This window comes from Eucyclogobius newberryi, unplaced genomic scaffold (assembly GCF_026437365.1).
Source record: "Eucyclogobius newberryi isolate DKJ021-1_F unplaced genomic scaffold, fEucNew1.0.hap1 SCAF_15, whole genome shotgun sequence".
Taxonomy (NCBI): domain Eukaryota; kingdom Metazoa; phylum Chordata; class Actinopteri; order Gobiiformes; family Gobiidae; genus Eucyclogobius; species Eucyclogobius newberryi.
In genome coordinates, this window is record NW_027315779.1 from 2,110,235 (window position 1) to 2,182,323 (window position 72,089).

Sequence of the window (72,089 nt, forward strand, 5' to 3'; positions counted from 1 at the left end):
TATATATGAAGTATTATATATGAAGTATATATGAAGTATATTTGAAGTATATATGAAGTATTATATATATGAAGTATATATGAAGTATTATATATGAAGTATATATGAAGTATTATATATGAAGTATATATGAAGTATTATATATATGAAGTATATATATATATATATATATATGAAGTATTATATATATGAAGTATATATGAAGTATTATATATATAAAGTATATAGTATTATATATAATAATAATAATAATAATAACTTTTATTTATATAGCGCTTTTCAGTGACCCAAAGACGCTGAACATAATAAAAAAGGGGGGGGGGTATTTACAGACAGGGGGGGACAACACGTACAGAACACATTAATATACAGATAAAATGAACAAGACAGAAGAAGTAGAGAGAAAATGATGGGGATGTAACAGGGGGTAGAAGAGTAGACAGTGGGGTAGGGGAGGTCATAGGCTTGGGTGAAGAGGTATGTTTTGAGGCGGGATTTGAATGTTGTGAGTGAGGGAGAGTGGCGGACAGGTTGGGGGAGGGAGTGATATGAAGTATATATGAAGTATTATATATAGTAAACATTCCAAAAGGTTTTTATAAGAGTGTAATTCCAAAACTGATTTCATTCATTAATTCATCCAATATATTTTGACTTTTGACATAATAAATCTAAGAGTTTTATTCCATTAAAGCTGAATCTGCTGGACTGACACGTGTCTTACAGCGCCCCCTGCAGGCCGGGCCACTCGCTGAACTAAAATGCACTTAAGATACATTTATTTTGAATTTAGCTCAAAGTTATAAAATTGTTATTGCAGAATAGCAATTTTTTAGGTTTATAATTTCACTTCCTGTTTGTAATTGATGCCATAACAGTAGAGTAGGAAATTACCCAGCAAACACTGGGAAAAAACTGATCTAGTCCTGGTTTAGTCCTGGTTTAGTCCAGGTTTACTCTCGATCTAGTCCAGGTTTAGTCCAGGTTTACTCTCGATCTAGTCCAGGTTTAGTCCTGATTTATTCATGGTTCAGTCCAGGTTTACTCTCGATCTAGTCCAGTCATAGTTCCGGGTTAAGTCACATTACTATAATAAAAACATGAAATTGGTGAACTATTAACAGCGTTTTCCAGGAAACATATGGCACTGAACTGAACCAGGACTGAGCCAGGACTGAACCAGGACTAAGGTCCACATCGGGCTTAAACTGGGCTCAATACGACAGACTCGACATCACATTGTCCAGCTCTGAACATTCAAGCTAAAAACATGTTCTAAAAGTCGGTTTGTTCACTTTATTTTCACCGTCCTTCACATTTGGCTCAACAAGTGCCTTTAAAATCATGTTTTTCAACCCATTTTGCGGCACTTGTTTCTTCACACAAACCACCACAATCCGGTCCAGTTTCACCAGTTTAAAAGGCTGAGCCTCTGTGTCTGTGTTTGGCTGTGACCGTTTCGCTTATTTCTGAGGTTCACGAGTTTGTCTAAAACTACATTATTTAATTAAAAGCGCGTGTGAATCTGAGAACTGAAATTATTTATTTTTTTAATCAGTTTCAGAGTTGTTTCTTCCATCGTAGAAGATTTGTTTCATTTGACTTTGAACTTGAAATGCTGACCTTGAAATTTCTACCGTATTTTCCGGACTATAAGTCGCACCTTTTTTCATAGTTTTGGCCGGGGTGCGACTTATACTTATATTTATACGTATATACTTATACTCCGGAGCGACTTATATGTGATATTATTTGTTATTTTCACACTTGCAACTGCATTTCATACTCCAGTGCAACTTATATGTGTTTTTTTCTTCTCTATTATGCATTTTTTGCCTGATGCGACTTATACTCTGGAAAATACGGTAATTCTGAATTTCTAGCGTAAAAAAAACATATTTGAATTCAAATTGTCAAATTTTTTTTCTCATAACAAATCCTTCTTTTCTTTTAAACAGTTGATTCTTTGCTTTTCGAGAAATACAATTCAAACGTCGAACTCTGAAAAATGTCACAGCAAAGACTCAAGATGCAAAGAGCTAATCGCTAAAGCTAAATCGCTCTGATAAATCTAAATTCACGGAGAATTCCCCCTCTATCCCCCTCTTTTAGCCGAATTTAATCAAGTATTAAAACTATACATTTGACATTTTTCATTTCTAAATGGAGCAAAACACTTTTAAAATGCAAAGTGCAAAATTACGTAACTGAATTTCAGTTACGTAATTTTGCAAAATAGAAATTGAAAATAGGATGAAACTATTGATCTTCCACACAACATGGTTTAGTCGGGTGAATGATTGAAACATTTGGCGTTCTGAGCGAAAGACCAAAGTAGAACCTCTTTCCAACATCAAAAACGTGTATTTTTTAACTTCTCCTCACACGTTCACTCGTCCGTCTTCAGCCCGGCGCCTCTTTGTGTTAGAGTCTCCCCTCAGCGGCCCCAAATCTAAATCATGTTTCATCATCGGGCCCCGAGACGACACTCCGTGAGCAGGTCCTACAAGACGAGGAAACGGGCCCAGCAACAAAACACGGGTCAAAGTAAAACACTAGATTACATACTAGGGCGTCGTTCATTTGAGAGCGTTTTAAATGGCGACTGTCCAGGGGCGGAGGCAGGAGAAAGACAACAGGCTTATCTCCCCCAAAGCCACGCCCCCAAATCACGACTAGGCGCGAGGAAGTGGCGTTCGTCGAAATAGTGGCGCTGTTTCCACGAAAAACTGCAGAGAAGAAATGAAACTGAACTGGAAACAACGAACAAACAAGAAGATTGCACTTCTCATCTTATTGTGAAAATGTTTAGGAAAGGGAGTTATCCACAGAAGAAGAAAGTTAAGCCACAAAGTCAAAGTTTTGTCCAGTTTCAAGTCACGTCCGTGTGTGATTTTCTTTTCTTTTTCCCACTTTCCGTATTTGGATCATGAGGTTTAACCCTTAATCGTGCAGTTTGTGTCATTGTTTGATGTCGTTTCTTTCCATCGAGCTCTGAAAAGAAGATTCTTACCATAAAACCAGCACAAAAATGAATTGTTGCTCTTTTTTCTGATTATTATTCACACGTGTCTATTATATTATCTGATTTCATTACAAACTAAAGCAGTAAGAATCATTCATAACACTAACCTAATGATTGAAATGACAAGAACTTATAAAATAACAAACGCTCACGATGATGCACTAAGTGAGAAAGTTGCTGTTGCCATTGACGACTATACAATGTGTCTCTCCAGGACAGCAGGGGGCGCCACCTCTCTCTGACCTTTGCCCTCTCTGTCCTGTGGAACTCTCTGGATTATAATTTAACAACATTAACTAATGTCTATAACTTTAAGAAACAGTTTGAAGCAAAAACCAAAATCAAATCGTATGAATTAAACAATTAAAAAATGATAAATTATCGATTGTGATGATAATTTATGTGAAATGACACTCGATTGAAAAATAAATAAACAATAATAATAAATAGTGCGGGGCCTTTTCAGCAGCAGACGATCTGATTGGTCAGATGAAGGAAGGGGGCGGGCGTTAAACCGGTCAGACTCTGTGATTGGTTTGTGGGGAAAATGAACACGTTCCGCCGCTAGATGGCGACATTTACCAGACTAAAACACCACTACATTATGTTCTGTTGTTATATATTTCAACTAAAACATGAAGATACTAGTCCAGGTTTAAGCATTACACACAATTTGGACATAAAATATGTCATTTATAATATTTAGTTCCACTTTTTTTGTCATGAATTCAATAAAAAGTGAAATTTACATAGAATATTTGTCTTTTTCTCAGTTTTTCCAATATCTTTCTTTGCACATTACAACAGATAAAACTGAAAACCACACGGTGTCTTTGCAGTTATTAAAAGAACCACAAACACTTAGTTTGAAGCTTAATTTATTCACAATACAAACACGGAATTTACAACTCCAAATAGGCACAAAACAAAGTCAGACTTGTCAGGAGGAAATGTGGCGTCACAGCATTTCAAAGTAACGGCTTCAGTGTCACACACGTCCGGAATCTCAATCTAAATCCCCAACGCAACAAGAATAATCCTCTTTACGTCAAAACGCCCGCGCTGCACTTTCTCTGACCGGAGGAAACAATGGGACAAAGACTCGGGACGGGTTTTCAAACTGCGGTGTAACGTCTGCTCACGGCCTTTTGAGTTTAAGTTCGATAAAGTCTGGGTCTAGTTCAATCCCGTTTAGTCTCGGGTTAGTCCTGTTTACGACCGACTTTGAACCGGATTAAGGTGATTTCTTGACCTGGTTTCGACGGGACTCTCAGTATGTGGAGATGTTTGTGTCTCTTTTGGCTAGAAATCTGCCTTTTCGTGTTTTAGTTTACTTTCTTGGATATTTCAGAGCCCAGAGCAGTCGATAAACTCTTGATTTCGATAACGTCCTCCAAAATGCGTGATTAAAAATGACTGCAAACTCTATACGGTGCATAATAACTGTAAAATGAGGACAAATAAAGGCTATTTTTAAGCTTCCACAGCCCTGTTTTACGTCTACTCTATAACGGAGCAGTGTCACCCATGGATCCAGTGGAATAACGGTGTAACCAGTGAACTCTAATGAAGCTTTAAGCAGTTTTAAACTAAACGTGTGGATATTTCCCTCTAGAAAACTATGACATGCTTTTTAGAGCTGCTTTACATCTATTCATGGGTTTCAACGACCTGTTATAGGCAACGTTTTGAGGACTTTTCCCCCATTCAGAAGATAAACTGTAATACGTTTTGTTTTTAATTCAATTGCTACAGAAACGGTCCAAATTTCTCATTCCGAAAACCCTGGACTTCCCTATTTTGCCGTGTGTTTTTGTCTCGGCTTCTCGTGCGGATATTGCGCTCGAACAGGAGTCGCTGCCGTTTAAAGGTGCGCTGCGGAGCTTTTCTCACGGAGACTTAGCCGCTCTGCAGTCTTTATTACGGCGCGTCTAGTGTCATGGAGACGGTGCGAAGGATGCATGTTTTTACTAGGGGTTTTTGAGTGATAAACGCGGCAAAACGGTGTATTAAATGACGGGAATAATACGCAGTGCAGCTTTAAACGCTCGCAACCCACTTTGAACACGTCCTCGAGCCCGGCGGCGTCAAAAAGTGAAAAAAACTGAAGCCGAAGTCGTAAATTCTTCATGAAAAATGCGCTCAGAGGCACAAAAGGTCCAGTATATGAAAAAACCCAGTCGATTTGAAAATTGAACACATTATTTTGACTTTTGAAGCAGATTCCACGTGATCATGTTAAAAATATGACTGGATGATGACGTGAGGCTGATGCGTCGTCTTTGTTTGACTGTTACGTGTCCGTACAAAGTTATTTAACATGTATTTGTGATCTGACCCCAGAACACGCTCCGTCAAACAAACAAACAAACAAACAAACACAAAACAATGTGAACGATGCAGGTTTTGAACAGGTCCATGATTCCACGATAAAAGTAATAAAATCAAGCCGCTTTCAGACCATTTTCTCCATTTAGCTTTTTTTGTCATATTTGGGTTGAAAGGGCCATATTTAAATGTAGATAGTAATTCATTTGACATTTAACTAATCAATATTAAAAAACGATGCATTTATGACAAATTTGACGGACTGTGGACACAATGGAGATTTTATTTTAATTCATTTTTATCATGATTGTGTTTCTTTTGTTGGTCGATGTTTTTCAGTCATTTTATATATTCTTTTACTTTTAAAAATTGAATAATAATAATAATGATAAAATAAAAAAGAGAGAAATGCATTATCGTTACAAAACTGGGTTCTAATAATAATAATAATAATAACTTTTATTTATATAGCGCTTTTCAGTGACCCAAAGACGCTGAACATAATAAAAAAAGGGGGGGGTATTTACAGACAGGGGGGACAACACGTACAGAACACATTAATATACAGATAAAATGAACAAGACAGAAGAAGTAGAGAGAAAAAGATGGGGATGTAACAGGGGGTAGAAGTGTAGGCAATGGGGTAGAGGAGGCTAGGGGTAGGGGAGGTCATAGGCTTGGGTGAAGAGGTATGTTTTGAGGCGGGATTTGAATGTTGTGAGTGAGGGAGAGTGGCGGACAGGTTGGGGGAGGGAGTTCCAGAGTCGGGGTGCTGTTCGGGAGAATGCTCTGTCGCCAAAACTTTTGAGTCGGGATGTTGGTGCAGCCAGGGTGAGAGAGGAGGAGGATCGGAGAGCTCGGGTGGGGCGGTGGGGGATGAGGAGGTCAGACAGGTAGGGGGGGGCAAGGTGGTGAAGAGCTTTGAAGGTGAGGAGGAGTATTTTAAAGTTTATGCGCTGCTTGATGGGGAGCCAGTGGAGAGAGCGGAGAACGGGAGTGATGTGATCACGGGACCGGGTGTGGGTGAGGAGGCGGGTGTGGGTGAGGAGGCGGGTGTGGGTGAGGAGGCGGGCAGCGGAGTTTTGGACCATTTGGAGTCTATGGAGGGAATGGGAGGAGATGCCAGTGAGGAGGGAGTTGCAGTAGTCGAGGTGGGAGGAGATGAAGGCATGGATGAGGGATTCAGCAGCGGGGAGGGTAAACCGACCGTAAAGACGTGAACGTGACAGTTTAAAACGTGGACGATACAAAAGAAAACGTCGACGGATGGAGTAAGGCTTTTTTAGTTGAGATTATAACGTTGGTTTTTTGAAGAAATGTGCATTACTTTACATTACAAAGTGCTTTTTCTCATTCACCTTTTTTGGTTTTTAGTGCCTTAATTTGAAACATATAAAATATACAATAAAAAAAAACAAAAAAACAGAAGCAATCTACAACTATAAACATCACATCGTCCACAATATGTATCAGGGTTTCGCCGATTAAAGCTTGCGTTTCTGCGGACGATGTCGTGGCGGAAGCGAGGAAAACGGGCGACAAAAGATGCAGAGGAAGAGCTGTCCGCCGAGCAGTTCAGTGTCGCGACAATCGGCGACGCCCTCGACACCGGCGTTCGCTCGAAACGTCGTCGCGTTTCGCCCGATTCGCCTCGGGTCGGTGGAGTCGAGCGAAACGGTTTCATTGGCGTCCTTTTCCGCGGCGAGTCCGAGCGCGTTCCTTCAGCGCGGCCTCGTCCTCCTCCAGAGAACGTAAAGCGAGACGAATCCGTGCGACGAGCGGGAAATAAATAGACGTTTTTTTGGGGGGGACGATGTTGTCGCTTGACGTGCGATGGCGTTTTCGGACGAAGTGGGCGGACGATATGTGACCGAAGTCCAAACTGATCTATAGCGCCGTGAAGGGCAGTAGTTTGTCGTACCGTCGGCGGGTTTTTGTCGTTTGAAACCCGCTCGGGAGGTTGAAGCGGCGCTAAAGTGTCCGCTCGGCGTCTCTGAGCAGAAAGCGGCGGAGGCGGTGCTTTCAGTGGTTCAGGCTGTGCGATAACGCCTCGAGCTGCTCCTCGCCGAGCCGCTGGCGCTCCTCCAGGTCCTTCTGCCGGATGAGGAGCGACGCCTTGGTCTGGACGTGGCGCTTGTACTCGTGCAGCTGCTCGGGGCGGAGCTGGCGGGACAGGAAGGCCGACACCTGGCTCTCCCGCCGGTCCAGGTTGTCCTTCAGGTCTTTGGCGTCGTCCCTCTGTTTGCACAGCAGACGGTGGCGACTGTCCAGGGATTCCTGAGGAAGAGGAAGACGAGTCGGGGTTAGAAACGGTGTTTTTAATCGTCGTCGTACTGATTTTAGATTAGACTACTGTAACTCCCTGCTTGCAGCGTGTCCTAAAAGCTCCATAAAAAGCTTTCAACTGGTTCAAAATGCAGCAGCAAGATTACTAACAGGAACAAAAAGAAGAGAGCACATTACGCCAGTGCTCAAGTCTCTTCACTGGCTCCCCGTCGAGTCTAGAATCAAATTTAAAATTCTACTCTTGACCTACAAAGCCATAAATGACATGGCCCCATCCTACCTCAAAGATGCTATAGAACCATATCATCCAAACAGAGCTCTTCGCTCTCAGAATGCTGGCCTTCTGGTGGTGCCAAGAGTCTCTAAAAGTACTGTAGGAGGTAGAGCGTTTAGCTACCAAGCTCCTGTGTTATGGAATCAGCTCCCGACCCATGTTAAATATGCTGACACAGTCTCTTCATTTAAGTCCAGGCTTAAAACGTTCCTCTTCGAAATCGCTTATGGTCAGAGTAGTTAGGAACAGAAAGATAAACCCACAGCTTCAGCTACGCTGCCCTAGGAGTAACTATGCTGGGGGAAGTATGACAGCTTGAGCACTATCCTCTTCTTCTTCTGACTACTTATGCTATCAAACAATATTTATTTTTTGATTCCACTTGCAAATTGTTCACCGCCTTCTTTTCTTTCTCTCACTCCTGAGGACCTGTGGACCCAGATGCCCCTCCCCTGGTGAAGTGGTCCCTGCCCTGTGTGGACGGTCCCTCTTCTGCCTGAAGAGTGGGTCCAGCTCGCCTCCGACGGTCCCTCATCTGCCTGAAGAGTGGGTCCAGCTCGCCTCAGTCGGTCCCTCATCTGCCTGAAGAGTGGGTCCAGCTCGCCTCCGACGGTCCCTCATCTGCCTGAAGAGTGGGTCCAGCTCGCCTCCGACGGTCCCTCTTCTGCCTGAAGAGTGGGTCCAGCTCGACTCAGACGGTCCCTCTTCTGCCTGAAGAGTGGGTCCAGCTCGACTCAGACGGTCCCTCTTCTGCCTGAAGAGTGGGTCCAGCTCCAGTCTCCCTCGTGTCCGTCTGTCCGTCTGTGAGAGTCGGATCTCTCCTTCACTGGAACTCCTCCAGGTTTCTACGCTTTTTTCCCAAAGAGGTTTTTTTTGTAGTTTTTCCTGGCCGAGAAGGAGAGTCTAAGGACAGAGGACCCTGGGACATCGTCCCTCGCCACCACAGACATTGTCTGACTTCATCGCCACCACAGACATTGTCTGACTCCATCGCCACCACAGACATTGTTGATTCATTTCTCCCTGTGGCCCTCAGAGGCAACTGTTGTTGTGATTTTGGGCCTTACAAAAATAAATTGATTTGATTTGATTTGATTTTAAAGGACTAATATTATGCATTATTTGTATTTATATTATCCTTTAAACATGCTCTTTAATGCCCTTTACGTTGGCATTTCATGTTCTAGAACTTGTAGAAAATATGTATATAACTTTGCCACAGTCTTGGAAGACGCCAGAGTGACTGAGGACCTCATCAAACTAGCGTGCCTGAATGAAGCTAAATGCTACTCCAGGTGTGTTTTTGGCGCTCGGAGGGGAGTGGACCTCATTAAACCAGTGTGAATGAAGCTAAATGCTACTCCAGGTGTGTTTTTGACGCTTGGAGGGGAGAGGACCTCATCAAACCAGTGTGAATGAAGCTAAATGCTACTTCAGGTGTGTTTCTGACGCTCGGAGGGGAGAGGACCTCATCAAACCAGCGCGAATGAAGCTAAATGCTACTCCAGGTGTGTTTCTGACGCTCGGAGGGGAGAGGACCTCATCAAACCAGCGCGAATGAAGCTAAATGCTACTCCAGGTGTGTTTCTGACGCTCGGAGGGGAGAGGACCTCATCAAACCAGCGCGAATGAAGCTAAATGCTACTCCAGGTGTGTTTCTGACGCTCGGAGGGGAGAGGACCTCATCAAACCAGCGCGAATGAAGCTAAATGCTACTCCAGGTGTGTTTTTGGCGCTCGGAGGGGAGAGGACCTCATCAAACCAGCGTGAATGAAGCTAAATGCTACTCCAGGTGTGTTTCTGACGCTCGGAGGGGAGTGGACCTCATCAAACCAGCGTGAATGAAGCTAAATGCTACTCCAGGTGTGTTTCTGACGCTCGGAGGGGAGTGGACCTCATCAAACCAGAGCGAATGAAGCTAAATGCTACTCCAGGTGTGTTTCTGACGCTCGGAGGGGAGTGGACCTCATCAAACCAGCGCGAATGAAGCTAAATGCTACTCCAGGTGTGTTTCTGACGCTCGGAGGGGAGTGGACCTCATCAAACCAGCGCGAATGAAGCTAAATGCTACTCCAGGTGTGTTTCTGACGCTCGGAGGGGAGTGGACCTCATCAAACCAGCGCGAATGAAGCTAAATGCTACTCCAGGTGTGTTTCTGACGCTCGGAGGGGAGTGGACCTCATCAAACCAGCGTGAATGAAGCTAAATGCTACTCCAGGTGTGTTTCTGACGCTCGGAGGGGAGAGGACCTCATCAAACCAGCGCAAATGAAGCTAAATGCTACTTGCGATAAACAAACGGCAGAATTGTTCATTTAATTATGAGAAAAGTGACATTATGTTGATTATGACGTTGATTAATGTGCAGTGTAAAGAGTTATGAGCTCATCTGCGTTGGTCGGTTGTATTAATGAGCCATAAATGTTTCCTGTTTGATAAATGAATAATAAATATTGAGTCATCTATTAACGGAATAATAATAAATAATAACTACAATTTAATCAATCACTCGCTGCACTGTTCACTTTCTGCACTTCATCTGTAAATTTAACTGTACATTTTGTGTACATAGTGAGCAAATTTTTATCCAATAATAGATTTAAATAGTTTTTCTTTTTGATTTTATATTGGTTGTTTTATCATTGTTTGTTGTTTTATGTTGCACCAAAACAAGTTCATATGTTTGAGAATTCTGTTCATTGACAACGGCAATAAACCTTTTCTGATTCTTTTCTGAAATATATTGCGTTCTAAACTTCTTCTTTATAGTTTTGCCTGTTCAATTTTAGGACAAAGAAAGTACCGTATTTTCCGGACTATTAGTCGCACTGGACTATAAGTCGCACCAGCCAAAAAATGCATAATAGAGAAGAAAAAAACATATATATATAAGTCGCTCCGGAGTATAAGTTTAAGTGTAAATATAAGTATAAGTCGCACCCCGGCCAAAACTATGTAAAAAGGTGCAACTTATAGTCCTGAAAATACGGTAGCTTCTGTTGCCATCAATCAGAACAGGTCAAAAATGAACAACAAAAGCAGCACAAAAAAGTACGGTTTCACTTTTAATTTTTAGTAAACAAGAAGTCGATCATTGGAACTATCGCGGCGTCGTTTCTTGGCGTTTCGAGGCGACGCGCGCCAACGCTCCGACTCGTCCTGTGGCTGGACAAACCGCGCAGCGACTGTTTGCAGAGGATCACGTCTGTGTCGCTTTAAGACCTTTCTCTTTTCGCTGAAGATGCAGTGTCGCCTTGAGTCAACAGAGGGCAGGGGAAGACGCAAATGTCATCGAAACCCAGCCGCTGAGTTTCGGTGAGTCAGTGTAAATACCACGGCTGCTGCTGATAACGGCCGGGGAGAGGGGGGGATAAAAAAGGAAAAAGAAAAGGAGCGTAAGCTGCTAACGAGCTCTGACGGAGCAACAAAGAGCTCATTCAGCGGCTATCGGGGGAATTTAACGTATCAAACGTAAAGCGATGGAGGAATGCCTCACGTAAGAGGGCGAAAGACCGGCCAATTCATCATTATAGAAGGTTAAAAGTGTCATATCATTAATTAAACGAGTGCAATGTCATTGTTATCGCCGCGTCTCATGTGTAAGTACATTATTATAACTTATATACCGTATTTTCAGGACTATAAGTGGCACCAGTCAAAAAATACATAATAGAGAAGAAAAAAAACATATATAAGTTGCACTGGAGTATGAAATGCAGTTGCAAGTGTGAAAATAACAAATAATATCACATATAAGTTGCTCCGGAGTATAAGTATACAAGTATAAATATAAGTATGAGTTGCACCCCGGCCAAAACTATGACAAAAGGTCCGGAAAATAAGGTAATCCTGTTTTAAACAGTCGATAAACAGGTCTTTCCTTTAGTCGCCTCGATCAATCTTAAAAAGCTTAAAAAATATAGTTATGAATTGAGAATGAGTTTCACATTTACTGTATTTTCCGGACTATAAGGCGCACTTAATAAAAGCCTTTAATTTTCTCAAAAAAACGACAGTGCGCCTCATAATCCAGTGCGTCTTATATATGGATGAATTCTGGTTGTGTTTACTGACCTCGAGTGATTTTGTGTGGTACACGTTATATTTCTCTTAATGCGCCTTATAATCCAGTGCCCCTTATAGTGCGGAAAATACGGTAAGTCAAATAACTGCAATACGACTAAAATGCTATGTGATGATTAGATGTTATTGAGTTATTCTGCTTATTACTAATTAGGATTGTCAGAAGTGAAATTAGATTTGAACACGTATCAATACAAAATAATTAAAATCATATTAAACAGGACAAAGTGTGACAGTTTTAGAAGGATTTTGAGCGTAAACCAAGACTAGAATAAGACCACAATGTTCTATAAAGATATCGTTATTATGTTTTGTTGAAAAGGTCAGTCTATTGTCTGAAACGTTGAATTAAAAAAAGAGCTTTTTTCATAATAATGTTGTTGTGTCGAAAGCGACAATCAAGTACAGTTTGAAATGATCATAAAAACATGTAGTATTCATGCTTTTCACAGCTTAACTCTGAAGCGCATTTGTTGTAACTTTGTAAATATTAAATGGACAGGATTTAATCACTTACATGACATGTTTGTTTTTAAAATGCCTTGTGTCGGACGATTAAGAATCAATGTATAACGTGTATCTTGATGTGTTTGTTTTGCGATTTTAAAACTGCATTAACCATAAAATAAGCGGTGAAGGAGATAAAGCCATGACATATTTACTATTCCAGCGCGGGTCGTCAGGGGCGTCGGCTTCGCCCTTCACCTTTTCCCAGGCCATGTGTGTGTGTGTGTGTGTGTTTTGTGTGTGTGTGTGTTTTGTGTGTGTGTGTTTTGTGTGTGTGTGTGTTTTGTGTGTGTGTGTGTTTTGTGTGTGTGTTTTGTGTGTGTGCGTGTGTTTTGTGCGTGTGTGAGCGTGTGTTTTGTGTGTGAGAGTGTGTGTGTGAATGTGTGCGTGTGTTTTGTGCGTGTGTGCGTGCGCGTGTGTGTTTTGTGTGTGTGTGTGTGTGTGCGTGTTTTGTGTGTGAGTGAGAGCGTATGTTTTGTGTGTGTGTGCGTGTGAGAGTGTGTGTGTGTGCGCGTATGTGTGTGAATGTGTGTGTGCGCGTGTGTTTTGTGCGTGTGTGTGTGTGCGCGTGTGGGTTTTGTGCGTGTGTGTGTGTATTTTGTGCGTGTGTGTGTATTTTGTGCGTGTGTGTGTGTGTTTTGTGTGTGTGTGTGTGTGTATGTGTCTGTGTATGTGTGTGTGTTTTGTGCTTTTGTGTGTGTGTGTGTTTTGTGCTTTTGTGTGTGTGTGTTTTGTGCTTTAGTGTGTGTGTGTGTTTTGTGCTTTTGTGTGTGTGTGTGTTTTGTGCTTTTGTGTGTGTGTGTGTGTGTTTTGTGCTTTAGTGTGTGTGTGTGTGTGTTTTTTGTGCTTTTGTGTGTGTGTGTGTGTGTGTGTGTGTGTGTTTTGTGCTTTAGTGTGTGTGTGTGTGTGTTTTTTGTGCTTTTGTGTGTGTGTGTGTGTGTTTTGTGCTTTTGTGTGTGTGTGTGTGTGTGTGTGTGTGTGAATTTGCAGATCTGAGTCAACATCAGGACTGGAGGCGTGTCCCGGGGCAGGACACGCCTCCAGGGACGACATCACAGCTCATAGTTCACACGGCGACAATTTACACTTTTTTACACGTTTCTGGTTTCAAACCATCATTCAACAAAATAAAGGTGTTATACGGTATTATTGTGTGTCAAATCGTAACTGTCGTGTGATTGATAGGGATTTTGACTCTTGTTTACAATATGGTTGCTAGGTAACAGCAAGTACCTCTACCTGTCCAACCAGGAAGTGCAATTATAAACTTGGCAAAACTGGTCAAACTGGGGACAAAAAAGGCAAAATGTTTGAATAAAATCTGAAATATAATTGTGTTAACGACGTTTTAGTAAAATTTGACGTCTAACTTACATTTTTTATTTTTGAATACGGCAGTTAAAGGTGCACTGCGTGACTTTTCGGACGTTCTTTTTTGCTTTTCCTGAAATGCTCAGAGAGAGACATTAACCGTCTCTATCTCCATGGAGACTGGCAAGTGACACTACCAGGCATAGTTACTAGTCAGGTCTGCGGAGAGGCAAACACATTCACAACAACAACAAAAGAAGAAAAAAACACAGAAAACTGAAGAAGACAGATGCGTCTTTTCACTGAAACGCAGTGGACATGATAATTAGCATTGATTACAAGTATTAATTACACGTTATACTGTTACTATTCTATAACCGTGCTGAGAAGTAAAGTTCTATTACACCTGTTGCTATGACGCATCAAGTGTTTAGCTGCTTTGATGGTCAGTTTTGTGTTTGTTGTTGTTGTTGTCGTCTTCAGCGTCACGCACAAACAGATGCATTTATCACACATTTAATTCTCTCTTGATTTAGTCGTATTCGCTCGTTAACGGACCGAGGCGTTTGATCGATCGAGTCGTTACTTCTATCGCAGGAAAGGAACGTGTTTGTGAAAAGATTACGAGCAAATTACAGTCACAAACACAAACAAGACGGTGCTGAAGTTCAGAGGATTTGCATCATTTACAAAGGAAAACACATGTAAATGAGTAAAAAGAAAGAGTCACCACGCCCGACCGGCTCAAATGAAAGTGTAACTATCACAATGACACGTTTTCAAATATTAAAACTATATTATACAACTGAAACAATAACCCACAAGCAGGATTATTCCATTTAACCTTTTGGAAGTCATAAAAAACACGAGCTGTGATAAACAAACGGCAGAATGGAACACAAACACAAACTAGTCACTGTAGTTAATATCGTCAATGAGCCGTATATGTTAATTATTCACCTGCTGCAGCTCAAATGTTAACGAACAACAACAAATCGAGAACATGTTTACGTCCAGTTTGAGCAGAGAAAATGAACAAATGATGTATAAATGCAATATAAATGTATATAACGGGTTTGTCCAATGAGGAAACTTATCTTGATTTGTTGTTGTTGTTTTGTGGGAAGAAGCTTTATTACAAACACTTTCAAAGCCATAAACACATTCTTTTCAAAACAAGCTGTTATTTAAGTAGTTTAAGTGGTAGTTATAAATAAAGTAAGTAAACCAAATGGAAAAAGAGAGTTGAATGGGATTATATTCAAAATTCTACGAAATAGCGACGTTCATAACTGCACTTCCCGGACGTAGGTGAGCAGCAGATGTAATTCCTCGACTGTTACCTAGCAACCATACTGCAAACGAGCCAAAATCCATACAAAATACACAATAGTTATGATTTGACGTACGCAATAATACCTGATGACACCTTTATTTTGTTTAATGATGGTTTAAATCTGTTGACGGATCCATTTTAAAACGACTTCCGGAAATTTTCAACCTTTGCTTTTCTAATTTTCTCCAAAAAACGCAACTCGACCGATATAAAAACGTCCTAAGAGCCCGTCACCCGCTAAATGCCCTGAACATACAAAATACACAATAGTTATGATTTGATGTACACACTAATACCCGATGGCATCTTTATTTTGTTAAATATTGTTTAAACTTGTTGAGGGATTCATTTCAAAACTTTAAAACTTCCTGAAATTGTCAAGGTTTGTAACCGTATTTTCCGTTTTCTTTCATAGTTTTGGCCAGGATGTGAGTTATATTTATACTTATACATAGTAGAAAAAGCTTCAGTTGTAGTCATCTGGACTCAGTTTGAAAAAATAGACGTTTCGACTCTCATCCAAGAGTCATTGTCAATAAGGTTATTGTCAATAAGGTTATTGACAATGACTCTTGGATGAGAGTCGAAACGTCTATTTTTTCAAACTGAGTCCAGTTGACTACAACTGAAGCTTTTTCTACTATGGAACACGCCTGGACGAATGAGGGATTACACCGACTTATACTTATACAGTTATACTTATACTCCGGAGCGACTTATATGAGATATTATTCGTTATTTTCACACTTGCAACCGCATTTCATTCTCCAGTGCGACTTATTTATGTTTTTTTTCTTCTGTATTCTGCATTTTTTGGCTGGTGTGACTTATACTCCGGTGCGACTTATATTCCGGAAAATACAGTAGTCAAATTTTTTCCAAAAACCGCAACGATGATGAAAAACGATGATGAATATTTGCCACAGGTTCTGGCCCGCCTCATTATGTCCTTAGAACCCGCCATGCGCTGAATCCCGTGCGGCCGGGCGCGTACCTTCTCCTCGGCGTCCGTGTGCTGGTCCACGGTGCTCAGGGCGTTCTGGACCCGGGCGAGTCGTGCCGACAGACACAGCAGCAGGCTGACCACGCGCTCCAGGTCTCCCATGAACAGGTCGTAGCGCTCCAGCTCCACGGGCGCGCAGCGCTCGCGCACCAGGCCCTGCAGCGCCGTTCCGCGCAGCGCGTTGGCGTCGATCTCAGTCTGGAGGGCCGCGCGGGCGTCGGCCAGAGAGCGGAGGCGGCCCTCGATGCGCGACACCAACAGACGCTGCGGGACAAAGTGTTTATTAGCAAAGGTAAAAACATACACGAGACACTAGTCTAATGTGATAGTGTTAAGTAGGTCAAGATGACTCGTTTAATCGATAATCGTGATGATTCAGGTCACAATATAATAATATAACTGATGAAAATAGAGTTTATTTTACCATCATTATTAGTATTATCTTATCTTACGCTAGCTGTTTTTATTTTATTTTATTTTGTCTTTATTTTCCCTTCCATTCCTTATTAGGAAAGGAGAGGTTTTGTCTATAGGAGTTTTTGTTTGTAAAAGTTTTGTTTATAAGAGTTCTTCTATTGAGAGTGTTTTTTAAACTTCCTATAAGTTATCTGTCCTTTACCTCTGTATCTACCTGCGTTGCAACAATGAAATTTCCCCATGTGTGGACAATAAAGGAATATCTTATCTTAATATAATGGTACAAACCAAATACGTATAACCGTTTCAGAGGCAAAATTAAAATGACGTATTACAGGTTTTTATGATTTTCTCATTTTGACTTAATTTGGTGTATTTATACCTGTTGCACATATAAATGATCGTTTTACACCAATCGAGCAGGTGTTTGTGGAGAAACATTGAAAAATCTGTAGAAAATAACATTCAGAGTTTTTGTATAATTTAAACAAAGAAACAAATTGTATGACTCTCTAAACATTAATTCAACAAAATAAAGTTGCTCTCATTCATTTTAATTTGTTAAATTAAAAAAGGCTGACATTAGTTGACTTTTTGCCCAGTGTTTGCTGGGCAATTTCCTACTGTGATGTCATCAATTACAAACAGGAAGTTAAATCAGAAACCAAAAAAAATGCTATTCTGAGAAAACATTTTTAGCTACATTCAAAATATATTCATTTTAACTGCATTTTAGTTCAATGAGTCGTCCAACCTGCAGGGGGTGCTTTAAGTCATTTTTAGTTCCAATCTATCCTCCCCAAAATAGTCCTAAATGTGAAAAACCTGTGTCTGTTTGTGTCATATTTTACTTTATTTTGTCATTCACAAAGTTTAATTTTGTGAAGCCGGTCACAAACTTGAGGAACAGTAACGTGTTATAAAACGAGAATGAAGAAAAGTAAAGATTACCAGTAAGTAAAGAATAATCGTTGAATCGTGATGTTTTTTTCTTACAATAATCGGAAAATTTGGGATTTTTTGGAATGTATTTTTGGCGGCAGGAAAAGCTCATCAGCAACGATCAAGGACTGGACGACCTTTGTGACGGACGCTAGAAAAGTAGAAAAACTAACATTACGACTCAATTTGGAAACGTACAACTTTGACCAGCTCTGGACTCAATGGGACTTTTATTTGAATGTATCTGTGTCAAGATTGTGTTTCCTTTGTTTTCTGGTCAATGTCTATTTGTCATTTTATTTTTAATGTCGCTCTCTTGTCTTGTTTTGTGTCCGTTCTGTGTCTTACGTTTAAAAAAAAGAATTTGAATGAAAAAAAATTGAAAAATGGAAAAAAAAGAAACTGCATTTTTCATGGTCAAATATTTGATGGATTCTCCCGATCTCCATCAGAAATGTGCTAAAACAGCCTGTAAATGAACTGCTTGAGTTTAAAGTAACACAAAATGTAAATGTAACTTTTTTTAATAACTTAAAAAATCTGATTTCATCCTGAAGAACACGACGAAACACAATAATCCACACACATTGTCCTGTTGTCTCGTTATATTGTGTCTTTAGTGATATGTATGCACTTAAAGCATGAAGCACCAAGTCGTAGCAAATTAAACAAGTTATAACACTTTTCTGCCTCCAGTGGACACTCAAAGTACTTCACACACTTATACACAAGGTCGGTGAAGTGCATTGCCCGAACACGCCTTAAAAGAGGTAAAAGATGTGTGAAAAATCAGATTATCGAGTGTATCGCCCATAATGAAACCTCAAAAAGAGACGGAAACATCCAGCGTAATCCGATCTCTACAAAGTGACATTTCTGCACGTTTGTGGTCCAGTTTATTCATGTTTAGAGCAAGACTTTAACCTTAACTTTAAGACATTTACAGGCACGTTTTAGCACATTCTCGACGGATTAAAAAAGTCAAACATAACATCAAGCTTACGCAAAAAATACATCGATAGAGATATTCACTTTTATCAATATACCCCAAGCTCTAAAGGCAGAAGCTTGTAAAATTGTGCCCGATTTGCACATTTTCAGCAGTGCAATGCCTTTTGTGCGGCGTAATAACTGAGTCTGTTTGCTGATCCGAGCAGGAGACAGAGATAAGCTGCAGACGGAACATCAGCAGATAAGAAGCCACGTTATCAGACTGACTGGGTCCGCTTAAGGCCGAGCGCGCCGAGACGGGATCGACGTCAAACAGATTTAGCGTAGAGCGCGTTCATAACTCAAACTGTGACGGGGGGAATGCGAAAACGTGGGGAGAAACGTCACAATTTTTAATGATTTTTCGCCATTATTGAAACATGAAAAATCCTCAATCTTCTTTCACCCTAATACATCGCTGTTCCATTAAAATACTTTGAATCGAACTTTCGGAGTTCTTGTGGTATAAACTGCCACGTAAAACTCATGGTACGTTGGCGTGTACTTTTTGGGGTCCAGACTGAGTAGAAATTACATACTTTTGCTTCTAAAATAGTCACGATTATGAGTTTTTTTAGTTTTTACGATGATATTATGACCATAATGGACCAGAATGTGTTAAACGCTGATGAGTAATGCATTCTGAGAAGTTGTGATCCAAAAAGCAATGCTTCAACGACTTTAAATAAAGCCTAAAGCACACAATTTAGTCATTAATTGCAAGTAAAAGACTAATGCCATAAAGCAGTGGATAATAAAACGACAAAGCATGAAATGTCATTGTGATCTGACCATGTGACAACTGTATTTGCCGATATTTATCATAGTTCAGTTTTCCGTGCAGCTTCACGCTCAAGAAGAGAGTTATATAGTTGCCCTTTGTATTTATTTATTTTAATCTACAGATACATATTCTTAAAAATAATGACTTTTCACAAACATGTTTCACCTCGGACATATGCTTAATTGTAGCTCATTTGCTGTTATAAATACTTGTACTGTAAATATTTGCTTGTTTTGGCTCTCGCATGTAAAAAGAATTGTGATGAAATGTAAATTGTGATGATTTTTCCCCCCTTTTCAGGTTTTCTTGTTGCTTCTACAATGTAACTATGGTGAATTAAAGCAATTATGTGTAAGATCAAATACAAACACTTTTAAATGACTTCCTGGTGTTGTTTTGGAGCTGTTGGATGAATCCTGTTGTTAAATATTGAAGGCAGTAGATTCACCTTTTTCTCTTTGGCCTCCGCTTTGCTCTGCGCATCTGAGTTTTGGGAGGACGGACAGGAAAAGGCCTCAGCGACTTCTGCCACCTCCACGCTGAAAAACAAAACCAAAAACATATTAGAAAATACGTTACACTTATCGTCATATATTACGACAAAACTGCTCGTTTAAAAAAAAAAAACACACATTATTGAAATTTTGACAATTTGAAAGCATTTTTTTTAAACTATCAGCATCAAAAGTGATCATTAAATGTATTCTTTCCAATCCCTGTTATGACCAAACATATTTCAAGAGTGGAAAGGGGCAAAAACGGTTACAAAAGGTGAATACCGTATTTTCCGGACTATAAGTTGCACCGTTTTTCATAGTTTTGGCCGGGGTGCGACTTATACTTGTATTTATACTATATACTTATACTCCGGAGCGACTTATATGTGATATTATTTGTTATTTTCACACTTGCAACCACATTTCATACTCCAGTGCGACTTATATATGTTTTTTTCTTCTCTATTATGCATTTTTTGGCTTGTGCGACTTATACTGCGCCAAATACGGTAGTTGGCGTTCCTTTAGCAGCGTGAGCCAAAACGCACCCACATTATTCAGAAAACAGGGTTAGAGTTAAATAGATTTCTGACATCTGACTTTTTGCACTCGATTGGAGCCACATTTACTGCACATCCCTCGGTCCAACGTCCCTCTGTCGTTAAACAATAAAGCGCTGTGGTGCTGCGGTGCCCGGCGCTGCGGTGCCCGCGTGTGTGCGAGTATCGTGACGCGCTGCTTACATTGGCAGAAACATGAGCGCACCGGGTCTGAGCAGGTGCCAGGCGACGCAACAAAAGAAACTCGAGCATGCGGGCCGAGTATCGTCCGGAAATGTTACACCGGAGGATTAAAAAGTGAGCTTTGGAAATGGATTCAGTGGTAATCGGTAATCATTTTCAACATTTTTTTAACTTGATTCAAGGGGAATATACAGTTTAAATTTGGGACAGTGATTAAGTTGGTAAAGTAAAAAAAGGTTTCAAGCTCTGTGCAGTCTAAATTCTAGCTCTCTATTTAAAAAACGGTGTCCAAATGACGACCAGTGAAACCTTTTCTACGACGGATTTACTGCTTTACGAACAATCCCACTCTCTTAAGTTAACGAGCCCCGTCTAATGAGCTTGAACAGAAACACGAGTGACACTGTGAAGAGGGTTTGTCAGCGTCTTTTCTTTCTGCAGAAACTTAAGATTATTCAGAAAAATATCTTGCTGAACTTTCTAAATCGCTGCCATTGAAAGTTTGGTTGGTCAGAGCGAGAAAAGCTTTAAACTTTGTGTTAGAGGCAAAAAAACGCTGCAATTTAAAGTGTCTATGACAGTTTGGACGACTCATTGAACTCAAATGCAGTTAAGATAAATATATTTTGCATTTAGTTAAAAAATATAAAAATATAATCACAAAATAGCAAAATGTTTAGGTTTGTAATTGCACTTCCTGTTTGTAATTGATGACATCACACTAGGAAATTACCCAGCAAACACTGGGCCAAAACGCATCTGATGTCACCTTTTTTTAATTGACAAATTAAAATATATGAGAGCGACTTCATTTTGTTTAATTAATGTTTAGAGGATCAAAAAAGTTGTTTCTATGTGTAAATTTTGCATAAACTTTGACTGGAATGAGTGTCCCTGACAGATTTTTCAACGTTTTCTTTACAAATACCTGCTCAATTGGTGTAAAACTATGATGTACATGTACAAAAGGTATAAATACACCAAATAAAGTCAAAATTAGAAAATCGTAAAAACCTGTCATAGGCACTTTAACTTTCTAATTGTTCCCTCGACTCTCTTTACAAGTAGACTTTTCTTTTTTTCTCCAGGAAGAAGATATTGCTCCATTAATGTTAAAATCTTCACTCCACAAGCCAAAGGTAACGATCAAGCACTTTATGTTTTTTCTTTCAATCTTTTTTACTTGATTGTTCCATAGTGTTAAAATGCTCCTTGAAACTGTTAGTGGTTTGTAACTTATGTCCATTTCATTGTTTTTGGTGACACTTTATATAAAAATCAATAACATGACTAGTTTTAACCCTAACCTCAATCCTAACCCGAGTAAAAGATTATTAAATGATTAGTTTGTTTGTTGATGATTAATAAATATCTATAAATACTTTGTATCGATGCCTGATTCTAAAATGATTCCTTGTTTCTGTGACTGTTTTTACAGGCACGACAATATGATCTAACTCCTCCCTCTGAACCCCGTATCCCTGGTAACGGAACACCTTGTGAAGTGAATGCATAATTGAGGTGTTCTTGGCGTAACGTTGCCTTCACCTCTCTCCTTTCTGCTCCTGCTTCTTCTTGTAGTGCTCCTCCATCAGCAGCGTGTCCTCCGACAGCAGCTGCTCCATCAGCATCAGCGCCGTCTTCCTATTGGCCAGCGGGTACAGCACACTGGCCAGCGATTGGTCGGCTCTAACCACGGCCACCACCAGCTCCTCCCACTGCGGCTTCTCGGCGCTGGTCCGCTGGACATCGGTCTCGCCCTCGGGTGCGCCCATCTCCTCCGCATCACGGGTCTGCGCCGAGCTTTTGTCCTCGTTTTGGGGCGTGTTCTCCTCGTTGGCGCGTTGAGCGGCGTCCGGGTCGGAGGCGGAGTCGCTCGGGGAGGCGGAGTCGCTCGGGGAGACGGGCGGCGGGCTGGGTTCCGCGGGGGCGGCAGAGTTCGAAGGATCGTCGGCGGCCAACACTTCTGTCGGCGGCGAGTTGGGGGCGTCCTGTGCGAGCTGGTCCTCGGTGGGGGGAGGGGGGAAGTGCCAGAGGGAGGGCTCCGTGGTAACGCCGCAGCTCAGAGACACTTCCTGGTTTGAGTCGAGAGGCGGAGGAGGGGGCGGAGGCAGGTCGGCGACGGCGGGTTCATCCACGGACTCCTCTACCTCGGTTACGGACGCGGATGAGCTGCGCCTGTAAAAGACAACAACAACAACAACATGTAAATACATTCAAATGATTACACAGGATGTTACTGATAATACCAAACACACATATTACTAATGTTCTGAACAAGTGTCATGTAAATAATGTCTCTGTTCCTGATACATTTAATCATAATTTCCATGGTGTAAATAAAATAAAGGAAAAGCCGCCTCTGAACTGATAATATAACAAATCATATGACCAGAACAACGCATTTAAAGGTGCAATATGTAACTTTTTGATTCAATTTTCTGATTAAAAACCTCTCAATGGGGACAAGCTTCAATCCTGCACGAGAAAAGTTAAATAATGGACCCAGAATTTTGGTTTGATTTGCAAAATGTGTTATTTTCAATTTCTAGATTAAATAAGTAGATGAAAAAGGTTTAAAATAATTGCTTTTCTTATCAAATAGTTGCAATATGTTTATATATAAGTATTATATAACTAAAAGGTAAACAATAATAAAGAGTAATTTTGCAGTGAAAAGCCCAACAGTCGACAATCTGCCACAATAATCACTATATCAACTTTAAATTTCAATAAATGAGAGGATATAGAATGTTTTAGGGGCTCAAATCGACTAATTGTGACAAGTCAACTATAAAAAAATTATTGATTATATTAAACTATAATAATTCATCATCATAGTTGTTAACTGGACCATACAGACTATAAGACACGTCAGAAGACCTTTTATAACAAAGACAGCAACGTTAATAAAGCAAAAAACAATAAGTGACTGCTGTTTTTCATCAATAATACACTCAATTCATAAATATTATCTATAGAGGTCTTCAGTCACCATATTTCCACTTGTAATTGACTGATAATGTATTTAAAGTCTAAATATAGAATAGAAATAAACGTTTGACTCTAATCACAAACTAAAACTAATCGCAAACTAGTCAACTATTAAATTAATCGTTAGTTGTGTTGTTTTTTTTGTAAATTTGAGCTCTAGAAGGTTGAATAAGTCATTTCTATGACAAATTATGGTTTGATTCTGCTATATTTTGTATTACAGCTCATGCTTTTTGATCATATTTGACGTTTAAAAGGTGTTTACTGAATACCGTATTTTCCGGACTATAAGTACATAAGTATAAGTCGCACCCCGACCAAAACTATGAAAAAAGGTGCAACTTATACTTATATACTTATACTCCGGAGTGACTTGTATGTGATATTATTTGTTATTTTCACACTTGCAACCGCATTTCATACTCCAGTGCAACTTATAGTCCAGAAAATACGGTATCTCTAGCTTTATGACCCAGAGCAGTTTCAACATTATCGTTTCTGTGCTCACTATATCGAGCAGACAATCTGTTACAGTGACATTAAAATGTGCAATTACTGTGCAATTCATGTGCAATTACTGTCGTGACACATATTCATGTGCAATTACTGTCGTGATCACATGCAATGGTATTTATTTATTCTTATCTTTATTATTTTTCCCCTCCATCCCTTGTTGGGAAATGGGAGGTTTAGTCTATAGGAGTTTTTGTTTATAAGAGATCTTCTACTGAAAGTGTTTTTCAGACTTCCTATAAGTGATCTGTTCTTTTCTTCTGTATCTACCTCTGTATCTACCTGCGTTGCAACAAAGAAATTTCCCCATGTGTGGACAATAAAGGATTATCTTATCTTATCTTAAATATACTTCTTGCTTAAGATAAACAGCCCTGGCTCTGAGTACATTTGTCATTTGCTTGTCCACGCCGGGACCGTCCCACTCTGCAACAGCCCTGGCATTGACGCTGGCTGTAACTTTACCTGGGGCTTTGCGTGTTCTCATAGGCGGCCTTTGTCTGCGAGGGGCTGGAGGAGGTGGATTTCATCCCCCTCTCGCCGAGGTCCTGACCCGGGGGGCTCTCCGGAGGGCCGGTCCAGGGCTCAGTCGGGACCGCCCCGTGTGAGTGGATCCTGGCCCGCGCCGAGGAGCCGGGCCCTGGGGACGAGCCGGGGTCCGTCGCCCCTGAAACGTCGGCTTCACCGCCCAGGATTGGCTCGGAGTTCTGCTTGACGGGGGACTTTTTCTGTTTCGTCGGCCCCCGGGTCTGGATTTGTACGAGTTCCTGCGATGTTGTGTTTTTCTCATGCTCTTTGTGGTCCGGCGCGTCATTCGAAACCGTCTCTTCGCTTCGGTCCGGTTCAAGTCGGGTCGAATGCCTCCACAGTTGGTCCAGTTGCTCGGTGCTCTTGCTCAAAGCTTTTGGCCTTGTAAATTTGGCCGTTCCCAGCTCCTCCATGGACTTGCCCCTCTGAGCGACCACGCGGACCGGCTGCTGCCCCTCCGCCTTCACCGGGCTGACCTCTGTGAAGTCCTTTCGGGGGCTGCAAAAGACAAGAGTTCAGTTTAAACGCGTCATTGGTTTGAGTCACTATGTCACTGCACATACGCAAAATGTTATCAATTTAGAAGTACTCATTGGCAAGAGGAATTGAATTTGACAACAGAACGCTAGCAAAAAGCATGTGCTATTTGTTGTTTGATAGTGATAGAACTGTATTTTAGTTTGTTTTGAATTGCACTAAAATTATGTAACTTTCGTGCCTCTTGTGAATTGCATTGTCCCTTTTTAATAAACAAGGCGTGTCACTCTAGGTTGTATCGGGTAAGATCGGTATAAATAGATTGATTTTAATCATCTTGTGAAATGAGCAGCGTTTATACGATTTTTTAATAGCAAAAAATTATAATAAAAATATTGCAGGAAAAGCATAACATCCTCCTCCAGAAAAGTGACATAGTGCACCTTTAACAACGGTTTTCTCTTGTTCCAATTCAAAATGTCTCTAGCATTGCAAAAAAAAAACTTTTCAAATTTTAAAATGTAAGTTTTTGCCGTGTCACTGGGCCGTCGTTCTGGCCTGAAACATAACGGACTTTAACTGTTACAATAAATTCCTTCCTGTGCATTTAGGCTGAGACGCTGCGGTCTTGTAAACCCCTGACATGTTTTCACAACATGTCAGGGGTTGAGTCCCACAAATATCCCCTTTCAACTTGTCCTGTCCCACTTAGGTTAGCAAAGAAGTCAAAATACAAGCCGCTTTATTACATTTCCTGTGAACGTATGTTAGCAAAATACCCAATAAGCAACAACAACAACAACAACAACAACAACAACAACGTAGTGAAATATAAAATCTATAAGAACTTACAAAGAAGAAACTAATGTGTGAAACCTTTACAAACAGCCCGTAAAGTCACTATGGTTACTGGTTTTAAAGGTAATTGTTGTAACATTTTCTCCTGCTTTACAACACACTCAAATGCCATAAAATTCCAGCACATATCATTTACCGTATTTTCTGGACTAAAAGTCGCACCTTTTTTCATAGTTTTGGCCGGGGTGCGACTCATACTTACTCCGGAGTGATTTATATGTGATATTATTTGTTATTTTCACACTTGCAATCGCATTTCATACTCCAGTGCAACTTATATATGTTTTTTTCTTCTCTATTATGCATTTTTTGGCTGGTGCGACTTATACTCCGGTGCAACTTACAGTCCTGAAAATACGGTAAAATACTGAGCCTTTTGGGTTTATTGCAAATTGCTTTTTCATCGTAAGATCTGGCAACCTTAAGTGACAGATTTCTGCTACATCCACCATACTTACAGTACATTACATTAGCAGTAAAATCGACATTTGAACATGTAACGTTTCTGTTCGGAGGTCTGCCCCTCGCTCGTCTCCGTGGAGATGTCGCTGCTTTGCCCGGAACGTTCCGCACCGTCACGTCAAACTCATCTATCGCATTGTACGTCGCATTCATTCAAATGCAGGTGTTAAAAAATACCTTTCATGGAAATGAATGCCATAGTGCGAGACATTCCAGGCAAAGTGAGAGCATCTCCATGGTGACAAGCAGGTGGTAGACCGACAGCAACGCTAAGTAACGTTTAAGATAACAGTATCCCACCGTAAACTATCTGTATTCATTTTTCGCACATTTCAGACCTCAAAATAGGCCGCTTTCTTTCGCAGGGTCAAATTAATGATTCATTCTCACACTCGGTGCATAAATCTCTATGGGAGGAATGCTGTTTTGGCTGAGGACTGTGGGTGTTGACTTTGCACATTTGACTCGAGTCCAGATTTATATAGTCGGTGCCACGGCTCTCACATCCCTGACCTAATGCGCCTCTGACCCAAAAAAAACAATAAAAATGTCCCAATTTGTTTGCGGTGTTAGTACATACCTGCTGGTTTCCTCGGTATCATTAACCAGTAATGGATCCAGCGCAGACTCCAGCGCCTGGAGAAAGACCAACGCTGTAATATGACTCGGATTTCAGTTGTACAGCGAAATTGTATCTTTGACATTCTTTTCCCCCTTTGTTTCGGACACAACCCAGCTTCTTTTTACATTAGCGGAGGCACGTTTCAGATAAATCATGAGGACAGCAAAGTGAAGAGTCAGGACTGCGGTACCTGGAGAGGGTGGGGTGAAGAAGTGGATCGGTTTCGATAAAAACTGCGAGTTTCGGGTTGGTCCAGAAGATCCTCCACTGAGGCCGACTTGGCCTTGGACGGTCCGCGGCTCTCTCTCCATTTGGGGCGGTGCATCTGAGTGCAGGACTGGCCCGAAGAAGACTGCGTGGAGAAGAACTGCGCGTACCTGTCAGACGATATAACGAGAGAGGATGTATGCAAACTATAAACGATTTAAAAAACAGGTCATTTAAGGCATTCAAGAAATTCAAAAAATAAATCATATGCACTCGAAATCTGATTACTTTTTAGGTATAAGACTGTTAAAAAGATTTGTGAATAGCAAAAACGTAAAGCATCTATCGCAATGCTCACATCAGATCTTGAAGGTCCAGAAATCAGATAATAATCGGATTTTGGTGCAAAGTATTAAATTAAAAAAAAGTTAGGGGCTTGATTTTAAGTTTTTTTTGGCTTTGAAACCGTTTTAGCAAAGAATTAAAACAGCTCAGCAATATGAAGTTCTACCATGTATGACACCAAAGCCAAAGCTAATCTGCTGTGTGGTTCAAGCACTCATGTTACTTTGAATGAATGAGTTATAAGTTAAACATGTCAAGCCATGTTTCCCTTTGGTTCAAGTGAAATCTGCCTGTTGGTTTTAGCTCCATACCTGATCGAGCTGGAGGAAGAGTCCAGTATGCGTCCTGCAGAGTGGGGCCTGTTCATCTTCTTCTTCTTGCCGTCCAGAGGTCCGGACTGAGGCCTGGGCCCCCAATCGAACGGCTTCTCCCCGAGCGAGTGCCTCTGCCGGGTCGTGGGTGGCGCTTGCGGGACCGGTTGCTGCGGTTCCGCCCCTTTCTGCCCGGTTTTGCGCTCCATGTACTCCACCAGGGCTTTGTGCTGCAGGTGCTTCAGACTGTTCTTGGACGCGCCGGACGCCGACAACGCGCGGCCTCTCGTTTCGAAAATCCTCCTCCGAGTCGCGACCAATCCAGGCTCGGCTTGTTGGAGCAGCTCATCGGGCTCCCGCTCCATAGTGAAGACGTTGTCGCTTTCGTTCCCGAAAGAGCGACACAACAAATGACTCGGACCTCCGCTTCCGATTTGATTAAGTTTCTCCGGTTCGGAAAAGCACATCTTCTTTTGCTCCTGAGTCAGTCGCTTTCTACCTCTGATTCGCGCCACTTGAGGTTGAGCCACATTAGCGGGTCGTCCGTTTTCCTTTTCGCTCTCCTTTTCCACTTTCACCTGCGCTTTGCTCTCCACTTCCTCCTTGACACTGCCTCTCTCCGTCTCCTCCGAGGTTACGGACGGGGTCAGCGTTTCCGTCGACGCCTCCGAATCGTGCGACGAAGTGAACTGATACGCTATTGGCCTTGCGTCTTGCACAGTTTGCTTCGTCTCCGGTTTGTCCCGAACCCGGTGCGGCCACGACAGTTGCAGGTCCCTCCGTTTGAACGACGTCTCTCTGAGCACCCTCGACTGGACATCTTTGAGCTGCTCCCGGTAATACTTCTTATACGAGTGGTCCAAGGTATTACAGGCCGGGTCCACAGCCTGCCTATGGCTCGCATCGACTTGTGGCTCATTGATTACGTCCAAAGCGTTACTCTTCGCCTCTGTCTTGAACCCTGCCCTGCTTGCTCCAGTGAGCTGATACAAAAGCGGAGTTGTTTCTTTGTTTATCCTCTCGCTCGCTACGTCCCCCAATGACTGTCTGTTGACCCTCTTTGCCTGCTCCTCTCTGACGTGTTTGAGCTGCTCATTGCTTAAGTTAACCGTCTCTTTTGTCTGCTGCAATGGGCTAGTTCTTTCAGGCCCGCAATAAAAAATGGGATTGTTTGGTGTATGCCTCCCAATGTCCCTTGCGGGGTCGTCAATCTCCTCTAACGCCTCTAAGCTTCGAGACGACCTGCTCAAACTTTGACGACGCAGGTTGTCCTCACACATATTGACTACGTTATTAGGCTTTGAGACGTTCACAAACCCTCTGTCGTCTGACGTGGAAAGGCACGGACTCGGCTGTAAAGGTCTGAATAGATTATCCATTGTACTGTGGCATCGCTCTTTCAACTTGTACGTTTCCAATTCGTTCCCACTTTCCTGTCCGCACAGAGAGGAAGCTTGCAGCCTCGTCCCCGAGTCTGCCGTGGTTTTGCAGACGCCTGTGACGAAATAAAATTGCCCTTTATGCTGAATGCTGCTGTTGATTACGCTTTGTCCAAGGCTCCAGGACCTGTACTCTCTATGGGAATCAGACCCAAGAAAGTCTTGAGTTGAGTGAGCTCGCTGGCGATGATTTTCATGGCCGTCGCGACCGTTTTTGACCTGCGGATCCGCCTGCGAACTCTTCGACTGTTCGAGTTTTTTATTTGCACCCTTGGGAGGAGACCGACTCGAGCTTTTCCCCATTTTCTGCTCCTCAACATTTCCGTTTCTGTTCACGGCAAAATATTCCGGATTCGTTTGCGTTAGAGTCGAGAGGTTGTTGGGCAAGTGGTGCGGGTGGTAACTCGGCGGCTGGGACGCTCTTCGATACGCGTCCTTTTTGACGCTTGATTTTTCAGAGTGATGCCGCGGCGATTGAGGTTGCGTCTGCTGAAGTCCGGGAGGCGTCCGACTGTTCTCCAAGTTCTTCGTGGCGATGAAGCTATCCAGGCGAGTCGGGATCGGAGGCGGGTTGTGCGTGATGAAGGCTCCTTGCGACGCCAACTCCTGCTGCGACTGCGGTTCGTTGTTGTTGAAGCCGCTTTCGCCATTGTGGTGGTTGAGATTGTTGTTGCTATGCCTATACTGTTGCGAAATGGCCTCCACCGACCGATAGAGCTGGTCCATTGTTTTCGGATCGGACTGCAAGCCTTGAGAAGGGTTGTACAATGACTTCACATACTTCAAATCGGCGTAAGGACTGAAAGAGCTCGACTGGAGATCGTCCGGTAGAAACGGGGAGGGGTAATCGGGAGCGGTGGACCCTCCCGAGAACGAACTGTACGCGGAGTCCCCTTTTCCGTGCTGGTGGTGGTGGGCGAACTGCTCGACGATGCTGCTGTTGGATTTGGCGGGAGAAAGCCGGCTCATTGGCAAGCTGAGAGGATGCAAGTCTATGTTACTCATTCTCTCAATGTGGAGGTTGTATGAATCCATGGAGGAAAGGGGCGGATGTATGCGGGCGAGGAGTAGGCATGTGGTTTTTCTGTTGTGGGTGAAACTGGCCCAGTCGCAACCATGACATTTGCGGTTCGAATATCTGCCGCGCTCGGATGCACTTCAGGTCATCTTCAAAGTGTTTTCCTCGATCAAAATCTTCTTGGCACGGCCTGGTTTGTAGCAGCAGCAGCAGCAGCAGCAGCAGCAATTCCTATGGACAAAACAAAAAAAAACAGGTTAATCTGGACACTATATCTGTCATTCATTGAGCTTGCCTCTTCTTCCGCGCAACTGTGAAAAATTCTAAATACGGGCACTCAAATGGCACAAAAACCTAAATAATGCAAGTGATAACCGAAACTGGCCCGGTCACGAGATGGTGTATCCCAAAAACAGAAAATTGAAGGGGAAAACCCCCATCGCGCAGGTGTTTGGGTTGAATTGTTGACTCGGTATGCCAGCTAAACGCACTCACCTGTTGTTATTCTTCTACTTCAAAGACCTATTCAACTGCAATAATCTAACTGACTCATGCACAAAAACAACTTGCGCTTGACATTTCTAGGTCAAACTTGACTGAAAATAAGTACATAAACCAGCAGAAATGTTGTACTTTCACACAATTGATGACTTGAAATGCACACTTCGGGGTCATAACATTAGGATAAGTAAAGAAATATGCCCTGTCTTTCTGCGTTATGATAAACAAACTGCTATAATCTCTTGCTAGGCGTTATCTGTGCAACAAATCATGCTTTTTCTCACACTCGCACTATCTGGGGTGTGTAGGCCAATGCCCGGACAACACGTTGAAGTACGGCTCCCTAATACTGATGCATAATGGGGTTTGACAAAGGGCCTTGAGGTTAGGGGAGCCTGTTGCAGGATACGCCAGAAGAATGCAAAGAATCCTGCACAGAAGTAAAGAAAGGGAGGATTAGGCCTGGGATAGATGTATGGTATAATGCCTTGAACTGTACAGTATTGTGGCCATTGACGGCTCGACCAAGTGAAAGGAATGACTTGTCTGGACATGTTTGGACTATTAACAAAAGATTAGGGGCAGCACAATTTTGGTGGAAAAAAAGATAATATTTGCGATTTTTGCTTAAAAAGTAGGATTCTGTTAAGACTGCACATTGTAAACAACTTCAGGACTTCAAGACTGACGTATGAATTGATATGAATCCCATGCATTTCTGAACATGTTTGTAAAGGTCTAAACTACAAGTACAAAGTATAAAATGCAGTATATTTTGTTAATTGCAAAGGACATACTGCAGATTTTCAGTTTTGATAACTTTGATTCAACTTAGATATTATAAAGCCGTACAATACAATACAATTATACTTTGGTCAAGTCGACACCTCACATTAGGATGCAAAGTGACCCAGTGAGTCCCTAGTAAATAGCGTCCACAATTAGAGGCGGGAGATATCAAAATCTGATGATATCCCAATAGTTGTTTCGGAGATAAATTGGAATATTGTGTTCGTATCGTTTGTATACTGGCAATCTGCAATCCTTCAAACAAGTATACAAGATGATATTTCTGCCCTTTTGTAGTCAATTCTACAGTCTAATCCCCTTGGTTTTGCAATACTTAAACCTCAACCAAGACATAACTGACATAATATCGGTATCAGACAGCTGAATAAAAGCCTACATATTCATTTTGGTCAATATAGCCCACGCCTATCATAAATGAGCTACATTTGAGCCAAAACAATGTGGCTGATTTGACAATTTGAACATTTTTGAAAGAGAAATGATCAAAATAGCAATAGCAATAATGAATAAGAAATAGAATCAATGAAAACACGTATGAAAAATGGTCCGATATCCAGCAGCGTGTCCTTGCCCAACCCCGTCTAATCAAAGTAAACACTGCAAACAGGTGCATCCTTCCTTTTGATCGCGTTTTTAATCACTTTAATTGCTGTCAATGTGAAGCCAGGCCTTTCCCTAATCTCTGGTCCGTATGCATTATTGCAGCGCAGGGCAGAGGCCGGCCATAGGAGCATAATAGTGGGTTGAGACATTTAATGAGCGGTTGTTTCCTTGTGGACTGGTGCCTGTGACTTTGAGACGCTGCAGCCACATACCTGTCATGCTCCGCGCTGTTCACAAAACAAACACCACACCCAGGCAAACAGGCTCGTAATGAAATATATAAATAGGCCGCTAAATAGTTCTCTGACATTTGCGATGATGTTTTTGACTGTGGGAACTCGAGCAGGTTGAGATATTAAATGTGAATATTCATGGGAGTCATTGTTTATTTGAAAGGATTTGGAAGTAAAATAGTTCTGTCTTTACGATCTTCTGGCACAAACATACATATTTATCACACCTTCAAGTATGACTGACAGCATAATTCAAAAGATATCACGTCGCTTCAGTGTTAGCTCGTCTCACTTTGTCACCTCAATGTCTTTTTTCTTTTTTAGAAGACATTTTCAGACATAAAGAATTGAAAGGAAGTGGGACATTTGTTGCTTTTCCTACAGGAAATGTTACTCATGTGCAAAGGCTGGTTTCATTCACGCTACAAAGGAAACACATTCAGACATTACACTATTACACTACTGCATGTAACAACTTTTGAACAGTAAAAACAAGTCAAACAAACCTAAATCAACAAGAATCTTTGGTGGACATTTTGCACAGTTACAAGATATATAGACGTACAGGCTAATTGCTATATTGTATGCACTTTGGAACAACAATATAAACTGACGCTGGCATTGATGAATAAGCCTGTCGAGATTATTACTTATTAATCACTGAATACATGATGGATGGAACATTGTTGGGGCTTGCACAAACTAAAAATGTTTTTCACCTATTTTTTCATAGTATACAAAATATTTAAGCTGTAGATGGTCAAATAAGTAACTTCTATGACTGAATATAAATACTAAATACCGAACAATCGGCTGCTTATTTATTGTAATTCATGCTATTTTTCATATGACCACATTTTATTTTTAGCCACATTATAACAGTATGCCCTCCCCTTTACTGTCACAGTTGACCAACCCCCTATCTCCACCCACTGCTCTTAACTTACTTAACTTAAACAAAAACCTTGACACTGGGTCATACACGCAGGGTTAAAAAATGTCAAATTTTTCTACAATACAAATTTTCATAAAAATCCACTGCTTGTTACAGTGAAATATCACTACGAAAAGGCAAATTCCCGCAGTTTCAAACAGTTTAAATAGTATGTGTAATCACTATATAAATGAGACTTTCTAGTTTGTCGGAAATTTGCAGCATATGCTCAAAATCTTTGGTGGCCCTTTTGCATATTCACAAACCCACTTGCCGACATCCATTGAGGCTACAGTATATGTGTGCGTGTGTTTGTGTGTTTGTGTGTGTGTGTGATGGGTTAGCGCTCTCCCTCCTCTCTCTCTCTTCCCTCTCTGAACACCCCACAGAGAAAGGCTCCCAAACAGGGGTGCGATCAAGTGGAAGTGATGTAGGGGACAGGCGGTGACAAAATGTACGGAGAGCGGAGCGGGGAGGGGAGCTGCTTTGGCTGGGGGGCAACCGGTCGAAACAAATACCCTAACACGCAAGCCACAAGAACAAGAGCCAAAGGGGAACCCAAACAAAAAGGTGTCTTAGCAGTCGGCAAAACAATCAACGTGCTCGGCTGGCGGCGGACTTACTCCAAAGGAAAGTTTTGGGAGGAAGAGAAACTCACCCGAACTTGCCCGGCTTCCATTGAAAAGATTAGACTGAACCCGAACGTGAACAACAAGTGCAGCGCAGATCATCTTTTGGACGGTCCAAGAGGAGGTGCACGTAAGCGCGGAAGACATTGTACACGAGCAAAGTGAGCGAGTTTCTTCTCTTCCTCTCGGCTCCCCGCACCAAGCAAGAGCAAAGTCTAATACGGCGGCGGCGGCTACTGCTGCTGGCCGGAGCCCCCCCCCCTGATTGGCCGGCCGATGACGTCCAGGATCTGTGCACAATGAGAGCGGCAGAGGGAGGGAAAGTGAGAGAGAGACAGAGAAACAGAGAGAGAGCAAGGTAGAGAGAGAGAGAGAGAAAAGAGGCCTCGCATTCCTGGCTGGCTTCAAAGATGGAGTTGGGACCATTCATTCCCAAGGCCCAGAGACCAGCACATGGAGACTGGCCAGAGAGAGAGAGAGAGAGAGAGGAAAGAGATATATATATATATATATATATATATATATATATATATATATAAATATATATGGAGAAAAAAGAGAGAGGAGAGAGCAAAGGAGAGAGGAGGCTGTAGGAGAGAGAGAGAGAGGCTGAGAGAGCAAAGGGCTGTAGGAGAGAGAGAGAGAGAGAGAGAGAGAGGCTGAGAGAGCAAAGGGCTGTAGGAGAGAGAGAGAGAGAGAGAGAGGCTGAGAGAGCAAAGGGCTGTAGGAGAGAGAGAGAGAGAGGCTGAGAGAGCAAAGGGCTGTAGGAGAGAGAGAGAGAGAGGCTGAGAGAGCAAAGGGCTGTAGGAGAGAGAGAGAGAGAGGCTGAGAGAGCAAAGGGCTGTAGGAGAGAGAGAGAGAGAGGCTGAGAGAGCAAAGGGCTGTAGGAGAGAGAGAGAGAGAGGCTGAGAGAGCAAAGGGCTGTAGGAGAGAGAGAGAGAGAGGCTGAGAGAGCAAAGGGCTGTAGGAGAGAGAGAGAGAGAGAGAGAGAGAGGCTGAGAGAGCAAAGGGCTGTAGGAGAGAGAGAGAGAGGCTGAGAGAGCAAAGGGCTGTAGGAGAGAGAGAGAGAGAGAGAGAGAGAGAGGCTGAGAGAGCAAAGGGCTGTAGGAGAGAGAGAGAGAGGCTGAGAGAGCAAAGGGCTGTAGGAGAGAGAGAGAGGCTGGTAGAGAGGGATATGAGAAACTGCAGAAGAGAGAAAGGGAAGGAGAGATAATGAAGAAAGAGAGTGTGAGAATGCGGGAGAAGACGTAGAGAAAACAAGACGGAGGAGAGAAAGGGGTAGCTGGGGAGGAAGAGTCTAAGAGACAGAAGAGACTGAGAGACACAAAGTGAGAGACAGAAGAGACTGAGAGACATAAAGTGAGAGACTGAGAGACAAATAGAGAGTGGGAGAAGGAAGCGAATGAAAGGAAAAGAGAGACACAGAGACAAAGCCAGAGGAATAGAAGATAATAAGAAACTAAAAGAAAGACAAAGAGAGCGGGAAGCGACTGAGAGACAAAGAGAGAAAGGGGAGAACAGAGAAAGACAGGGGAAGAGGTGAAGGAGCCATGTGTGACGTCCCTGACCCGTTTGGACACGTCAGAAGTTTCTCCGGGCAAAGTCTCATGTCCATTTTGAAGCACAAAATGACGGAGAGTTACAAGGACGTTGCTTATTGAAGGAGCAAAATATCGCCATCATTTTCTGTCTAATATGTTCAAATTCTCAAGTGCGTGTCCGCTTTATGACATCAACATGATAAAGTAAAGTTAGGGGACATGGTCGACCGACTTTTGTTTTATATTTGTTTTTTATTATTCCGTAACATATATTAAAAAAAATGTGCATTACGAGGACTAAACTGAATTGAAACTGCTTGATTTTGCTCCTAAAATGACCAGGAATATTAATATTTATTCATTACGATGACATTGTGACCTCGATAATCACAGTTATTGATTAACCGCATAATCTTGACAGCAGTGACCTGGTTTATTGCTGCGATTGAAGGATCGCAATGGAAATAACACACAGTATAAGACTGAAATGAGTCATTACCGTATGTGATGTTTTACAACACATTATTATATCATTTTGTTCGTTTTTTTCCTCACTGGCAACCACAAGAGGGCGCTCTAGGCTCCAAGCGACGCAGAAGAAGAATCTGCACTTCCTCTGGAGTTTGTGGAGTTGTTTAGAAGTGACACAGAGGAAGAAGAATTCAGTGGATTTAGTGATTTTGGGGTAAAACTGATGCTTTGGTAAACGTGTTAGCATGTTCTTTATGCTATAGTTATCTGAATAACTGTTCATATGTTACGTTAACATACCAGACACTTACCACAGTTCTGTCTGTGCCTCATGTAGCTGAAGGTGTTAGCGTTAGCATACGTCATGTAGCTGAAGGTGTTAGCGTTAGCATACGTACACCTATTCACCATGTTCTCTCATCTGTTATTATTTTAAATTGCATTTCTAGATGAAATGTCTGTTCTCGGTCATGGATTTTATCAAATAAACTTCCCCAAAAAATGTGACTTATACTCCAGTGCAACTTTTTGGCTGGTGCGACTTATACGGTAATCAAACCACGGCACAGAAGACAGAGGCGGCTTACGATGACTATCACATGATTAGACGGTGGTTCGGTCCAAATTAAAAGCACATTAAATCCTAAAGCACATTATATCAGCCTCCAGCAAACACCGAAGTATGTGAACTATTTAAAATTACACACGTGACGCGGCAAAAGCAGACTCGGACATTCAACAGAAATGTGTGCTCAGGGATAAGCTCGCGAGCACTCTGCCCGGCAACTGAGCTAAGTATCACGGTTTAGCCTTAAGCGGCGCAAGAATGCACCCATCGTACGCTTAAATAAATCAGATGTTTTGCACATTTTTCCAAAGATTGGAATACCTTTTGGATTCAGGCGACTCGGACCACCTCCGCAGTGGGAAAGGGAACCATAGAAACAGTGATCGGACATAAAATAAATAGAAGTATTTCGTGATCTTGGTCCCTGTGACGATCCGCTATTTTGGTGTTATCTCCAAATATTGAGTCAGCAGACACACTTTCCCAACATCTCATGCCTGGCAATACGTCTGTAGTATAATACCGTGTTAAAGTGTTTTGGAATTGTGTGTTCCTGGAATATTGGACGGATGAGGACAAACTACACGACTTTTAGCCCGATTTTCACACAATTTTAGTTGCGTCTCGTCACGTTCAGACATCTCGAGTTTAAGTCAGTCACAGTCGCTTTCGGAGGAGACACTAGGAACAGCGTCTGAGCGAAGACTTTCTCCTCTTTACGGAGAGAACGATGCTCGGACGATGCACGGACGATGCAGTGGACGACGCACGGACGACGCTCGGACGATGCAGGGGACGACGCAGCGGACGACGCAGCGGACGACGCAGCGGACGACGCACGGACGATGCTCGGACGACGCAGCGGACGACGCAGCGGACGACGCAGCGGACGACGCTCGGACGATGCACGGACGATGCACGGACGACGCTCGGACGATGCAGCGGACGATGCACGGACAATGCTCGTTAAACTCTTTAAAATGATGGGGGGGTGGGTCAGTTGACAGTGTGTTGTTGTTAAGGCCACAGCCGTGTTCTGGTTAGCCCTGATGCCCTGGATCGGTTGGTGAGAGGGTGATTGAGAGGCTAAATGGATTTGTGTGGTGATCCTGCCGCTTCTCGATCACGAGCCGAGGGAAACTCAAACAGCCGGTGACACGTGGACAAACAGACCGATCACACAACAGCTTTTCCATCTGAGGTGTTTGCTCTTCCTGAACTTGCATTTTTCTTTGGTTTGTGAGAGCAATTTGGAGAATGAGGTAGTAATGGAACAACTTTGGCCTCGATTTACGCTTCTGTTCGAATTGCACATTTCAAACATGTCCAGGAATCTGAATATATGAACTAAAACAACAGCAATGTCTAAACTACAGGGTTAGCATGTTTTTTTTTCCATAATAAGACTGTATAATTTGTTGTTTGTAAAGGAAATAGTTAACTAATTTGCAATTTCAATTTGCTTTCAAATTTCGATTCAATTCAAATATATTTTTGCAATATATCTTTAGTAAAACCATTCTAAAAACTCCTTTTCAGTGGACAAAAAAAGGATAATATTTTTAAACATTACAAAAAATGCTGTATTGTTGCATAGTTTCATAATAAATGTGGAATCGACAGTTATTTTAAAACAAATTGAAGCAGAAACTGTAGATGACAATTGTTCGCGCAACATGCAGCAAATCACTTTCTGTTTCAATTGCTATATTATGTGTAAAAGTGAACACAAAGTGGCTCTAAAATAGTCATTTGTGAAGGAATTTAACCTAAGCAGGGAAATATGTCAACACAACACTATCCTTAAATTAGCAGCTAAAAACACAGCTAGACAAGTATTTTTTCAAGGAGTTTCACTGTTAAAGCCACTCGACAAATCCAGCAGAACCACATTTTTACTTTTGTTCGAGTGCACGAGGAAACACAATTCTCATGGTTCACTCGCGGGGCAAAACCACTTTAAATATGTAGCGTAGCATCGCCGCGGAAGGATGTAAATGGGACAAGCGCTTAAAAAAAGGCTCGACTTGGACTCGAGCCTCGTCCGGACACAAGTAAACCATCACTTTTATTGTCTGCCCGTCGAGACGGAACGGGGAGGAAGTGAGTTTGAAAAGCTGGAAGTGTCTGAGAGCTTAAGACCTGCCACAGCGAACCGTCTTATATCAGCCAAAACACACAAAACAAACACGTGTGACTGATGTCTGCGAGTTTTTCCACTGACGCTGTGTTTAGAGAAGCAGGAAAGTACATTTTTACACGCTATTAAGGCAAACGCTACTTTATTCTGCAAAATGCCGTCATTACATTCCAAAAAAATACATTTAAATCCTACAATAACACGCAACACACTCAAATGTATCCAAAACAATTTTTCATATTGAAACCCGTGCACCACCAGCGGCCATCTTGGTTCTAGTCGCTAATGTAAACAAACGCCAAAATACCAGAACAGTCCTAATCTTTTTACACTCAGAAGTGCTTCTGACTTTTATACAACAACAAATTACAAAGTACAAAAGAACAGCTGCATTTTAAAACACAAAAATGAGTTATGCACAAAATGCTAGTCAGTTATTAGCATTTGTGCATTAGCATTCAGGTCAAACATAAACATGGCTTGTAAGTGTCTGAAACTTTCTCTATGTGCAGCACTAAATATTAATGAAGTTTGTACCTTATTTTTCGGACTATAAGCACGTTTTTTCATAGTTTTGGCCGGGGTGCGACTTATACTTATACTTATACTTATACTTAATACTCCAGAGTGACTTATATGTGATATTATTTGTTATTTTCACACTTGCAACTGCATTTCATACTCCAGTACAACTTATATATGTTTTTTTCTTCTCTATTACGTAATATTTTGGCTGGTGCGACTTATACTCCGGTGCGACTTATAGTCCAGAAAATACGGTAAATGATTTTGAGCTTTTAGTGCTCACATCATTGAACGTCTTTGCCAGTTAGAAGCTGTGAAAATGCCGTTCAAAGGCCTCGATATCGGCGCTAACGTTAGCTAGCAAAAAACGACCTTTCAGGCAACATTTGCGGTCCATTTTTGCGTTTATAAAAAGTTTCCCGTAGAAACAACACGCCTCAGTTAGACTCTAATATTGACATGTGACGTAGTTTGATGAACCGATGAACCGATACTGCGTTATGTCGCGATATCGTTTGCAGAGTCCATGGAAAGATTCACGGACGGAAACCAGGAGAGTCTGTGCGCCGTTTTGACCGCGATAACCGCTTTGCATGCGAGACGGCGCTGAAACTGAGCCAAGAACGGTGGTTTATGTAGTTCACTTTCTTTCAGGCTACATATCACGCATCAATACAACGCGTTTCAGACCCAGGAGCACTGGGTTTTACTTCTCTGAGTAGTTTTCTGAGTATGAAATACATTGATGAACAGTATAACACTACGTGAGTAAAAGTTAAGGTTACTTAACTACAAGTCTACAAGTGACAAAAGCTTTATGTCAACGTTATTAATGTGTGTTTCTTGCGTCAGATATGATTTACTGTATTTTCCGTCTATACGTTTTTTCATAGTTTTGGCCGGGGTGCGACTTATACTTATGTTTATAATTATATACTTATACTCCAGAGCGACTTATATGTGATATTATTTGTTATTTTCACACTTGCAACCTTATTTCATACTCCAGTGCAACTTATATATGTTTTTTTCTTCTCTATTTTGCACTGGTGCGACTTATACTCCAGAAAATACGGTAGTTTTTCTAATTTCTTGCATCTGTCCTTTTAATATACCTGATTCTGTGCGTTATTTAAAGTTTTTTTTGTCCAACTTATACATATAAATAGATGAAATGTGACGTTAAACCAATACTTTGAGTCCGACTAAAGTGCAGTTTTTGGCTACTTCATACCCACCTCTGTTACTCTCTGTCATTGTGAATACTTTGAGTCCGACTAAAGTGCAGTTTTTGGCTACTTCATACCCACCTCTGTTACTCTGTCATTGTGAATACTTTGAGTCCGACTAAAGTGCAGTTTTTGGCTACTTCATACCCACCTCTGTTACTCTCTGTCATTGTGTTGTAGTTTTAGTTCAGTTCTTTGTTTCTGGATGAAGGGAGTGTGTTGCCGGGCAGTTCTCTAGAAAAATTTGACCTAAATACTTCAATGACAGGACTTTACTTTCACACTCTGTTATTGTGGGACGATATTAAATTATGATTGGTAAAGGCCATCGCAAAGACGTGCACTGCACAGACTTCACCGGCGATCAGAGACTGGACTGACACAGTAACAGACGTCAGAAAAATAAAATTACATTCAGACTTTATTTGGAAATGGATTCTTACTTTTCTGTGTTTCTGTGACTGTTGTGCTACTAATGTTCTTTTTAATTACATTTGTTTGCTCTTTGTAAGTTTTGTTATGTTTTTTATGTTGAATTGTCTTTAAAAATGATAATAATACATAATAATTATAATAATAATAATAAAACAATAATAAAAAGTATAATAATAATACAATAATAATAATACATAATAATAGTAATAATAATAATAATAAAAAGTATAATACTAATAAAATAATAATACATAATAATCATAATAATAAAATAATAATAATACAAAGTATAATAATAATAATAAAACATAATAATAGTAGTAAAATAATAATAATACACAATAATAAAATAATAATACATATTAATCATAATAATAATAATAATACAAATAATAATAATACATAATAATAATGATACATATAATAATAATAATAATAATAATAATAATAATAACAACAACATATGATTTGTTAGTTGTTTACATTTTTCAGAAGCAGAAAGAGCAAGGGAAATAATAAATAAAGTCCCAATCTTGACACTAAAAAAGAGCTGCGTTTTAAGTTCAGTTAATTTGATCAAGAAGCATTTGTTTTTTTAAAAACACTGCCAAACAAAAAAGTCAATTGCAATGTATGTGTGTTTTGTTTTTCGCTTATCAAATGAACTCTTCACCTGCACTTTATAAACACCAGTAGAAAGTTATAGGTCAATAAAACACTTACAATGGTCATGTGTCTGTGTCTTTAGCAGTAAAACATAACAACTGTACAGTGAGTTCAAGTACATTTTATCACAAACGTACAAATGGAAACTTAAAGTGCATCGTTGCACTTTGTAACTTTTCTGCTTCAGGGTTTGCCACCTGCTTAACTCTATAAAGATGTTACTACTTCGTCAGACATTAAACATAATCCATCGTCAAGTTACAGGTCCGATCTGTGGAAAGGCAAGCCTGCTCACGGTAAGAACGCAGGTTTTTAAAGATATTTTTGAGCAATAAAAACACCCAGAACTGAAAAGAAATATGAATAATTCACCTTTATCCTGTTGGAGTTTCCAATTGACATTCTCGCATCTATGGATTTTTGTCTCTAACTCGTTTGCATACCACGTATCATTTTGAGACACTTTACAGACGCCGCGCAGTGACAACAAATGACCGTTCAGACCGAGTGTTACGGATCAAAAAGAAACGCAAACCGATAATATTAAAGTCACTCACTGTTCGACTGGATCCGGCCCTCGTTTTCCTGAAACTGCTTGGATCTATTGTACTTTTAGCCTCCGCTTTGGGCGCAGACGCCGTCCCTCGAATATGCAAAGGAGACACACGCCTTTGCACGCCGCAGCACAACACGGACACGCCCTGTATCCTCCACGGTTAACCATTAATCAGGAACTACTGCATTTTGCTCCAGAGAAAAAAGAGTCCATACATTGTTTTTTCTGTGTTAATGGTGCCCCAAAGCTAAGTAATTTGATCAGGCTAAACGCGATACAGTGGAAATCCCTCTTGTTGAAGTGGCTTTAGGTGTCTTGTTTTATCTAGGGCGGCGACTAACAATTATTTCACGTTCATCTAGTTATTATTTGTCAGCGGTTGAACGTAGCAAAGTGAGTACTAAAGTGAAAGTTCTGTATGTTTATAGGTGTCCCGTACATTTGACAGCTTTTTACTTTTACCTCACTACATTTGAGAGCAGATGTCTGTACTTTCTACTCTGCCTTTGTCACAATGTGATCACAAGAACCAAAATATATATAATTATGACGATTTTAGAAGCAAAATGAAGTCTTTTTAGGTCCAGTCTATTGTCCAAAAAGAGACCAAAATGTAAATCTCTTTTTTATTTACCTGTTCTTGTCATATTTAACTTTATGTCAACGTGCTTCTGTGGTAAAGTCCAGTTCATAATCAGTTTCATCAGTTTATAAAGTCCACTAGAGTTCTGGACTAAAACGGTAAAAGTGTTTTTTTATATCAAACAGAAATATGCTATAAATGACCTTGTGATGACCAATAACCAGGAGAATTATTCATTAAGATCACATTTAATGCTTTAATAGTTCTCATAATCTGTGTGAATTACTTTTACTTTTTATTTTACTATTTTCTTTTGCTTAATTGTTTAGTTGTTTGGAATGCTAAAGACATGAGAATTTAATTTAATCCCTCACTGCACTGTTCACTTTCTGCACTGCATCTGTAAATTCAACTGTATGTTTTGTATACATAGTAAGCCTATTTTTATTTTTTATCCTATAACAGATTTAAATAGTTTTTCTTTTGGATTTTATATTGGTTGTTTTCTCATTGTTCATTGTTTTATGTTGCACCGAATCACCAAAACAAGTTCATATGTTTGAGAATTTTGTCCATTGAAAATAAACCTTTTCTGATTCTGATTTTTTAGGTATTTACAGATTTTGACACAGATAACATCACTTACGGATATCAAAAACATAAAATGTACATGTTTCCTGTCTGTTTTTTATGTAATTCCTGCTCTCAAAGTCATAGAAATATACGGTCCAGATAACAATGACCGTATTTTCTGGACTATAAGCCTTTTTTCATAGTTTTGGCCGGGATCCGACTTATACTTATATTTATACTTATACTCCGGAGCGACTTATATGTGATATTATTTGTTATTTTCACACTTGCAACCGCATTTCATTTTCCAGTGCAACTTCTATATGTTTTTTTGTTATTATGCATTTTTTGGATGGTGCGACTTATAGTCCGGAAAATACGGAATTCTGTCACTAAAGTAGATGATCATAATCACAATAATTGATGCATTGAGATAAATCTTCAATAAAAATCTGAACAAGTTTCAGCCCTTTACTTGTATTTAAAATCCTACGTAATTCTTTGCATTACGGCTGAACAATTAGTGACGTTTTTCTGATAAAAACTGTGATTTTTGGTTTGCAGTGCACATTTCAAACGAGTCAAAGTCCAGAGACTGAAACGTGAACTGCTAAACTAATACAAGGCTCAAATGCATTTCACGACACGTTTCAGCCGGTTTCACACAGAATACGAGCGGAGAGTTTGTTGTTGTTTGCACAGAACATCACGTTACTTCAATAAGAACAGCCTTATTGCTATTATCTAACCGTGTCAATCAGGGATGTCACAATATCAAATCATTTTAGAGTTATTGTGCGAAGAAACATCCCGATTTAAGGATTATTCATGATTACTGACACAAACAACAGTAAAATACTTTGCAAAATTGTCCAATAGATTTACAGCTTTTTGGAATCAAACTTTCTGAATGAGAAAAGGTAAAGTTAATCAGTTAAGAATATAGAATAAGTATGTCACGATTACACGGTTAATCGATAATTGTGATTATTCAGGTCACAATATAATCCTAAAGAACAAAAAAATAATAATCGTGACAATTTAAGAAGCAAATTTAGGTCTTTTTGGTTAAATCTATCGTCCAAAAAATAGACGTAACTCTAAATAACGTTTTAAATCTGGCTGTTATTGTCACATTTTCGGACAGTTCATTTTCGTGCAGTCGGTCACAAACTTGATGAACACTAACATGTCAGACCACAAAAATGAAAGAAAATGAAAGAAAATGGAAGAAAATGAAAGAAACAAAAGAAAATGGAAGAAATTGGAAGAAAATTAAAGAAAATGGAAGAAAATTAAAGAAAATTTAAGAAAATTAAAGAAAACGAAAGAAAATGAAAGACAATGGAAGAAAATTTAAGAAAACTAAAGAAAACAAAAGAAAATGGAAGAAAATTAAAGAGAATTGAAGAAAATTAAAAAAAATTGAAGGAAATGAAAGAAAACGGAAGAAATTCAAGATTCCTCCGTTGTTTGGTCTCAATAATCGTGAACAATCGTTAAATCATGATGTTTTTTCACAATAATTGTGACACTAAAATTTGACATCGTAAAATCCCTAGTTAATACAGTTAAATGATCATCAGGCAGCTACAAAAGCTCTTTACGTTCAGGCAACGAGTTTTAGAGTAAAGATTGAAGCAACATAATGTGTTTTTCACTTGTAAATCGGTCACGGTTTAAATTTTTTAGCTTGTGCGATCATTTTGCCAGCTGAATAATCACAACAATCAACTAACCGCACGCTCTTCACGCCCCCAGTGTCGGATAAAATTACAATTTCAACTCAACCTCGAAATTGCAATAAAAGACGGTTAAAATCGCCGTTGTTTTACTTCTGCTTTTGACTTTGTGGCATGTGTTTTTCAAACGCAGGAACGCGCTGACCCAGGTCACAATCTGCAGACAAAGAGGAAGAGTCAAGGATGATTATAGACCACCTCCAAACAATCTCATAGTTTCACAATAAAGATTGTTTTACCGCCCCGAGCCACGACGACGTTCTTTTACAAAACGCTGTAAACTCTGCACTAAAACATGTGCACGAGGCAAATCCTGACAAACATCTGGAGACGAGTCCTCTGGGGATGTCAGGATTATGAGGTTAATCGATAATTGTGATGATTCAGCTCACAATATCATCGTAAGAACCAAAAGAATTCTAATTATGATTTTTATAATCATAAGTTTTAGAAGTCTTTTTGGTTCCAATCTATCGACCAAAAATACTAGACTGTAAATAACTTTTTAAATAAATAAATAAGAAAATGAAAGAAAGTTGAATAAAATGAAAGAAAACGAAAGAAAATGAAAGAAATTGAGAGAAGATGGGAGAAAATGAAAGAAAATGAAAGAAAATGGAAGAAAATTAAAAAAAATTAAAGAAAATGGAAGAAACAACAAGACTGTTTGGTCACAGTCTTGTTTAATCGTAAATAATTGTTAAATCGTTAAAATTAAATGATAAAATACAATATTACGACCCCGAGTTACAGGTCATATCTGCGGAGAGGCGACCGCACTCACGGTCAGACCGCATGTTTCTCCAATGTAATTTAGTGACACAAACACCTCATTTCATACAGACAAAAGTAGCTTTAATACCACGAGATAGAACATTCCAGGCAACTTTATTACATCTCCGTGGAGACGAGCAGCACCTGAAAAGCACCTTTAACTCAACAGTCAAGCGCCAGCAATGTTTTTCTTGGCAAATATTACATTTTTTCTCTGTGTGACTGAGGTCAAAGCGAAACGGTCTCGAATGTCCAACGACGACAACGACGGGTTTTACCGGCTTGAAAGCGAAGAAAAAAAGTGACGACACGTTACGAGATCTCACAAAGGAGCAGGAAGCGGATCGAGAACGCGGCCGGACAACAAGGGCGCCGCGGCGACAAAGGATGTTCGGAGGGAGGAATGCGTGAAAAGACAGGAGCGGCGCGCACCAGAAAGACGAGACGGCCCGCAGGAAGTCGAACAATAACTACTGCCCTACTTCCTGTCCACGGATCGGGGGAAAAACGCTTCACAGCCAGAAAAATGCCATCCAAACAAAAACAAACGCATTGTCCCCCCCCCCCCCCGCGCGTCTCCGGGGAGCGCCCCGCGTCCCCGAAGACTCCGGGGCCGTTTGCATAAGTGACGCGCATACGCAAAAAAAAACCACGATGCGGCACGAGGAAGCAGGAACGCGCATTCAAATCGTGGCCCCGACAACGTGAGGACACATGCAGCAAGTCACGGACAAAGTGGGAGCCATTCCAGTGATCAGACGCGTCACCTCGCATTGTGTTAGCGCCGTCAGATCGTTCATGTTTTTGACTCTTACTCTTTGTCGCGAGTATTTAGAACATATCCCCACCTAAAGTTCTGTTTTATCTCATGCGTTCAATAGTCGCCGTGTGAAGGAGAGTTTTGTCAATTGCAATAAAAAAACATGCCGATTGTTTGGAAACGAGAGAAACCGACGGCCTAAACTGTGCCGACGTGCGAGACAATTCTGATAATTTTTTTCCCAAACGACGTAATAAAGGCTTTGTTCGTGTGCCGTCCTCGTCCCGCTAAAGTGTTGTAAAATGAAGCTTTGCGTGTGTTTTTGAGTAGCAAAAAGTCGGTCAACACAAAACAACGGCACGTGCGGGAGATTCAACGCCATTAGCCGACACGCTAAAACGCCGATAATAATCGGTTGGGCGTGTCGATACATCGGCCCGTTTCTACCCTCAACGATGGGAGTCTTCCAAACTAGAAAGTGCCGTGAGTTAAAGTGAGAATGAAAGGTTGTTTGTGTCAATTTGTAAACGTGTTGAAAATGAAACCGACCTCCGGAAATGCGTCAGGAGGATTAGAAAAGTTACGCAGTGTGTCTTTAACCTGTTACCACCCACCTATTTTCGCTCTGTGCACAATGGTTGGACATACCCAAATGGCATTGCTTATTAAAAGAGGATCTTATGTTCCACATGCAAGTGTGATGCATAATTAGAAAGCTTAGGCCTTCTAGTTTCTGCAGATGTGCACATGAACACTGTCAGGGCTTCAGAACTTACACTACAGAGGCCCAAACATAAACAAAACATCCTTTTTTAGTCTCGCCTGATTATTGTCAATTTGTAATGGTCCTGAGCATGACATACTTCATTGTGTGCATATGCTGTTCACTGTACATGATGTTTATCTTGTTGACAACAACTGTGTAAAGTTTCAGAGCTCTAGGAACAGGCATTTTGGTGCTGTTGACCTTTTTGTATCAAAAAGTATATTCGGAACAAGTGATCCAAATATGTGCCAACTGTGCCAAACTGTTTTATTACAATTTTAGCTCCTCTATGATCATAAAACATACATTTTGATGTTTTGTAGGCCACTAATAGCAATTATAACCGCTAAAAAAAAAATATGTGAAAATGTGTAAATATGAGTTTACCCATGAATTTCCCATATAGAGGTAAAAAAAAAAAAAAAAAATTATAATATTTTTATTTTATTTTTGTATTGGTATAATAATACATATATCTAACAAAATGCACGTCCAAAAGGCTAATAAACTCAAAAAACGTTATGCGCAAAATCCTGCCGAGAAATCTGGCTCTTTACAGCCTTCCCGGAGCCTTACGCACGTGAACAGGGAGAATTCTGTGTAAATAAACCCTTTGTACCGCCTATCAGGAAAAAGGTCTCCTGACTGGCTAGAATAATATGTCACTCAAAGTCTCCTGCGTGCCTGCTAGCAGAAGCTAAGGGCTAAAAACAAAGATGGACGCGCGCTTCGGAAGCGCCGAATTTTTTTCCTCCGGAGGCTGTAGCAAACAAACCCGGTGACAGAAAAATTCGTGGATGGTCTCATTCTGTAGGAAACAGTCTAAGGAAGAGATCGATGTCAAACACTATCGTATAAGTCAAACAGGTCATTTGTTATGGACGGAGAAATGCGGCGGACAAGCGCATTCTCGTCCGGTGAGAAACGAAGAAAAGTTTGTTTACTTGACAATATCTCGAAATCGGATAACTTCAGGAAAAATACAAGTGGATATTGTTTTTCAATGATTCCTTACGGACAGACTGAGTACAAGGATGTACAGAATTAAAGCCGTTTCGTCCGTCATAAACAGCAAACAGGTAGGACATGCGTTTGTAAAAGTTGAGACTTTCTCACAAACTATTGGCAATTGCTTCTTGGGGCATATTATTCAATGTAAATCAATGACATATTCGTTTTGTTGAGAAAATAAGCTTTAAAATGATGTATGGCTTGCTGGTATTGACCACGGAAATAAAAGTGATGATGTAAGAGAATATTTGAGATATAGAAAATGTTCGCCGGCGGACAGGTGGGTGGTAACAGGTTAATCAAATCGGAGCCGCAGTTCTCCTCTAATTTTCATGGTTTAACCTTTGAAAATGTAAAATGTTTTAATACTTTACATAATTGTGTGTTTTGTTCTTCCAAAAACATAAACTTCACACTCTAAATCCAGACAGTTACTCTTACTTGGGTAATAGTTTCTCCACATACTTTCTACTCGTGCTTGAGTGATTTTTTGGCTTCTTCTTTTCTCACCTCTGGGCAAAAGCTCCCGAAACTAGAGTCTGACCATGTATCTGACCAAAACGAACGCTTAAACGGAAGGGAATGGGTGTATTTAATTAAATACTCCCAAATCGTCAGCTAACTCACACAACACCTTCTCTTTTCTGCTAATTTCCCGTACAAATCCCAAACTATGCGTCGAAACAATTAAAAATAATGCAAATGTCGGTCGATTAAGACGGAAATCCTACAGTAAAAGCGCCTTCCTCTTGGCCACTTCCTCGTCACAAATGAGCCTCATCCTCGTCGCTGTGTTTGCGTTGCCGGGCTGCAGTGACCGCCGCTGCCTCGTTACATAACGGCCCACCAGCTGACCACAGACGCGTGACAGAGCAGGAATTCACCCGGGTCGGCCCCCTTCAGGAGGACAGGGCCGCACTACACACCCACCAAGTTTATACTGGGGGAAATATATAGGAAGTCTGAGAATATAGTTTATCTAAATGTATTTAAATGTATTTATATTTTATTTTACTTACATTTAATTTATATTTATTTAATTTACTTAATTTAATCAATTTAATTTATTTATTTTAAAGTGATATTTTTGTGGTAAATTGTCCCAGTTTAATCACCCTTTGTGCAATACTAAATATAAAAACGTTTACAGACACTTTATTTAATGGATTGTAACGTCATAAATAGTTTTAATTTTCTTTTCTACGTTGCCGAACCCAAAGTGAGAGGCCATAAAGTGAGTAAATCCACATGCAATAATGGAAGTCGTGTAAGTCTTTGTGTAAAGCTCTGATTACACCTCACACAAAGCAGCGGCGCATGAGCCTTTGCAATTGACCGGAAAATAATAGTTTTACATAAAGTGATCACAGAGTTCAGATTTCGGACAAAACAATACATTTGATTGTTTAAGGATGTCAAAAAAGTGTCAAAACCAGATATTAAAAGTAGAAAGTATTGAAACTGAGGGGAAAAAAATCATAAAAATAGTACAAAATGAGAGCTTTCATGAAGACTTTTAGAATAGTTCTGACAAAGAGTGTATTTTATTATGATTTTTGGATCTAAATCCAAATCAAGCTTGTTTATTACTATCAAAAGTGAGATTTTAAAATGTAGTATTCTGACTGGAAGTAGGAGATATATGAATTAAATGGATAATAATGCATTTGCTGTTTGAAGATAAGCAAAATTTGAATAAGAACTGTGAAAAAGTATGCAAAAGAAGCTGTTTAAGAATAAAAAATATAGCAAGCTTGCCGCATAATCTTTAAAATAAGTGAATAAACGTGATTTTCTGCACATTTGAAGGTTCATTTAACATTTTAAGCAATAATTCAACCCTAAAAAGTGCAATAACATAATAAGATACTTCTTTCTGTCGTCATCGCCCACCGTGAATGTGACGACACCATTAATGAAGATAAAAATAAACACATTTCTATTCACTTTACACAAGCATCACAACGAAGGGATACGGAGCAAACAATAAACAATCAATTGCTTCACTAATGATCACAGAACACTGATTTACTTTGCATTTATGTCTACAACTGTTTGAGTCCTCACTGTTTTCATTTTTTATTTTATTCCATTAACACACGCTTCAATAAAAATAAAAAAGAGCTGCACAATTAAATGTTTTCGCCCAAAATGTATAGATTTGACTTGACTCAGAGGCTAATCCCGCTGTAAGAAAGGTGAGGGAGGAGCTTGTGCGGTGTACTTACAAAACGTGAAGTCGTCTGGGGTTTGTTTCTCCCGTCTTTCGCCGTCTTGAAGCTGAAATGAGACGAGACGGTTTAACTTGGTGACTTATTATGCGCGCGGCGGCCGACTCTTTATGGACTCCACGGAGCTTCTTCTTGCTGAGTGATAATAAAGTATGCAAAATGTATTCAAACGCGCTCTCCAACTCCGTTTGATGAATAAAAAGTACAGGTACGGGTTCACGTATCGTACACACAACGTGAATGGACTGTAAAAGTAAACAAAAAAGGGCAGAAATATCACTTTATATATATTTATAAGATACACAAGGGAAGGGCAGGTCGTGTAACTATTGAGATGCCATTTTCCCCATTTTTGGTAATCGTTCCTGACCTCCCGCGGCGGCCAAAGTCAGATTACACTGAGTCGACCTGTGGGGCAACGGGACAATCGCATTCCTCAGCTGGCCTTCGCCCTCCGGACTATAAACTTTACAGCAATTACAGAGCATTTCGAGTCACTAATAACCTGAACATAAGAACGACTGTCGAGCTCACGTTCCATTCTACGGCTAAAAGCAAAAGGTTTACGTAAGAACTGCGACGGGAAAGAGTGCATGGAATATTGTCGGATTGAAAATGAAACTAAAAGAGTCCGCGACACGTTATGAATGTAGATCGACCAGTCAAAGGATTATTTCCATTGTACACAGAGATACACATGTACATGTTATTAACCAAAGAAAGGTTGGAATATAGTGGCTGAATGTTTCTAGAAAGAGACTATAGATAAATAAAGTTAATTATTGAGGTGAAGTTGAATCCATGGGAATATGGATTGAAATTCCGATTACAAACAATTGTTTTTGTTTGTTTTTCGACACAAATCTTTCTGTTCTTTTAGCGGGATGAAAGAAAACTGGTGGAAACCTTTCTTCCCGTAATCAACACTCAGTTTAGTAAATTTGCAAACAAAATGGCCGCTGTGCTAAACTTCCATTAGCTTCCTTTACTCACTGCGCCGGAGACACTGCTGCGAAACGGAATGACGGCGAAGAAGCAACGAAAACGTGAGAAACTGGGTCACCGTCCGCACAAAAACACAACTTCAATATTTCAAATCAAACCTGGCAGAAGGCAAAGGTCCAGCACCGCGATACGCTCTCTTCTGGACAACGGCGGCGGCCGAACATCGAGGAAAACACTCGAGAGTCACGCGAGGCATTTGACTTGCAAAACAGACCGGACTCCGACTTTCAACACGGAGCTGGAGGGAAGGGCAGAAAGTGACGCCTTTTCGCTGCCAAAACGCACTGCAACTGGTTTAAAGTCGGGCCGAAGAACTTCTACCATTTTTTTCCGGAGTATAAGTCGCAATGGAGTATAAGTCGCAATGGAGTATAAGTCGCACCAGCCAAAAAATGCATAATAGAGAAGAAAAAAAGAAAGTCGCACTAGAGTATGAAATGCGGTTGCAAGTGTGAAAATAACAAATAATATCACATAATATTATAAGTCGCTCTGGAGTATAAGTATATAAGTATAAGTCGCACCCCGGCCAAAACTATGAAAAAAGGAGCGACTTATTGTTCTGATGCGTAACGGTTCAATGTGTGATTCAGGTTTTAATTGAGATTCTGTTCAAAGTTCACATTTTAAAGGACAAAAAGACCGGCCCCTGAACTGACAAACAAAATGTATCTCAGAACATGTTTGTACAGGATATTTTGTTATTTTACACGTGAAGGAGCATTCATATTTGACAGACGACAGGAATACGAACTGCTAATGTCTAAACTACAGGTTTAGCAGGTTATAAACATAATTCGACAGTATTTGGTAGTTTGCAGAGGAAGTGAAGGTACTGCAATCATTCGAGTCTTTGCAATTTGCTAATTACGATCATTTAAATTGTGATTTTTTTCGATTTGATAAACTTGCAGGGCTATTTTTCAACGATAAAGTCTTCAAATTGTTGCCTTGAACAGGAAACTGAAACCCATGAGTAGGAACCAGCTCTCCATCGGAAAAAAAAAAAACAAAATCTGGAATTTTGCCCCAGAAAAATGTCCCAAGAAGCACAATCCAATGTTTTGTAAAGTAAAGAGAGGTTTTGCAGAGAATGGCACGGCCGCACTGACCCGCACGCTTAGTTTAACAATGTCAAGAGAAATTAAGCAAATGAAATGGTTGAAATTCTCCACATTTTTGAGCGGCGCACTCAAAAAAACGGACCTCCGGCGTCTCCAAGGCCGCATCGCTCCGAGAAGGGTCCACGATTTGGGATAGACATCTGTTTGCGACGTTTCTGTGATTGCAATGTATTTTTATTCAAAGGATTCTGTTCAAAGTTCACATTTTAAACGACAAAAAGACAAACTAAGAAAATAATTGCATGTATTTAAGAAGATGATTGAACAGGATATTTTGGATTATTTGTACAGGATATTATAGTACATGATGTGAAAAATTTCAGCTTTTGTGATTTTGATTTGATTGCGATTAATTTTACGGCTGGAACTAATGTTTTTTATTTTTATATATATTATGTTTTGAAGGACTACATATATCCTTTATCCTCTAGTGAGGTAAAACTGTTGTTGTGAAAATGAAATACTGCTGTTAGTTGTTGTAATTATTATAGTTATTGTCAAAATATGACCAATATGTATCCAAACCGTTTCGTGTTCCCTCTTTGATGATGAAAAGTACTTCAATCAGCACAATACATGATCAAGGTCAGTACTTATGACTCTGGAAATACTATATATTTTTTTATTATGGAGTAGCGTACACTTTTTAAACGAGTTCTTCAATAGCTATACTGTTTTATGTCGATATCTTATGTTATGTGGTGTCAATATTGGCACGTATTGGCACAGTTTTACTTTGTACTTTTAACTTGTACTTTGTTTGTTGTTTATAGCCACTATTTATTGCCTTAGATTATTTAGTTACTGTTTAAGTCAATTTAATTAGTATTTAATTTAATGTATGTATTTATTTATTTGTTATCATTATGGTAAGGAGCACTGGTAGAGAAAGTGTATGTAATATTTTGTGTGCAGCACTTTGGAAACGTTTCTAAATGTGCTATATATATTTTTTTTTTTAATTAAAAGTGGATTGTCTTGGTACAAGATTAGCTTAAAAAATAACATTCACATTATATTGAAACCATTTGTCTGGGTACAAATTTATTGTTCAATTAAACCCCAAAATTGTGTACAGTATATGCAGTTTTTTTTTCTTTTTTAATTAAATGAACTCACTCTTTGATTATTGCAAACTTCACACAATAATTGCACATTTTATTCAGGTACATTTTACCGAGTTCAAACCTTTAAATAAACGTCATAAGGATGAGAGCGGAATATTTCATCAAGCCCTAAACTAAAAAGCGCACAGTGGTGTTTTTATGCCAGTACTGAAAATAAATCACACACTTTATATTGCATTATTCCACTCAGTTATTAAATATTAGCCGGCTCAGACGCCCAATGCAACACTTGCCCCAAAGGAAGATTAAATTCCCAAAGTGTAATCCACGTTAAGCTCTTTTTCCCTCTGACAAGTTCGTAGTATAAAAGTGACAGAATAATCGAAAAGAATATTATTATTTCATCCAATAGGCCTTTGTAATAGTCTTTAACCTTCCTTTGAAATGCACGTTCAACACCTATAATCAACTAAACGTGCTGATAATTACACCCTCCAGGCTGTCGTGGTGGTCCAAAGCCCACCATCATCTCGACACCTCCACCAAGGCAAAGTCGAGACAAAAAACACACAATCGATGTTCACTTTTAATTGCCCTCCTTTTGAAAGTTATACAGTAACTCAATAATTCAGATCATTAAGCACAAGAGTCGAGCGATGTTCTAATCTTTGAAGCGGCGAAGACGTTTGGGAACCGAGCACAATGGGGGTCTTTTAACGACACCCCAAAGTGACGGCGAGGGGGGGGAAAGGTGTCGCAAAAGGAGCTGAAGACGGAGGGAACGAGGAGTTAAGGAGCCGACTGCGAGATTAAAGCGCGCTGGACTTTGCAGCCGTGATGCGGAACATTCTTTGATAAATCCATCTTGTGCCAGTTGTGTAGAAATGGTGAAGGATTTTGGTCGATTTGGGAGTTTGAATAACAGTCACTGGTACTGCAGATTTCACTACATTGTTGTTGTTTAAATATACGAGTACTGTAATCTACTTCAGATAAGCTAATATATGCTTAATTACATGTAATGCTTATATTTCAGTATAATGAGTACTTTGACTCTCATTCTATGGCGCCGTTGATTACTTAAAGTGGCTGTACTGAACTTTTGTCCATTTTGAGAAAAAAGTAAAAGCAGTTTTAAGGGTCGAAATGAGACCGCTGTGCGCTGTCTGCATCGTCCGAGAAGAGGAAGCGTGCCGTTAGCATGCTACACAGTGTTATCTTCACAAGTGTGCGCTCTCGCCTCACAGCAAGAAGGTCCTGGGTTCGACTACCGGGCGGCGTGGGACCTTTCAGTTTGCATGTTCTCCCCGTGTCTGTGCAGGTTTCTTCCCCTACCACTAAAAACATGTAGAGTATTCCTGCTTAGATAAAAGTCAATACAAATGAAATGTAATCTGAATAAACATATAAACCCATCACTGTGCACCTGTTTATAATGTTTCCTTTCCCCAATAAAACTCGTTGTAAACCCGTGACTCGCTTTACGACCCAAATCTGATTCCATTGAACCTGTACTTTTTATTTTAGGTGTATCGCAGCAGAGGGGTGCACTGGGGGATCACGTTTCGGCTCACACCTTTTCATCGGGGGCGGCAGACGGCGGGCGCGCAGCTATACGGACCCAGCACGCGCTCGCGAACGCACGACTTCTCCCGCAAACCGCACGAAACGCGGCAGGGAGCAAGCAAACGCGAACCGAAAAGCATTGGAGGTGTGACGAGTTGGCGAGTGGAACATCGCGGCGTTGTCCCGTTGTACGACCGGAAGAGCCGCTTTGTCATCCCGCGAGTCGTCCGTAGGCGACTCCCCGTCTGCCGCGCACACTCTTGACACTTGACACTTGCCCCGTCACAATGAGGGGCCTCTGGCTGCTTACAAAGGCGTAGGTGCGGTCCCTGTCGGATGAACTGAGAAAGGCCAGACGCGCACGAGCTCCCCGCAGCCTCGGGACGTCCCCCCCGACCCCCGTGACCTTTCGTCCGGCCGCGCATCCATCAGAATCCTTCTATAGCCGTCGTGAAGAGGGCTTTTCTGAGCGGGACAAAAGGAGGAGGATCTGAAAAGTCCGTCGGCGGTATAAAAGTGACGGGGAAGTTCAACCCGCACCACGTCCTCTGCCCCATAATGAGAAGTCCTAAGGGTCAGCAGCGGGAAAGGAGTAAGAAAAGAGGAGGAGATGGAGGCGATGCATGCGTGAAGGTCAAGGAGATGAAGGGATGAGCGACCGCGGTGGATTTCAAAAAGCAATACAGAGGTTATTACAGAAAAGCATCTCAAATTAGCTCTCGTCGTTGGCCTCGGAGGCGTCATTCCACCAAGGACCTCCTCAGAGTCAGGAATGTCTGTCCCGTGACACGCAGAAGAGGAAGACTGGACCCTGAATGATCTTTTGTTTAGATCTGTTTTTTTCTTTGTTTTAGGTAGGTACAGGGATTTATAATGAAGCATACTTTCTATACATCTCATATTTCCATTTGTTACGCTATAAGGAGGTGGAAAGTGAACCAGATGTCCCAATACTGCAGCTTTAGGATGCAATGCGCAATCGGTCGGGTCGCTAATGTTTAATCACTTTAGTTTGAAGGTAAATCGTTGACTGCCGGTTCATTTAAGGACAAAAACAGCCTCCAAAATCAGGCGTGTTGCCATTCACTGTCGCTAACTGTCACTACGGCGTCCACCGCAGACGAAGTCACGCGGCGCTGGAGCTCTGAGGGCAATTTCAGATCCAGCTTTTGGTATGCGATGGTGTAGAACCCAAACACTCATCTTTTATGGACAAAAGAGAAGTGGCAGGTGATTTATCCAAAGCCAATTCATAATTCTGGTACTGTAAAATCATTTGTTAAGTCTAACCGCTGTGTTTCTCAGTCGTGACGCCAGAAAAAAAACAATCGTAGGCATTCGCGACCCCACAAACCCCCAAAGTGATAAAGAAGCTTCACGTCTAAGAATTTATTATTATTTTGAGGACATCTATAAATGACTTTGGTAGGCCGGCTGACAAATAGTCTACATTTACCACTACATTTGAAGGCCTTGTTTAAAACTACTACTAGGGATGTCCAGATTGGAAGGTTAATTGATCTAGATTATTGGCAGAGTGGTTAGAGCTCTTGCCTCCCAACAAGGAGATCATGGGCTGGACCAACGTCACATGATCTCTCTGGGTGGAGTCTGCATGTTTGTTGTTTTGTTTTTTAGGTAAATTGGGCAACTCTGAATTTCCCTAGTGAATGAATGTGAGAGTGAATGTCTGTGTGTCTGTGTCAAGGGTGTTCAGGGTCAGGTCAGGGTGTGTCCCGCCTAAGGCCCAAAGTCACCGGGATAGGCTCCAGTTACCAGCGACCCCTAACGGGAACAAGCAGTAATAAATGAATGAATGAATATAATCCTAAAAAATATTATTTTAAATCAATCAAGAGTAGAAAAAAATAGACCTAAATGTAAAGTACTTTTTTTCTTCACTTTATTTTGTCATTCAGAAAGTTTGATTTTGTAAAGCTGGTCACAAAATTGAGGAATAATAATGTGTTGGACGATGGGAATTAAGAAAATTAAAGATTTGCATTTGTTCTGCTGCTGCCAAGGGACTTACATTTGCTCCATAGCTACATATTTGGCATATTTACATTTGTCCAATACAGATAACAGTACATAGCAACAGAGGTGGGCAATATATCAAACTGTAGATACCATCGTGAATATTGTGTATATCGATTAAAGTAAAAAATACTACAAAAAGAGTTGATTCAAGATGAAAAAAGTTGCATCCTAAACATTCAAAAAAAGGGTAAAAAATTATATTTCTTACCCTTTACATTTCATTTACATTCATTTGACAGATATTTCCCATTTGTCTGATGATTAAACCTCTAAACTACTACATTTAAAGACATTTTAACACATTTCTGCTGGATCCGTTCCTTTTTGTCGCCCAACCCTAAATGGCAATATCATACCCGGCGCAAACATTGTTGACATTTTTCAGATTAAATACATAGATGCAGATATGTTTTCAGTGGCCATAAAGTGCAGCAATCTTTGTCCACACAACACCAGTATCAGCACCAACATTTGCTCAAGGTTACACAACATTATCATACACTTTTACTGCGGCTCACACTCGTTTACTTTTAACTGTGCTCTGCAGCTGCCAAGAACTTTCACCAGAGCAGCCAATCCCTGTCACTGATTAAACTGCAGCGTCCAGCCTCCAAGCAAACTCGCACTTCCTCGTTATTCCCAATTGAAATCATCGACATCGACTTTGAACCCTTTATCAAACGGCTTTCAGGCGTGAATAAGTCATGACGACAAGCAAGTTATTGGCGAATCCGCGAGAGCAAACGTTACCTGACATCATGACATCATGACGCCGCGAGCTGATGAATGACGACCCGTGTCGACTAAAATGCGCTCGATCGATCACCGCGCCGGTCGTTACGGAGCAGAAGCGGCGTGAGGTAATGCGGCTGTCTAACGTGTGAAGTATTTGAACGATCGGCGGCACCAACGTCGATCGCAATTCGCGCTTACGTCAGCCGGAGAGACGAGGCTGCGATTTTGAGATTGAACCTGAGTGAAGTCAAGGCCCGTCACCATAGTTACTGCATTGGCTTATCGTTCCATACATTTTAGCCGCGACAATATTTATCGTGTCGTTTCGTTGCAATAGCGGGTAATTTGGCGCCGCGCAATATATAGCAAAAGTTTTGATTTTGCAATATACAGTAGGCTCATGCAATAAGTAGATTAAATATATATCTACATTAACATAAAGGTCCTTTATCTGACAGTAGAATACAGCTTTTTACATTTCACAATCAGAATCAGAAAAGGTTTACTGCCATTTTCAGTGAATAAAAACAAGATTCACAAGCTAGAAGGTTTCTTCTGTGATCAGGTGCAACATGAACCAACAAATAAAATTAGAGATGCACCGATCAATCGGCCGCCGATTTAAAGAGCCGGTTTTATGCTGAATCGGCCAGAATCGGTGACCGGCCGGTCCATGTCGTAATTGCCGTTTTTTTTCCAAACTGACCCGCAAGCGCGCATGTGCGGTGCGTAGCAGCTCAACGCGCCCAGCTCAAAACAGCTAAAAACTACAAGACTCTTTCAGAGCGCGGCGGCCAAAGTGTCCACTTTACATTCAAGTCTATGTAAACGCGAGTCGAACACCTCCTGCGTTTCCCGCGGCGTGATTCCTGCTTTTTCGCCGCGACGCGCGGCGCAGAGGGTGCGTTTTGCCGTTTTCCGCTCTAGACAAAAGCTTTGACAAGCATAAGCTTCAAAGCGTTAAAATTGTCCGTCGCAGAAAAGTTCAGATTTGTTCAACTTTGGTGGAACACAAGAAGGAGCGAGCCTGGAGGAAGATCAGGAGACTGGACTGTGGGGTAAGTTATTATAACTTTGAGACGATTACAATCTACGTGTTGATAGTTGATGCAGTCAAAATAATTTGCGCTGGTTTGTGTTTGACGAGTTCATGTGTTTATTCAGAGTTATCTGCAGAAGAGTAGGGACACATGAAGGAGCCAGAAGAAGCAGCAGCAGGGCTGTCAGAAGAGTTAGTTGTTGTTGTTGTGCTCAACTAGCAGAGAGCTAAGCTACGAGCTAATGCTAACAAGAGATCTCATCCACCTGAAATGAGACTTTAAAAATACTTTGATGCATTTGAGATCACATTACGTAGATACAAAACTTAAATTACTGACTCGAACAGCAAAATGAGTGACTACAATCTAATGTCAGGACTATTTAATTGTCCCATAGCCTCAAAGAAATGTTTACACAATCAGCTGTTCTCTAGAATCTACAGTGCACAGCTGATTGTGCTTCTAGTGAGCGTGTGAAGTTATCAAAGAGCTGATGAAACTGGAAAATGATATTGGCAACATAAATGTGCCTCATTTAATATACTGTATTATAATAGTAAAAGTTTGACTAATATTGCAGTAAATGTACTGGGCTCAAATATAACTGCTGTGTCACTTCTAAACAACTCCACAAACTCCAGAGGAAGAGGAAGAGCAGATTCTTCTTCTGCGTCGCTTAGAGCCAAGAGCGCCCTCTTGTGATTGTCAGTGTGAAAATAACAAATAATATCACATATAAGTCGCTCCAGAGTATAAGTCGGCCAAAACTATGAAAAAATGTGGTACTTATTGTCCAGAAAATACTGTAAATCTATTTGTAAAAAGACATAATAACCTCATCATTCACTCCCACATCTTTGGCCACGTCACCATCCTTGTCTTTTTGCTGCTGTTCTGTATAAAAACTCCAAATGAAATAATTAGTCGACGGAGACACGACTCATCGATTACTCGACTAAACACCTAAGAACACACAGCGGTGCGGGACACTAACTGTCAAACGTGAACTTGACGCAACATTAACCCGACAGCGCTCTGCTCCTCGGCCCACGCGGCAGTGAAAGAATGTAAACAGTCCCGTCTCAGGCCCACAGTAAAATACATTCTCCACCGATACCAGACCAACCGCAGCCGCGAGACGGCGACGCTGCGTGGGAGGGCAGAGTGTGGAGTGCAAACACCATTCCAACGCTCCGTGGTGGACTCGGCTTGGAAGCCCGTATTTTCTGTTTTCCGAGCGGGCGGAGACAAAAGCGTGAGCGTTTTGAGTCGAGGGAGTACGAGATAATGTTACGAGCCGGGGGTAAGTTTACACGTTCGGCCCTCGGCTTTGTGACCCTGCTGTTATTTAACGAGCGGCCTTTCAGACGCTCCCCTGTCTTTTGTTTCCTCCTTTGCTTCCAGGTTTAATCCTCCTGCAAACACACCGGTCTTTACGACGAGGAGCTCACTCTGGACTTGACCGAAGCATCGATACGCAGACGCTAATCGATACTGGAACACCAGAAACGCATTCGGACAGGCGGCGATCCTGAGCAAAAATGAATTAAAAAAGAAAAATGTTTGACCGTTCCGCAATCGTTCTGAATAGTCTTGGTCTATATCAGAACTAATATAATACCACACAGTATTATTAAAGAAACTACTATCATTTTGTGTTGAAAATTACATTCTATTATCTAAAAAAACAATAATAGCAGCGGTATCAAGCAACAAGCCTTTTCCTTAGTATAGACATCAAGTTTTAAATGTTAATACTGTGAGAACATCGAAACGTATCAAAAATCAGATGCAATTAAACTAGTATCAAAAACTAGATACAATTTGATCATATAATAAAGGAAAAAATAGGTTTTAGAACAGTCTAGATCAAAATCATAGATCAAGTCTATTTTCAATCTCCTTTTCCTCACTATTGAAACGGAGTTAGAACTTTTACAGTTACCGTACTCACAATGCAACATTACTTTTATTAAACACATTTGTTCAATTTCTGACTCTTTTTAATCTTTATTATTATTGACACTTTTGCAAACAACTGTCTAGTTAGTGTTGAAAATGAATATAAGCCATGATGCTGGTTTTAATACCCCAATGATAATAAAACACACTCTTTTTCTTTGGGATAATAGAATCAAATTTAAACAATCAGAATAATAGTATGATCTGTAATATCACCATGTTCTCGAACAATTCTGTCCTGTTTGTGATGTTTTTCAGCGTTGATGTTCAAATCTAGCTTTGATAAAAGTTTTAGTATTGATTAGTGTCTGGAGGCAGATACTTTTGGCCAGGTATTGACTTATGAATAACCGTATAGTGCAACCTACAAATGCATTACCATTTTAATTGTAATTTTTGTACTCTCACTTTGTTTCAGGTGGCAAAGCATCGAATGGTATTGTTTCTAATCCTTTTTACTACTACATTCATATAAAAATCCCATAAAAACACTTGACTTCAAAAGGAAAGAACGTATGACATACGTAAAGCATATAATAAACCGTGACTCACGCCGAACAACACAAAAGCTTAAAACACAAAGTCAATGTCAATAATAGTAAGACACACTGATACTCAAATATGGCCCATGTTTGTCTGGAAGATTCATTTCCCTGTTTACAGTGAAAGTACAGTTTGACTTCCCACGGCTTTATAGGCCATAGGCTGTAACTCAGAATGTGGCTAGAAAATGAATTTCGCTCCACCACATCAAGACTACTTTTCAAAAGTGGTTTTCCAATCTCAAAGATGTACTTGAGCTGGGGGAAAAAGTTCTCCGCATGATTTCTGCCAGTATTTGAGAAAATAGGTGTCGAAGTTGCCAGTTTACCCAAATATGTGACAAATTGGGCTGTACACCCATCTTCATACCTTCTTATTTTTTTCATTCTTTGATTGATTACTTCAGAAACTCAGATTCTCAGAGACATAACTACTTTCTTGAAGGATGTAAAGTGGTAAGACTCTGGGTGCTTTAGTTTAAGAGCAAACGTAAGTTAAAAAAACAGTTTTAACAATTTTGCATGTTATCGTTACGCACTTGAAAACTCTTACTCCACATTTAGTATTCAACTGATGCTTCAACAATGACACATGCTCTAGTCTTGATTCATACTACACTATAAAAACATAATCTAAAAGTAGTATTTTAACCCTTTCAACACCAGTTGCCCATTTGAAGAAAGAAAACATAGGCTATTGGTAAAGGTTTTATTCTATAGAACGGATATCATTTTATGTAATGTATTTACAATATGAACAATATGAATAATTACAATCATAAAAGCAGTATTTACATCGTGATAAACAGGCTAATTAACATGTGTATCTTTCGATCTAGTATAAGGCAAACTTTCTGCAGAATAGGATATACAAACAAACAGAGGAATGATATAAGTATGATTGATGTCAAAATGTGTAAGTACAACACTGGTTTGATTTTTACCTTTTGAGGACAAATATATATCTTGGCAAATTGACAGTAAACAAAGATCAACCTCCTCGGATACATTTACCATGTTAGACAATGTCAATTTATCACTAGCACCTACACACCAAGCTAGTAAGTTATAAAGTTCAATTGGCACAATCTTTCTGGCAGAGGAAACATTTAGATCCTCTGATGTAGGAGGCCAATTTACATCCATACTAGGGGCACTCTTGACCGCTTGTTTCATCCATACTAGGGGCACTTTTGACCGCTTGTTTCAGTGATACTAGGGGCACTTTTGACCGCTTGTTTCAGTGATACTAGGGGCACTTTTGACCGCTTGTTTCATCCATACTAGGGGCACTTTTGACCGCTTGTTTCAGTGATACTAGGGGCACTTTTGACCGCTTGTTTCATCCATACTAGGGGCACTTTTGACCGCTTGTTTCAGTGATACTAGGGGCACTTTTGACCGCTTGTTTCAGTGATACTAGGGGCACTCTTGACCGCTTGTTTCATCCATACTAGGGGCACTCTTGACCGCTTGTTTCATCCATCCTAGGGGCACTCTTGACCGCTTGTTTCATCCATCCTAGGGGCACTCTTGACCGCTTGTTTCATCCATACTAGGGGCACTCTTGACCGCTTGTTTCATCCATACTAGGGGCACTCTTGACCGCTTGTTTCATCCATACTAGGGGCACTCTTGACCGCTTGTTTCATCCATACTAGGGGCACTCTTGACCGCTTGTTTCATCCATACTAGGGGCACTCTTGACCGCTTGTTTCATCCATACTAGGGGCACTCTTGACCGCTTGTTTCATCCATACTAGGGGCACTCTTGACCGCTTGTTTCATCCATACTAGGGGCACTCTTGACCGCTTGTTTCATCCATACTAGGGGCACTCTTGACCGCTTGTTTCATCCATACTAGGGGCACTCTTGACCGCTTGTTTCATCCATACTAGGGGCACTCTTGACCGCTTGTTTCATCCATACTAGGGGCACTCTTGACCGCTTGTTTCATCCATACTAGGGGCACTCTTGACCGCTTGTTTCATCCATACTAGGGGCACTCTTGACCGCTTGTTTCATCCATACTAGGGGCACTCTTGACCGCTTGTTTCAGTGATACACCTGCACTGTAAACTGTCCTTGAGAGCTCTCGCAGTGCTGCATCTTTACCACTTTCTGGCTCCATTTCTCCATCACTACATGACATCTCAGAAACTGACATATCAGTTTCAGTGGAAGAACCTGGTGGAGAAGTCCTGTCGTCTCCGTGGAAACCATTTCACTCAGGTTTCTTCTTGGTGGTTTGTGAAAATTCAGCTGTGGGAAGTCTCGCTGTAATCTCTTCTTCAGAAGATCGGATCTGTAAAAATTAGACAAGGAATAGAAATTCATAAGTATTGATAGATTACTATTTTATTTGTGTTTTAGTTTTAGAATTATTATTTTATTTGTGTTTTAGTATCCTATGTTTGTCGTTTATTTTGTGTTGTGTTTTAACAGGGTAAACACTTTTCTCACTGGGTTTTCCCTGTATAAATAAACAAAATGAATGGAAATATGTAGACTCCTGTAGCTAACTGGATTAGTTTGATCTTGAATGAAATTTCATGAATAAACATAGCTGTGATGTTTATCTGATCTTCTATTGTTTTCGTTCATAAACAATAAGAATAATTTAATTACCGGTAACTTCCATGACCAGGGTGTTTTTTGATGAATTTCTGGAACAGGGACAAGAGCTTCTTCATTCTGAGGATTTCCTGATTTTCAATCAGTCGTGTCCGGATGACAGTGTCACAGAATGCTGTATGTCTGCCGTACTCCCAGACTTTAGGTCACCTGTATAAAGCAAGGAAATGCAGTGATTGGTCAGTGATTGAAATATACTAGCTCACTACAAACAGAAATTTGCTTTGATTCAAACGTCTTTAAAATGATTGTGTAGTCATTACAATAATTTTCAATTAAATTATGAATTTATCTAAATATATGGAAATATATATATTTTATTTGATTACCAAAATGTTACCTTTCATCACTTGTCTTCTTTGTCGGAAAGCTTGAGTATTCTTTGTAACACTCTTGTGATAGAGGTGCCTCTGGTACACATCAGGATGGATTCATCTGCTCTTGATTCAGCTGCTTTGACCAAACTTCCCAGTAAAGGAGAAGTAAAAGAATTTCAATCAAGGGTGAGCACAATCAGTAAACAATCGCAAAAGTTGTATTGCCTTTTTATTCAACTCACATCATCATACAGTCTTACGTACATTACATCTACACCTACATGTCATAAACTAGGCACATATTCCTATAGTGATCTGTTCTTTTCTTCTGTATCTACCTCTGGATCTTCCTGCGTTGCATCAATGAAATGTCCCCATGTGGGACAATAAAGGAATATCTTTTCTTATCTTATCTATGTATATTTTGGCCAACTTATTTCACTGTGATTAGTCCTATTTACCACGAGCAAGAGAAAACACACATGCAAGAATCAATATATAATCTACTCACCAGCAGTTAAAGTTTCAGCTTGGCCCAATTTATCTTTCTTTGTCTTGTGAGCCTCTTTGATACAGCGATCAACCTTCTGCCAATGATGCAAACTGCAGGAAGTACATCGCTTGACTTTTTAGATGATTTTGTCTTTACATCTGTGGTAGATCTCAGTCGTTTGGGAGAAGGTGGCAGAGTTGATGTGGTAGATTCACCTTCTCACCCTCGCCATGCTGCCCACATACCGACTGTTTTGCTTTTCAGCACTAGTAATTCGTTTCTTGTCAATGAAACGTCTATAGCATGTAGGGTGAAACGTCTATAGCATGTAGGGTGAAACGTCTATAGCATGTAGGGTGAAAGCCTGGCTTGTTACTTTCCAGAAAATGAGAAAGATTTCCGTCCGAAGAAGCCACAGAAGACGTAGGATAGTTTTGTTTGGCGAAGTCATCGTTGTGACACAAACAGCTGCCGCTAACGCGCGGTCTATTCCATCGATTTCTATTCACTTCTGAGCACAAGTCACCAGCTTCCTCCAGCGGACAACAGCTTCCTCCAGAGGACAACAGCTTCCTCCAGCGGACAACAGCTTCCTCCAGAGGACAACAGCTTCCTCCAGAGGACAACAGCTTCCTCCAGAGGACAAAAGCTTCATCCAGAGGACAACAGCTTCCTCCAGAGGACAACAGCTTCCTCCAGAGGACAACAGCTTCCTCCAGCGGACAACAGCTTCCTCCAGCGGACAACAGCTTCCTCCAGAGGACAACAGCTTCCTCCAGAGGACAACAGCTTCCTCCAGAGGACAACAGCTTCCTCCAGAGGACAACAGCTTCCTCCAGAGGACAACAGCTTCCTCCAGAGGACAACAGCTTCATCCAGAGGACAACAGCTTCCTCCAGAGGACAACAGCTTCCTCCAGAGGACAACAGCTTCCTCCAGCGGACAACAGCTTCCTCCAGAGGACAACAGCTTTCTCCAGAGGACAACAGTCTGTGGCTGTGTTTGTTCTTTTTCTACCGATGAAATGTGTGTGATGCACGTGTAATCCATATTTTCATAGTGTTTTCTATCGGCTCGAGAGACAACATGCCGCTCCACGGGAGCAGCCATCTTTTATGTTGTTGTTGTAACTCTCACCTGATTGGCTGATTCAGAGGCGGAATGATTCAGGCGTAGGGATATTGCGCTATCAGGCTGAGAATATAGTTCCGCATTTAAGTTATCGCCGTAAAAAAACTGGCGCGATCCGAGTGGAGAACTTTTGGTCATGAGCTAATGGTACAATGATAATTTTATATTTGAAGTTTTTTTTTAGTCTTGTGACAGGTGTAGCGAACTTGAACGATACAGGCTACAGCCTATGGCCTATTATGTTTCTCACAACCGACAAACTATTCTGTCTCTAATTATGTCAACATTTTAATACTGGCCTTTAGTTTGGACACACGAATGCTCCTGGACGAGCAGGCGGCTAGCATAGTGTTAGCTTAGCAGTGTTCTCGCTAAGGGGTTTTAGCATGGTGGGCCGCCATGCTGCGGCTGTGACCCGCCATGCTCAAAAGATGCCGCAAGGTATTGAGATCACGGCAGGAAGGCGCTCGCGCGCACGGCGCACACGGCGCACACCTCACACGGCGCACACGGCGCACACCTCACACGGCGCACACCTCACACGGCGCACACCTCACACGGCGCACACCTCACACGGCGCACACCTCACACGGCGCACACGGTGCACACCTCACACGGCGCACACCTCACACGGCGCACACGGTGCACACCTCACACGGCGCACACGTGCACACGGCGCACACCTCACAAGGTGCACACGGCGCACACCTCACACGGCGCACACGGTGCACACCTCACACGGTGCACACCTCACACGGCGCACACCTCACACGGCGCACACCTCACACGGCGCACACCTCACGCGGTGCACACGGTGCACACCTCACACGGTGCACACCTCACACGGCGCACACGGTGCACACCTCACACGGCGCACACGGTGCACACCTCACACGGCGCACACGGTGCACACCTCACACGGCGCACACGGTGCACACCTCACACGGTGCACACCTCACACGGTGCACACCTCACAAGGTGCACACGGTGCACACCTCACACGGCGCACACGTGCACACGGCGCACACCTCACAAGGTGCACACGGCGCACACCTCACACGGCGCACACGGCGCACACCTCACACGGCGCACACCTCACACGGCGCACACCTCACACGGCGCACACCTCACACGGCGCACACCTCACACGGTGCACACCTCACACGTCGCTCACGGCTCGCACGGTGATCTTAGCGCCGTAGTACTTTTCACTACCGTGTAGCACCGATGGAATGGTGCTTTTTGATGAAATCAGAGGTGGACCCAGCTCTACTTCCTGGTCTAAAGAACGAAGTCTTAACAATAAAGTCTAAAGAATAAAGTCTAAGAGGTACAACTAGAGTAGGTGACGGCAATGAAACACTTGGATATCAACCACCATAAAACACCAACGAAGAAGAAGAAGAAGAAGAAGATGAAGAAGAAGAAGAAGCACTACTTCCTGCTTTTTTTCTCTCTCCTTTTTTATTTTACGGTAGAGCGAAAAACTTACAACTACAGTAGGTGGCGGTAAATGCACCTTTTCATTTGGCTGCCAACCGCCATTAAAAGCAACAGCACAACAACAACAACAACTACTACAACTACTTCCTGTAACTTTAAACTTTTATTTGTCAACTATGACAATTATTTACGAGCTCACCAAACACCCTCACGAAACAAAAGTACAAACCTGACCATGTTTTACGCAGGTTGAAAAAAAAAACTTGCAGGTGATTTTGGGCCCTACAGGTTTCCATGACGACCGTTTCCGTAACCAAACCCCTGTTAGACCGAAACTGCTGGACTGAAAGGCACTATTGACTGTTGCTCTGAATGGGACGTGTTGTAAACAAACATGGCTGCATTATGAGCGCTCAGAGGATGCACTGCTCATGTTTACACATCCCTGGAGACCTAAACCCAATGCATATGTGCACAACGCAAACAAACTCTCTTGTGGACCGCTTTTACGCACTTTTTTAACGTTCTTTCCGTGCGCATCTCACCTCAAATATGTGATTCACGGCGACTGCACAACCAAATAATAGCCATAATACATTTCTGGCTGCTCGGTAGTTGAATAACCAGAGATAATTTATTTATCTTTAGTCGACGAGTCAAAGCATTAGTTTTATTGTGCAATGACACATTTTGACTTAATAAAGGTTGAAATATCGTGACTGAAGCCTTCTAAATAGAGAATACCGTATTTTCCGGACTATAAGTCGACTATAAGTCGCACCTTTTTTCAAAGTTTTGGCCGGAATGCGACTTATGCTTGTATTTATACTTATATAATTATACTCCAGTGCGACTTATATATGTTTTTTTCTTCTCTATTATGCATTTTTTTGGCTGGTGCGACTTATAGTCCGGAAAATACGGTATTTACAAATAAAGTGCAATATTGATAAAGATCTTTTAAATAACTATTTATTCTTTTTTTACATTTTGGTTTTATAATGTCACTGCATCTGTTATAAATTTTCGACGTGTTTTAGAGTCTGTACAGTCCAAAATAACGAGTCACAGGTCATCAGTTGATTGATCATTGCAGCTCTATTCCTGATGTATATTTCTCATTAAGATTTGGATATTAATGAGTCAACGGAAAGAGAATAAACATGATGTAAATTGCTGTGTAAAGATTGCATAACGCTGTGACCTCGAACAACTTTTCGCCTAAAACACGTTTAGTTTCCTCCGAGCTTGTGACATGTGTCTCCTTTGGCCTGAACTGATAACATCGCCCCGGGCGCTTCTCACCGTTGTGTCGAGCAGCGTTTCCTTCACGTAAGCGTCTTTCCCGTCAGTGACTTTCATTCCTCTGGCTTTGGTACAACGATATTTCACTAGATTACGTCCTAAATGTTTCGTAGGCGCGCTGCGTTCCCGCTAAAACACCAGGACGAGCCGGTAATTCAAGGCGTATTTTATATTATTATGGGTTTCAAATGAGAAAAGTAAAACAAATACATGTTTTGTTGGCTGCAATTTCAATTTTTAAACAAAATAAACAGTTTGATGCTAATTTTCCTCCCACAATGACAACAAAAATCATCAATACCATAGAATGTAATTCCAACATTTAGTTATAGCAGTATCGTGAATATTATTACATACTGGTTCTGATAGTACTGCAGTCATCTGAATTTATGGACCAGTAAAATGCTATGTAAATGTGTACCTATAAGACACATTATACTGTATATTATATATGTGTTGTGGACGTGCGATGTCGTGTGGCTCAGGAGGACATTGTGACGTGTTCTTATTGTTGTCATTCTAATACATTATTTATTGCTGCAAATCAGTGACTGCAGATGGAAACTAACATCTCTGTCTCTGCACATTGTCCCTTCAAATAAAGACTCAACAGTTCATCGGATCATTCTAGAACAATCCGGGAAAGGCTCGACTTTGTACCGTTTGTGTATTTGTTTTCCCGTATCGACACTTGCTGGAGTAAGACTAGTCTCGATGCTAGTTTTGGTGCAAACGAGTGGCACAAGCATGACTTTTTCTGAGTGTGATTCTGGCGATTGTTTGCGTTTCCGAGCAGATAACGACGCCACGAGTGTTTCGAACGGTCGTTGTTCGGTCGTACGATCGAGCGTTTCACTCCCGTCCGTGCGTCTGCCGTTGAAAAAACACTATTGTCCAGGCTCGGCGTCGGCCCCGCGTGTCGGGCCCGGGTCGGCGCCCCTTTGCCCGGGGCTCGAGCCGCGGGTCCTCGTCGCTCTTGGGGCCCCGGCGTGGCGCACAGAGATGCCAATGTGCTCCCCCCCCCCACTCTACCGCCGTTACCGACCGACGCATCGCTCGACGGTTCGGTTTCAGCTCCCGGCACAAAACACTAGTGTCCGGTTTCTCCCCCCCCCCAAAAAAACGACCTTACTGCAGCCGGCCGCCTTTTGTTCCCGCGTTAAATAAAACATGGCAGTGTCATTAGGCAGAAAGGCCCGTCCTGTGCATAATTCAGAACGAGAACATCATTTGAGAAAGGCGAACGGGCTCAGGCAGAGACGTTAAGACTCAATGCAGAAGCACAAGCAGCAAACCACAATGTATATTATGGACACACACTTTCTATTCAACGGCAATTAACTAATCAGCTTTGGACATAGTAACTCACTAACGGAGCAACGTTTAACCTGCAGGCAAGTTTACCCAAATGTTTACCTCAAATAAACAACTCAGACATGGACAAAGTTGAAGTCACGACCAGGAAAAAATTTAACTAGTTAGCAGAAGAAAATATTGAAAAATGACATAACAACGGAAATAATAACGGGACAATAACTACCATAACTAATTAAAACATTATAACTGAATTTATTTGGTCCAAAATTGAGTGTTTTGTTAATCCTGAAATGGACTCTGTTTGGTCTTGTTCTAGTCCTGGTTTGGTCCAGTTCTAGTCCTGGTTTGGTCCTGTTCTAAACCTGGTTTGGTCCTGTTCTAGTCCTTTTTGGTCTTGTTCTAGTCCTGGTTTGGTCCAGTTCTAGTCCTGGTTTGGTCCTGTTCTAAACCTGGTTTGGTCCTGTTCTAGTCATTTTTGGTCCTGTTCGAGTCCTGGTTTGGTCTTGTTCTAGACCTTGTTTGGTCCTGTTCTAGTCCTGTTTTGGTCCAGTTCTAGTCCTGGTTTGGTCCTGTTCTGGTCTTTGTTTGGTCCTGTTCTAGTCCTGGTTTGGTTCTGTTCCAGTCCAGGTTTAGTTTCCAGTTTAGTCCTGGTTTAATCCCAATGTTGATGTGCTGAATGTGCTTAATTTACCATAAAAAAAAAAACGACTTCGCTCTGGAGAAAGTTGAACGAAAGTAGATTAAGAAACAAGTAAACAATTCAACGGGTAATTCAATTCTGAAAAGTACAAGCAACACGAAGCAAACACAACCAGTCATTTTATTCCATAACAAACAAAATAGCCCAGACAAACTAACTAGTGACATTTAGATTGTAACAAAGCCTTTATAACTACTAAGACCATGTAATAAGCAAGACATGAGGGAATTACGACTCAAAAGCAGTTATTATTAATTTAGAAGACTAACAACTAAATAATAAATATAATGTCGACCTTTAGACAAGAGTAATAGCAAAGTAGTACCAACAATGAGCAGTAATAACACTTAACAATCAAGTTATCAGCATAAATATCGATATCTTCTCAACTTTTATTACATGTTTAGCACTTGTTGTGACTGTCAAGTGTATATTTTAGTAACAGTGGTAATATTTTAAAAGTTTAAGCCCACAATTTAACTTTCTTCACGAGTTAAACGACTTTTTCGCAGAGAAATCCGTTCGCGACGCATCACTTTTACGCACAGCCGACTCCAAATCCTCCATTTTTACATTACTACTACATTAACAACATTGTCACTAGTTTTCTGACTGATTCAAAAAGTTGTTTGTCTGTGTTTTGACAGTCGAAACTGCGGCTGCGACAAAAAGCACCTGCTCCTAAAAAAAAAAAAAACCTCCGCGTCTCGTTATCGTTATATTTGTTTTATTACCTGTCGCTTTCGCCGTCGTTTTCCCAGATTCAGCTCATCGTGCCGCGGTTTTCCCGACGGCGTCTTCCTCCGAAATGGCAGGAAAGTCTCGAAAAGCAAAGAAAAGTCACTGTGCAGTTGCGATGGAGACGGTCTTCTTCTTCTTCTTCTTCTTCTTCTTCTCGATTTCGCAGCTTTTTACCTTCTCCAAGTGCCACAAGCGGGTGAAAGCTAAAAGGAGACAAAGCTGACCAATCGCAGAGCGCGGGAGGCGGGATCTGGAGAAAATGAACTCTTTTGATTGGATGATGTTTGTGGAAAGGCGGAAGCTGGGATCTCTATGGAAACTTTTAAGTTAATTGCCGATAACGAAC

At 41.1% G+C, this 72,089-nt stretch overlaps 1 protein-coding gene across 1 annotated transcript; it reads right to left on the bottom strand.

The window, feature by feature from the left end:
• Positions 1 to 7,339: 7,339 nt before the first annotated feature.
• Positions 7,340 to 30,505, bottom strand: shroom1 (shroom family member 1). The gene is made up of 8 exons (XM_072445702.1): positions 27,843 to 30,505; positions 27,170 to 27,356; positions 26,938 to 26,993; positions 24,498 to 25,058; positions 22,074 to 22,703; positions 19,734 to 19,824; positions 16,144 to 16,416; positions 7,340 to 7,630 (listed from the first exon to the last, which is right to left on the bottom strand). Exons 1-8 carry the CDS (start codon positions 30,314 to 30,316, stop codon positions 7,376 to 7,378), a joined length of 4,527 nt encoding a protein of 1,508 aa, XP_072301803.1. The 5' UTR covers positions 30,317 to 30,505; the 3' UTR covers positions 7,340 to 7,375.
• Between the last annotated feature and the right edge of the window lie 41,584 nt (positions 30,506 to 72,089).

Coding starts and splice junctions, on each gene's coding strand:
- shroom1 (XM_072445702.1), bottom strand. CDS start 30,316: ATGGATTCATACAACCTCCACATTGAGAGAATGAGTAACATAGACTTG. Junction 25,059..26,937: donor GATACCGAGGAAACCAGCAG/GTATGTACTAAC, acceptor TGTCTTTTGCAG/CCCCCGAAAGGACTTCACAG. Junction 22,704..24,497: donor GAGAACACGCAAAGCCCCAG/GTAAAGTTACAG, acceptor TGTCTTTTACAG/GCGCAGCTCATCCGCGTCCG.